This window comes from Physella acuta, unplaced genomic scaffold (genome assembly GCF_028476545.2).
Source record: "Physella acuta isolate Inbredline_101_S28 unplaced genomic scaffold, ASM2847654v3 ptg001654l, whole genome shotgun sequence".
Lineage (NCBI taxonomy): Eukaryota > Metazoa > Mollusca > Gastropoda > Physidae > Physella > Physella acuta.
This window is the reverse complement of record NW_026733168.1, coordinates 12,524-84,612: the sequence shown is the minus strand read 5'-3', so window position 1 is coordinate 84,612 and position 72,089 is coordinate 12,524. Positions and strand designations below refer to the sequence as shown.

Below are 72,089 nucleotides of genomic sequence, written 5' to 3'. Positions count from 1 at the left end.
AATGGGGAAACTTAAGTGAATAAAGTAGAATATGAGAAGAAAATTAAAAATGGTAAAAAATTTCACATAAATGTAAATTACTGTTTTAAAATAATACGTGTGGCTGCCTACATAATGCTCATCCACACCTGAGTGGATTAATTATGATGATAAGCCCGTGACATGCTCACCTAATTGGAACAATGCTTATGTCTTTAGCCTGCTGCAGGAGTTCCTGGTCAAACTCCTGATGGTCTAGCACCTCCACCGGCGTTCTGCCGCGGAAGTTGACCACCACCTTGTAGCAGTCCAGATGGGGATAATCAGGTCCAAGGCAAGACGTTTTCAGCTGTTTGATAACACAGTAATTAAACTATGATTATAGCATTATAATTAGTAAGACATGAGATTCAAATTAATAAAAAAATTTTATCGTACACTATAAAGTTTGTCAAATTTTACACTAGAGTGAAGCAACTGAGAATATGTGGATGGACCAGATCTTACATTTTTCTGTAGCCTCTTAAATAATTTTTGAAAAAAAAAAAATCGCTTTTTTAAAAATTAGCAAGGTAGCTATGACTGAATCAGTGGTTTAGTTTTATTATAGTTAGTGTTATTGAGAAGCAATTGACTGTTCAGTAGAAATGTTTCATCTGCTATATTTCTTTCGATTCAAATACACTGCAGGCTAAATGAGCGGACTTAGTTGGAAATTATCTATATCAGGTTATATTTTTAATGAATTTTCTTTTTGCCCTGTTGAATATTTTAAATTAATGAAATTATTTTATTAAGCTGTTATATATAATTTTTTATTTGTCATGGCAAGGTTTGAGTTTGGTCAAAATATTATTAAATACAGTAATTGTCGTTTTTCACACCTCATGTTCTGCTCGATATTCTCAGCTTTTAGGCCAAAGAAAATTTACAAAGGGCAAATTGACATCAAACACTAATTGTCCATTGTTAAAACTAGATCAGCCTCATTGATTAATATGCAAAAATAATGATGACAAGTATGTGGTTGAAATGATCATAAAACATTGTTAAAATATGATAACCGGTATCAATGCTTTTGGCAGCCATTATTACCATGATGACGGTAAAAAAAGTAGGTTTAGCAACAGCCTAAAGTCAGCCTAAGCTATGTTCCACTGAAAAAAAGTCAAGTTACAAACTGAGACCATTAGGCTAAATACTGCAGGCAGTTATATTACCATTATTTGCATCTCTTTAATAGGGGCAATTAATTTTATCTTCAATACGAATGGCATAAATAGTGATATTGGCAGAAAAAAAACATAATACAGTAATGTGATACTGTATTAGGCTATGCTACCAGCCTTTTAAATGAACCAAAACAAACTAACTTGAAATGCGTCCATTTGAGTGTAAACAATCATCTGTTTCTGACTACCATCAGGTAACATCACAGTGGTCTGGATGCCGGCAGACACCGCACCTTCTGAAAGAGGAATAAATTACATTTTTTTAATTGATAATTTAAATAATAACAAAAATGCAAAGTTTATTACTTTTTCTATAACAAACATATTAATCTTAGAAATGTCATCAAAATAATAGACCGGAGTTTAAGGTTATTTTTTAATTTATTAGCTGCGAGGCTGTAGTGATTAATTCATTTAACCAACCAATTAAAAAAATGAACATCATGAACTTGTTTTACCTGCATTCAATGTTGAACTATCCTTCGCTGGGTTGTTGCCCATTTCATAATCCTGATTGCAAACAATAAATTTAAAAATCTGAAAGTTTGTTGTCTTTTAGCAACTAAAACTATGAATTTACTTATGCAGTTTGTTAGAATTTTAAACATCTCAAAACATTCTGGCTCAAACATTGTTAGGCAAATTGTAAGAACTAGTACTTAGTACTACTTAGCATTAGTAGTACTAAGTACTAGTACTTAGGCCTCTAAATTAAACTGAAGCCATATTTAATTTTTTTAAATTCACAATAAAATAAGATGACACTGACACCTTAGGTTTAGCTGAAGTAAGAGGCATCTATAATAATGCAGTGGCACTTTTTTACAATGGTGTGAGGCACCACTGCTATAAGAATATGTAATCTGTAATCAGAAATCTGCAGTGTCAAATAGTTCAATCAACCACTAGCTCTACTGGTGGTGAGATGAACTTTGCAGACAGGTATCCTTTTATGTATAAACTGATTTAACATCAATGCATTTGATATGCCTAAATTAGCTAAGCCAATGCCAATAACGATGCCGAGAAAAATCGGACAAATCAGCTTTTCCCTACCCCTGCATTTTCAACACTATTTTTAGCATGCTTTTATTGTGTTTATTCCAACATGTTATACAATATACATCATTATGTTTGTAATTGAATAACCTTTTAAACTGTTTAAGTTAGGCTAAGTATTGGGGAATGATAAACTTAAAATAGATTTTTGATAAGTTAAAATAAATTTATATTAGGCCTACGGTAAGTAACAAAAAATTTCTAATTTACAATAGTTACCTACAATGTGTGATCACACAGTCTGCACTGGTTGTGGCCAAAAGTACACCATTACACATTACACGGATGTCTCTCACTGAAGTAAAGAAATTACAAAAGGTTTTCTGTGAATTAAGAAAAAATTACAATCATAAACATGTCTGCCATTAAAATCAAGAGTAAGTACATCACACACCTCATCGAAAAAAAAAGCCAGACACATTTCCCCCACCCCTAAAATGAAGTCATATTTTAGGCTACAACACTCTAAAAAATTGCAGTTTTTATTTTTTTTTTAAACATTGATTTCTTGAGTTTATTGATCAGTTTCTGTTTCAATCGTCTGCGGATATTAGTAGTTCACTACTAATAGTCTTCATTAGAAAGCTATTCATACTCTTACAAGGCATTTTTCTGTGATTCTTAAATAACCCTGAACCCTAAGGCTAATGCCTAAAATAGCGAACTATATAGATCTAGATCTATAGCCTTCTGAAAGCTGTTTGTACTTTGTAGTTAACTACAAATAGACGTTCTCTAAATATAATATTATAAATAATTAATAATAGGTCTACTATCATCTACTACTATGATTTTAGAACTGATGATGACTAATGAAAATAAATTGTATAGGCGGCCTATAATTATTTATTAGGCCTAATATAATGATATATTATAATTATCCAAGGCCTATTGCCTAGGCCATCTATTACTTGGTAAATTATATTAGGCCTAGTGTAATAATAGTAATATAGTAATATAATTGTATTTTAGAATTTTAGATCTATTTAGTAGCGTATAAGACGGTATAACTATAAATAATATATTAAATAGATCTAGAATTATAGATCTAAGTATAGTATAGTATAAACGGATAAAACTATTAACTAAATAAACTAGGCCTATTAATTTAATTAATTAGGCCTATAATTTATTTATTACAGTTGTTGCTACTAGCCACTAGCAGTGTAACACTAGCCAATTCATGTTTTTAAGACTGTAGACTAGACCAGTGGCGTAGCGAGGTCGGGTGTCACCCGGTGCGGCACTTAATGAGGCATAGAGACCCTTCCCAGGGACAAACTTTCAAGTTTTCGATTTGCAGTCCGCACCCCCCGCCCCCCCCCCCCCCCCTCGCTACGCCCCTGGACTAGACTACTGAGTGTAGACTGTACTGTTACTGTAGACCAGTCTCTGACTCTAGCTACTAACTAGATCTAGATCTAGATTCTAGAGTCTAGATCTAGAGTCTAGACTCTCCTCTAGAGTCTAGACCTAGAGTCTAGATCTAATCTAGATTTCTAGATCTAGACTCTCCTCTAGACCTAGAATCTAGATCTAATCTAGATTTCTAGATCTAGAGTCTAGATCTAGATTATTCTTCTAGAAATCTAGTCTTGATTAATTTTTATCGTCTTACAGTGACTTACAGTCTTACTTAACTTAACTTAGGACTTAGGCTAGGTCTCTTAGTCGTCTTAGTGAGTCTTAGTCTTAAACTAAATTAAATTTATATCTAGATCTAGATCTAGATCTAGAATCTAGATCTAGTTACTGGTTTCTAGATAGATCTAGATCAGAAATCAGAGGTTTAGGCCAGATCTAGAAACAGAAATCTAGAACTAGACTACTAGTAGATCTACTAACTTACTAGAAATCTACTAAGCAATAACAAAATATTTTCAAAATAAACAAACCGGGAGTGATCTCCCCTAAACTTTCTCGAGAATTCTTTTACTTTTAGAATTATAGGCCAAACACTACGGCGTCTATGGGGGGGGGGGGGGGGGGGAGAGGTTGGGGGTGGAAACGCGGGATATAGAGTCTAGATCTAGACATGATTTTTAATCAATTTTTAATTACTTAAACTTTTTAAAATAGAATATAATCTCTTAGAAAAAAAAGAATTGCGCACTAAGTGAGTGTTAAACAATCTGCGTATAAGAGTGCGGAATATTATTAGTACTTAATAAATTCATTTTCGTTTTTGGAGAAATGGGAAATAGTGTAAATTACTACTTCCATTCAACGGAAATCACTCAAAATTTGAACGAAGGCAGATAATTAGATCTTATACTTACATGTGAAATTTCGTTTATCTATCTGAAACAGTACTCAAGTTATATGCTTTTGAAAAACTAAATGTAAAATCAGAGTTTCTTCCAGGCATCCCCAGCCCCCCCCCCCCCCCCCGAACGAGATGGAATTTATATGGTAAGCATACACTTTTACTAGTGTCCGCCACCCCAAAAAATGTTGACCGACCCCCCCCCCCCCCCCGACAATATCAAGTACCCCCCCCCCCCCCCCTCACGGAGAATAAAGTCTGGAAGAAACACTGTGTAAAACAAGTCCCACTTCCGGTTATCGGAAATCGCTCAAAAGTTGAAACAACTACACATTTGAAGAGCATTGATTAAGGGTTCTACTGGCAAACATCATATTGAATGATGTGATTCCACGAAGAGACTTATTGTCTACAGGAACCTTATTAACAGGGACCGCTTTGTCATGAGTGGAATTGACTGGAGATAATTAGTAGGGAGCCAAAATGACGGGAGCCTATTTGTCGGGAGTCATAAAGGCAGAAGCCATTTTGAAGGGAGCCTAAATGTCGGGAATCAATATGACGGTGCTGGCCCTTTTGACTCGTTTATCAGGAGCATTTTGTCGGGGCCGTTTTTTCATGTGCAGTTTACACACCGCACGGGGAAAATGATGTTACCCGACTAAAAGCCTTTTGTTGATAAACATTATTAAAAATATTAACCAATCATCAAGATATTGTAATTCAAGCGGATAAAATTCTTGATGAATTAGCCAAGAGTCCTTAAAACTTGAGTTGCGTTTGTATTTAAGTGTTTTTAATCGTACTTGTATCCGTTTATTCCGACTGCTTCTGCTTCACCAAGAGCTGACCATTTCCATGTTTGTACCAGCCCACATATTTCCTTGGGGATTCCAGTCTAGTGCCTGTGTCTGGTGATGTTGCTGGTTGGTTTACGCAGGGTGTGTCTAATCCATCACATTTGCCATTTTTGTATTTCTTTGCCTATATAAGGTTCTGCCCAGTTTTTCTCTACATTTCGACATGAGTATTTTTTTTCAGGCCACCTGTTCAATATGCGGCAGTAAAGTAAAAGTCAAGTTCCCTTTTAAACCCGTCTATGGGGCAAGTGACGTAGAGTTCACCTGTTTCTGTGACCTCGGCATATGAAGGGAGAGTGTGGTCAGCACTATGCCTAGTCGTCTATACTTCCCCTAACGTGAGGATCTCGATACTTACGGGTTAGCAGTCCAGCTCTCTACCGCTAGGCCACTCCGCCCCATATATAGTTTGTGTTATTCTCGGCGTCACAGAACCATAGATGAGAATAGATTACACAATGCTGTTAAACATCGTATTTTGCAGTGTTTCTTCCCTTTTTGCAGTGTTTCTTCCATTTATATATAAAATATATACTTACAACAGTGTCCGCCCCCTCCCCAAACAAATTTCAAGTGCCCCCCGGAGAAAAAAAGTCTGGACGAAACATTGGTTTTTTGGAAAACGTAGACAGTACTCTCATTATACATAAGGAGAGTTCAATAGAACGAAGTTTTCATCGTGTTTTTTTTTTCAAATACATGTAGGCGACTAATTTTAAATTAGCGTGACACGAAAACACAACGTAGTTAATACTATATGATTTTTTTTATTCCCAACTCATCGCATCAATACAAGAAAAAAGTCAACATGGTAAAATGTCTGACGTTGACGCAATTATCAACAATACACTTATACAAAATGTGAACGGACAAGGCCAATCGAGGAAAGGCCTACGGAAAAAAAAATCTAAACACAAAAAAACAAGTTAATAAAAAGTCAAGTGACAATTTAAGCGCAATTTCCTTATGTTATCCATAACAATTATTATTTTTTTTGTGACCGAAAGAAAGGATATTTTTTTGCGCTAAAAAAAGACAACTATGTTAACCTATATCAACGGAAATAGTTTTATTTTAACGAGTAGGCCTACAAGATGCTCAGTTTAAAAAAGTAGTAAATATTTTTTGTGACCGGACGAAAGGATATTTTTGAAAACTTTCTTCGGCAATATTGTTCTAAATTATGGCAGAAATTGATTGGTAAATGTTTCAAGTCGCTAGGTGGTCTGGTTGCCGAGATATGGGCCAAAAACTGCATTTTTTTCCCGAGGTTTTTTTGCTTTTCCGTGAAATCCAGGAAAGAATTCCGGGAATTTTTTTGGCCCACAATCATCCTCGGAACTTGCTTAACATATTAGCTTTTGGAACTAGTCCTCGATATTGCTTCGTTGAGGAGGAGATACGACTTAAAGCTGCGGACACACATCCATTCATTCATTCATTCATCCATCCAGAAATGACGAGTTAATAATCGCAATTGTCCGTATGGAAATTGGGCTAAAAAAACCCAATGATGTGCACAAGTTTGTTTTATAATTTTTCTATCCGGTGTTCAAATACATATGTAACAAAAATCGAAACTGCTGTTCAAATTATCTTATATTATGTTTATACAAAATATTCAGACTTACTCTGTATTTGATGCCATTATCTTCATTTTTTTTTATTTCTCTTATAAGAGTATAGAAAAGGTTTTATGATCGTCATAAACTCATTTTTTCTCACACTGAGTATAAATACTTAGTTTTTCTATCATGCCCGTCTATCTGTCTGCCTGCGTGCCTTCTGTTTCTTTCAGGCATCTCTTCGGGGCAGTACCCCCCACCCCACAATCCGCCCAAAGCACGTCTACTTGCCCTCTGTCTGCCCCCCCCCCCCCCCACCCCTCGTCCACCCGCCGGTATGTCTGCCTTTCCATCCGTCTGTCCGTCTGTTTGTATGTAATAGATGAGACAAAATTATGTAAAACTGAACAGGACAAGAAATTTCTAACCATTAGCGAACTCATCGTATAAGAGTTCGCGATTAGTTGAGCAAATGTTTTTTTTTTGGGCAGTTTGAAAAGTAATAGTGTGTATAAACATCCCCAAACTTCGTATATTAGTCAACTTTGGTGGCCAATTTGTAACGTCCACCGCCCTGTGCTCCGCCCTCCCCCCCTCCCCATGCACCTCTCGCGGAAGCATCAACTGACCCGACCGTTAGACTGTCAGTTTTGGAGCTAGTGACCGATCCCTGGGTCTGTATACTGAATATTTTACAACAATCTATGTTTTTGTTTAAACTTGATAAAAGAAATACCCAAGCATAATTTCCTTTCAGTTACTATTATGTTTGCCAAATTACTTACTAATTTATGTCAATTTAGCAACGTTTTTTTTTAATAATTTAAAACAGAAGCATTTAATTAATTCAGTCCATTATTTTACAATTACCAAACCCGAGGTAACCCCAGGTATGATTCATTCCTATCCTATAAGAAGTGAGTCAAAGCCTGCTTACCGTTACCTTTGCTCACTCATTTCTTTGACCTGATTCTAGATACGTCGGGAAGCATGGTTAGGTTAAGTTGGTGAAAAGTAGGCCTTCTTTGTATTCTGTATGGAAAGTGTCAGTGTTTTATTTGAAATTATAATTACTGGTGTTTGTCTACAAAGCTATATTAGTTTTAATAAATTAAAGACCTATAATTAAACTCATACTGTGTTTATTTATAGTTATTGTCAACTATCGATTACTAGACTATTTTCAAACGTAACCAGTTTCGGATTTTAGATAGGAATAAAATTATAAATATATATGACAATATATTAGATATTTTATTTGTATTAATAATTCACTGTACGATTATATATTTAATATTGATAACTATTTTAAAAATGAATCAACACAGTGTTATTTAAAACAGTATGTGCGAATTTATCTTTGCCGCGGGCCTGTGAAAACCGTTGCTATGTAATCCGGTTGTACGCTGTTGTCAATGTACACCGTTTGCTCATCAAAACAATCGTACGCTGTTAATTAACTAATTGACTTTACACACATAAATAAAGATTCAGTTGAATTTTACAAGACATAGTTTATACAGTCATGGCCGTACCATTCTCAAATACAAAGCTTCGTGTCCCCAAAGGTTTTCAAAATGTTTTGGAAGCTTTTGCAAGAGAAGTGCTTCGATCTCAACCCGAAAATATTCTTGAATTCGCTGCAGCTTATTTTGAAAATATGTTAAAAGTCCGAGCCGGTAAGTTGTTTATTTTGCTTTTTGTTAACCCTGTTAGATCTAGTATGCTCTTATTAAAGGCAGATTCAGTTAGTTTTACTTTTATAAAACTTAGGCCTATAAATACTATAATACTAAAAGAGATAAAAAAAATTCACAAGTAGTCAACTAAGTCTAAGTCTAAAAATCTAGCAGCTAAAAAGTTGCCAATAACCAGTATTAGAATCGAGATCTACCTACACAATATTTACTAAATAATATTTGAACCAAAAAAATAACAATTAACTGATCTCTGTGAAACAATAGCTTACACTTCTTTTTTTAAAAAAAAAAAAAAGATCTAGACCTAGATCTAATTAAAAATCTTTTTAGCAGTCCCAGGCTTACTTTTTAAATTATTGAAATGGAAAGTAAGCTGTAAGGTATTCTAAATTCTAAAATAATTTCTTAACTTAAATAATAGATTGAATTATTATAAGAGCAAAAACTTTTGAATTACATTTTTTGCACCACAACATAATTGTTTTGACATAGCATGAATGGTGTTTCAAAATGTTCTAAAAAATGCATTTTGCAAATGGTTTTACAAAATAATTTCTATGAAATACAAAATCAATAAGATTCTATGCACAAATACTGAAAGAAGTAAACTCTCCAAAATTGGCCCTGCAATATCCTGACCTCGATTAAAAACTTACATTGTCATTGGGCGAGGCAATGGGGTGATCTCCCAGTGTAGTGGTGGTTATTATTCTGGAATGGAATATGAATAAAATAACAGTAAAAAACAGTAGAACAATTGAGTGGTCTGTCGCGCTGTTCCGAAATCCACCCCAAGTACTGTAAACCATAGATTTTTTGGCCATATTTTTTATTTAGGCCCTATAGAACGTTTAATTATTGCTAAATACCGTTTTACTTATCATTTTGCATTGCTAATTATTTTTAAGTGTTCTGGATAATTATTGCTGCTACCAAATATTGTTTTCGTCAATTTTATTATTTTCAGAATCATTTTTACTATATCTAGATCTAATTAATTATCGAAATTCTTTTGCAAGTTTTTGTTTCAGTGTTTCTAAAAACATTATACTAATTATTACACTTGACTTCATTATTTATATTTAGATCTACTAATTTAAATCTACTATTTATTTCTATTTCCTTCTGTCGATTAAACTGAAAATTAATTTAAAACATTAATTTAGTACAATCGACTATATTTATTTCAACAGTCAAATATACCACGGTTTACAGTAACTAATGTTTACAAAACTTAATAAACATTACCCGATGATTTTCGATGCTATACTGGGAGATTACAGGCAATAGTTAAAAAAGAAAACACTGTTAGACTTCACTATCTGATGGCAAGTTGTTGGACATATGCTAGGACCATCATTTAGGTCTAAAAGAGTTAAATGAATCCTACTTCTAACATAAGGGGTCATTCATTTATGACGTCCACACGCGGGGGGTCCGAAAAAAACTGACTTTTGTGGACGCATATGGACATTTATAAGGATTGGGGGGGGGGTCCAAAATCCTAAAAAAATTGCGGACGTCATATATGGATGACCCCTAATACCTAAATAGGACTTAGACTAATGTTATCCCAAACCTTCTTGCCTCTGATAGCCTTACCTTCAATAGATGTCTTACATAGTGGGAAAGAGCTGCTTGGGTTAAACCATTAGCTGATATTTTAAAGAGGGAATTCAACTTTATTATCTAAATAGATTTAAAATAAATGTTCAATTAGTGGTTGCACAAACATTTCAATATTTAAAATTATTAAAATCAAAGCTCTAATATTTATAGATTCTGTACTTCAAGTTAGCAAAATGCAATAGATGTCCTTATACTTATTTAAGTCATGATTCTACATTATAGGCCTACTAATATCAACTGTCAAAACTATTCCAACCCTTTCACCAAAAAAATGTTTTGTTATGTTCAAGCAAAAAAAAAAAGTTATAATTAGTATTGGATTCAAGTCTGGCATCAAGGTATTTTTCTCTAATATTATTGCTGTCTAGAATAGAGTGATGGCACCATCTTTAGGTGCAGGGTCAAGTCTAGTATAGAAGTAAGGTTAGGGTAAGGGGCTGTGTTAGGGCATCAATATTAATAAATGCTAGATGCTAGAATGTACAATTCAAAAAATTATATAGGCCTATTCATAATATTATAATAGATATCATTTAAACTCAATAAAAAAAAATTGTAGACTTTTGTGTCTGATATAGGGGCATAAACTAATGTTGGTATTAAATCCTGTGTTACAGACTTTTTGTAGTTATCTCCCTTATTCTATTATTTATATTTATTTTGGTAGTTGTACTTTTAACTGAAATAATAGTTTCCTAAAGAAGTTGAGTATTTAAAAACTATTGAGATTAGCATGTTCACTATTTTAATGAATTTACTGTAAGTGTATAGCCTACAAATTGTTTGCTATCAATTCTCGTACCATTTTGAAATAGGCTGATTCTAATTGTATTGAATACTTTATAAGGAGCTGCCTAAAATAAGAGAATACAGTAGGGTTTATGCTGTTGAGACTACATCACAACATAAAACAACATACAAATTAGACCATATATTTGAAATTTCTGTTGTCAGAATATTCAAATATAATATTAATGTTAAATACTTAATAGTCCATTGATTCTAATTTATTACTTTAGTTGTGTAAAAAAGAATAAATGTTTATTTTTCTTTGCTTATTTAAAATATATTAAGTAGCCTAATAATACAACACATAACCATTTTTTAAAACAAAATGAAGCAACATAAAGCTTGTTTTTCACAACACTTTAAATACCTGTTTTTCATGTCGTCTCAACAGCAGGCTATTATTTGTTGTTTTCTGTGATATCTTTGTAGTTTTTTTAAAAATATATTTTAACGTCATATTATCCTCTCCTTACAATAACATGCATTGGTCACCAGCAACATCTAATCTTCCCTGCTCCCTGACCTGTCACATTCCCCCCTCTAGTTTATGTCACATTCCCCTCCCCCCTCCTCCCTTTTTAAAACTGTTGTACTCTAAATACACTTTGACACCTCTGTTTTTTATCACACTTTTAAATATTTTTAAAATTTTTTTGGCAATTTTAAATCCAAATGAAAGATTGCAATCATATTTAAGTACACAAAATTCATTATTAAAAATACACAAATCAGTATATAATAATAGACAACACTTCCCCACCTATATTGTATGTCTACACTAGTAGTTCAATGAAAATTTACTTAATTCTCTACATACTTAGATTTGCAGAATATTACTTTTCTAAAAGATGCACCTTATGAAAATATATTTTGATGATTTCCATATATGGCACTGGATCTTTTAAAATACCTAGAACTTTTACACGCGACACACTTCAAATATTTTCCCACTTTCCTCATTTAGTACAATTTAATATTGCTAATGATGAAATACAATTAAAACTGTTTTGTATGACATGTATAGGTATCCAAAAAGCCTATAATAGTCAAACTATTATACATATCTTGGTGTTTGTCATAAAATGCTAAGATATGACATACAAGCTATATATTTAAAATATATTGTCTTCTGCAGCTAGTTGTAAACTATGATTTATATCATGGTGTGTGGTATGAATATGTAGGGCCTACCAGGTTCTAGAACATATAATATTTGTTACAGCATTTTAGGTTTAAATCAAAAGTATTGTTAAAATTCACACAAAAAGTTTCTTAAGCATGAACCATGCCTAGTTTCTACATGAAGAAGAAGAAAATTTGGTGGAGTATTTAACTTAAACACCAAGTAACCTACATGTAGGCTTATAATATGGCCCTCCAGAGCTGAAATAGTTTTCTATAAAACCGGACTAGAAATCTATAAATCAAATTATAATTTCAATAATTTTACGTCATGTATTTACCTGAAAAAGATGTAAACATAGGGCCTACCTATGATAATGTTTACAGAAGAGACTATTTAATTTAGATAGTAATCTGTCAAGCCTCTTTAATTAGGATGATTTTTTTGTGTAAATAAATCTCAAAGAAAACGCCAGTCAAGCAAGACAACAAGATCATGAATATTCATGAACTAATCAACAAGGCCATGAATTAACTAACTAATCAAACGTGGCAGGTGGCGGGTTCTAACCGTGTTGATTTATTCCTCGTTCTATCGCAGCTTCTCTTGTGGGCCTATGAATAGATGTTTATTTATAGTGCAAACATTTTACAGGGGGCACCACTCTCTTAGCTAACCCATTTTTTTTACACCCATCGTCTTCAGGGAAATCTGGCAAATATAGTCTACATCCGGGCGAGTACTGCGTGGCTTACGTTAAAAAGTTGTATCAGGAGATATAGTCTACATCCGGGCGAGTACTGCGTGGCTTACGTTAAAAAGTTGTATCAGGAAATATAGTCTACATCCGGGCGAGTACTGCGTGGCTTACGTTAAAAAGTTGTATCAGGAGATTCTCGTGAAATGTTGCTGGTGTATTGTGTAATCAATAGCCGCCAGATATTTCTTATGAAGCCTCTACTGTGAAGTGTATAAAACATGTTTTAAGATGTTTTAAGTTGCTCATACCCAAAACAACCCATCTACTTTACATAAGGTGACATTGTCATAGGCTAGAACTACGCTGTAAGACCCCCATAACCTTGACATTTTCAAATACTTATTATTTGTCGTACAGGACATGAAGTTTATCCATCAAGACCCACATAATCTCTTCGGGGGGGGGGGGGCATTGCGCCGCGCCCCCCCTTCCCCCCCCCCTCCGAAGAAAGTCTACCGTCCCACCGAACGAAACGGAATTTATATAAAAAATATATACTTCTGACAGTGTCCCCCCCCCCCCCCCCCACCCGAAAATTTCAAGTGCGCCTCCGGAGAAAAAAGTCTGGAAGAAACACTGATCCCAACATCCTCGTCCATCGTAAGGTACACAAGCCCTACAACGTATTTTAATTTCTTAACCGCTGGGTGTGCACAATTCAACTTAAAATTTTATAGAATTTTTTCCATCTAAACTTAACTTAAATGTATGTGGCCTTAATTAATGTATGACACAACTTACGTAACATGAATAATGAATATTTTAAATTACGGAAATGTGCACCCTAATTGGAGGGAATATGTTTTAATAATCCCAATATTCATTTTAACCTTAGTGGGAATACTTTTGATAATCCCCATTCACATAAACCGTAGCGAGAGTATTTTCGATAATCTCTACATTCACATAAACCGTAGCGAGAGTATTTTCGATAATCTCTACATTCACATAAACCGTAGCGAGAGTATTTTCGATAATCTCTACATTCACATAAACCGTAGCGAGAGTATTTTGGATAATCTCTACATTCACATAAACCGTAGCGAGAGTATTTTGGATAATCTCTACATTCACATAAACCGTAGCGAGAGTATTTTGGATAATCTCTACATTCACATAAACCTTAGAGTAAGAGAGAGTATTTTCGAAAATCCTAATATTCACATAAACCTTAGATGAAGTATTTTTGATAATCCCACACATTCACATACAACTTAGTGGGAGTATTTCCGATAATCTGTACATCCACATAAACCTTAATGGGAGTATTTTCGATAATCTCTACATTCACATAAACCAACCACCTCTATTCTGTCCCAGTACATTTACTCTCTCTCTCTCTCTCTTTCTATCTCTCGCTCTCTCTCTTTCTATCTCTCGCTCTCTCTCCCCCCCCCTCCCCCATCATGCCAGTATTTCCTTCCATAGATCAGTGATCGATCATTGAATGTTTTACCTATCGTTGTTTCTCTCCCTTCAAATATTCTCTCAATGGCTTACACATTGTATTGACAACGTCAATTTTGTCTTGTTAAGTTATACATATTGATTATGTTAACTTTTGTTTACGTCAAGCAAAGCTACTTGGTCAACGATTGTAGGGTTAGGCTAAGTGACTTAATAAACAATTAATATACATATTGACTGAGTCAAATATGCTTGATTACGTTTTGCATATTAACGTAATCAACAGGTAAAAATGATAAATCTTGACTGGTTCAAATGTGTCTTAATGCGTTATACATATTGCCCGGATCAAATGTGTCTTAATACGTTATACATATTGATTTAAATCTCCAAACTTGCGTCCACACATAAAACAAATAGCGCCCTAACCACCCTTTTCCCCACATACCCCCCCCCCCCCGTATACCACCCCACCCCCTCTTCCCTGTTCCCAGTTGTCCCATTTTTTTCTTCTTTTCCCTATTTTCAATTTCGGCGTGTTTTTCTTCAACCCCCCCCCCCCCCACCCCTTTCAGTTACTGGCACATCTTTTCTCACGACCCAATCAATAGAATTATCCATTGAGCACGCCGTCTGATTGGTCGATAGATCTAGCGATATTTGGTGCCAAAATTTCTCGACGTTCGCTGTACAAATTTAGCGAAAGCTGTCGTTTGGGCCCAACTAATTTGATTCTCTGGTAGACACTCGTTCAAATCACAGCACTGTTTTACAATCTCATCTGTATGTGTGAGGTTTTACATTGTTTATTTCTGAATGCAGTAAGTTTTACGCTGATTTTTCGTTGAAATCTTATGATTCACGTAATGAACTCGTTAAATTCTTTAAAAAAAAAAAAAACAACAAATATATTTTAAGCCGATGATGTATGTGATTCCGTTATTGACTATGTTATCGATCCTCTTCGCCCGCGGTAGTATCGTCACCAATACGATACCAAAGTTTACGATATTTTCCCTGACCTTGACACCTCGCGTATTTACATCCCAGAAGGTCCGATAACTCTGTGTCTAAGTCCGTGTGACGCGATGAGAACGGGACTGTTTTATAGACTTCCGGGTGGGTCTCTTGTGACCAGTGACTGTAGGCCGGAGTTACTGTTCTTTAAGGAAAGTGGGTTTTGTTTTGGTTGTGATAAATTGTTGAAAAAAAAACCGCAAATATAAAGGTAATAAAAATACTTCTCTTTAGTGTTTAAATTATAGGCCTACACATTAACACTGTAACGGATTTGAATTACATCGATATAGTTTTTTATTTGGATTTCTAAAAATCGGACTGTGTTATTCTTTTGGATATGATTTAATTTTCAAGTTGCCAGTGTTAAGTGAGTTTTGGTATCAGTCAAGTTTTTTTTTTATTATACGTCACTTGCTTGTATTACGCTTCTTACGACAAGTAAGGTCTTAATATAAGTTTCTTTCATTGAGTGATTTGTTGTTTAGATCAAGTTTCTTTCATTAAGTGATTTGTTGTTTTGATCAAGTTTCTTACATTAAGTGATTTGTTGTTTGATCAAGTTTCTTACATTAAGTGATTTGTTGTTTTGATCAAGTTTCTTACATTAAGTGATTTGTTGTTTGATCAAGTTTCTTACATTAAGTGATTTGTTGTTTTGGTAAAACTTCTAATTATAAGTGATTTGCTTAGATCAAATTTCTCCCGTTAAGTGTTTTGTTATTTAGATCAAGTTTCTTATGAAACTTTTCCTACGACAAGTGACTTCCTGTACCCTTTTTAAATGGGCAGAGAAAAATGTCTTCACACTCTTAGGTAGAAGGTGGGGGTGGGGAAGTTAATATCGTTTTTTTTTAAAAACGTGACGTGTCCAAATGTCAATAATTCTTGCCATGTTTAAAGCTATAGTTGGGATAATGACACGTGCACACAATAATTATAACGCGACTCAAAACAATTAAACATTTTCTGAACCTTTCTACATTTTCTCAGACTTAGACATTGCATGATGTTTACGGTGCTGTAGGCTATATCTTCCATGATATTCTCACCTTAATACTGCATGTTGTCTTTGACATGTCCGTAAGGAAACAATTCCATTTCTGTACCAGTAGACCACGCGTATGTTAAGAATAACAATCAAATGATTTATCATATGGTTTCACTTAACAAATAACAATATAATGTATGATAATCGTTTCTGTAATAATGACGTTGTGCCATTTTCATTGTGGCAAATTTCTGAAACATTAGATGATATTTTCATCTCTAACTGCAGTTTTGCATGTTGATAATGAGGAGCGTTTGTAGAAAGTAAATATCTCTCCTGCGTGTCCATTAGTGTGTCCGTGTGACGATGGTCGCATTAGTGTGTCCCTGTGACGATGGTAAACATCTCTCCTGCGTGTCCATTAGTGTGTCCCTGTGACGATGGTGCCGTGTCCATTAGTGTGTCCCTGTGACGATGGTGCCGTGTCCATTAGTGTGTCCCTGTGACGATGGTGCCGTGTCGCATTAGTGTGTCCCTGTGACGATGGTAAATATCTCTCCTGCGTGTCGCATTAGTGTGTCCCTGTGACGATGGTGCCGTGTCGCATTAGTGTGTCCCTGTGACGATGGTGCCGTGTCGCATTAGTGTGTCCCTGTGACGATGGTGCCGTGTCGCATTAGTGTGTCCCTGTGACGATGGTGCCGTGTCGCATTAGTGTGTCCCTGTGACAATGGTAAATATCTCTCCTGCATGCCGCACTAGTGTGTTCCTGTCTGTGCCGATGGTGCAGTAAAAAACAGGCTGGAAGTGGCGCAAGTCACCTCGCTGCTGGTCTGTTAATGAAGACAAATTTAATTGTCCTGTCTTGGGTTTTAATGGATTATTTGCTCCGTGCTGGGGTTTAATGGATTAGTTGTCCCGTGGTGGGGTTTAATGGATTAGTTGTTACCTGCTGGGGTTTAGTGGATTAGTTGTCCCGTGGTTTAATGGATTATTTGCTCCGTGCTGGAGTTTAGTGGAGTATTTATTCCGTGGTGGAGTTTAATGGATTAATTGTCCCGGGGTTTAATGGATTATTTGCTCCGTGCTGGGGTTTAGTGGATTATTTGTGTCCACTGCAGCCAAATTGGGATAGATGACACGTGATAGGGCCAATACAAGAGTGCTCTTGTGTAGTGTGTTGTATGTATAGCTCATGTGTAGAGTTAAAGCATATATATATATATATATATATATATATATATATATATATATATATATATATATATATATATATATAACACCATATCTGACATAAAACAAGAAATGTAACATAAAACACGAAATGTAACATAAAATACCATATGTAACATAAAACACCATATGTAACATAAACACCTGACAAAACCTTACAAACTTCTCCATACACAAAAATTGTTTGAACGTAAACACAAGCTGTTTACATAATGGCACAGCGCTGGTCACGCGAATGTCAAGCCCTCCTGACATTTAGAAATGTCATGTCCGGAAGACCGGCTCACACCCCCGTCTCAAGATACTCATCAATGGACTGGTGGGATCGATTGGGCGCAGATCGATACATGATTGATGGTGTCCCCTGCCGAACGTCATCATCATTGTGTCTTTCTCACAGGCTGGGTAGTCTATCACGTGATGGTGTCAGTTGTTAAATAGTCTATCACGTGATGGTGTCAGTTGTTAAATAGTCTATCAGGTGATGGTGTCACGTGTGGGGTAGTCTATCACGTGATGGTGTCACGTGTGGGGTAGTCTATCACGTGATGGTGTCACGTGTGGGGTAGTCTATCACGTGATGGTGTCACGTGTTGATGTCACGTGATGGTGTCACGTGTTGGGTAGTCTATCACGTGATGGTGTCACGTGTTGATGTCACGTGATGGTGTCACGTGTTGGGTAGTCTATCACGTGATGGTGTCACGTGATGGTGTCACGTGTTGGGTAGTCTATCACGTGATGGTGTCACGTGCTGAGTAGTCTATCACGTGATGGTGTCACGTGATGATGTCACGTGCTGAGTAGTCTATCACGTGATGGTGTCACGTGTTGGGTAGTCTATCACGTGATGGTGTCACGTGTTGGGTAGTCTATCACGTGATGGTGTCACGTGTGGGGTAGTCTATCACGTGATGGTGTCAAGTGTGGGGTAGTCTATCACGTGATGGTGTCACGTGTGGGGTCGTCTATCACGTGATGGTGTCACGTGTTAAGTAGTCTATCACGTGATGGTGTCACGTGCTGAGTAGTCTATCACGTGATGGTGTCACGTGATGATGTCACGTGTTGGGTAGTCTATCACGTGATGGTGTCACGTGTGGGGTAGTCTATCACGTGATGGTGTCACGTGTTGGATAGTCTATCACTTGATGGTGTCACGTGTTGATGTCACGTGATGGTGTCACGTGTTGGGTAGTCTATCACGTGATGGTGTCACGGTATTTATGTCACTTGTTGAATTGTCCAAGTTATTTTCAGTACACCTTAGAGAGCGCTTGATTTGACACACTCCCCCAATAATTTTAAACACAAATAAATATTTATATACTATAATTGCGACCTGTAAATAAAGACATTTATTTTGTTGCAATATTTAAGCATACCTAAATTGTCAAAACATTCTCTCTATTTAATAGCATATCATATACAGGGAGATAATCTTTAATTCTTGATTATCATTCCTTTATTTTTAGCTCCCCTGAAATGACAGACATTCCTGTATGATAATGCGACTAATTTGTCGCATGTAAATTAGGAATAGCATACGTTAAATCATTCCTGTCTTCTTTTTTTCTTGATAAAAAACAAAACAAATTCGGCGTCGTCATCAAATTAAGTAATTAATTATCGTGTGTAATCAATAATGTTATTGATCGAAGTTTGGACATCCTGTTGTAATGATTCAGTGTGTCGCATGAGTGTAGCATTATTTGGTGGGGGAAAGATCTCTGACATTGTAGTGTGTAGGATTACACCAGCATGTATGTAATGAGACAAGCTGTGTAAGTGTAAGAGAGACATGTAAGGATATGAGAAGTGTCTTGTAGTGGGTACGCTTACACTAACATGCTTGTAATGACACAAGCTTTGTAAGTGTAAGGCACAATGTAATGTGGTTTTGCTTACACCAACACCTACGTATTTATTCAATGTGAAAGTGTAAGTAAAGTTTATTGGCTACACCATCATGCAGGTAATGACACACTTTTTATTAGAGAATATTCTGTAGTGCTGATGAACATCAACATGCACAAGAAACACACAAGTAGTGTTTTGGCACTTATCGTAAAATTTTAGGAATTGATCGTAAAACTCCGGAACTTATCGTAAAACTTAAGCACTGAGCGTTACAAGTTATGTCATTTATGCCACCATTTGTACATATGTGAATGTCATAGATAATGATAGATGTCATCAATAAGACCCGTTGTTGATTCATACAATGACATGTTGATGTCGTTATAAGATGAAATCTACACTTTTCAAATTTATAATGACCGATTCATTTTAATAACTTATTTGTCGCAGCGATTGTTTTATCATTTAAAACACGTCCGATCTAATTAGTTCTCTTGATAATTATTACTAATTAGAAAATCGACCCTTAAAAAATCATTAAAAATTTAAAATTATGGGCGCTTTTTGGGTAATGAGACTAATTTTCCAGATGTATTATCGATCTTTTAAATTTACGAATATTTTGTCACATGAATCCGGCTCACATACTTAATAAGTTTATTAAATGTATCACATGTATGCAAGTGATTGAAGGGAAAAATTGGACTAGCTATTTTATATTTATTCTAGATGTCCTTTTTTGGGTGTCTGTCAATGGATTTGTTAGTCCTCTAGGTCGGTCTTGGGGCATAGTATCGACCACACTACTCCTTCATAGGTCACAGAAACAGGTGAACTCTGCTTCACTTGCCCCATGGACCATCAGGTTAGAAAAGGGAGTTTAACTTTTTTAGAGTCTGTCTTGAGAAGTAAATAAAAAATAGATCTTCATGTAAACAGTTAAAGAATATAAATGATGTATCGTTGTAGTTTGGTAGGTGCATTATTTTTTTTTAGCAGAAGGATTTTCTTTCAGACGTTTTTCTCGGGGGGGGGGGGGGGGAGGGGGGAAGGGGGGGATTGGGGCTCTTGAAACTCGGTAAAGCGGACTTAAAATTTCTGGGAGGGGTGTGGGGAGGCGACACTGGTGAAGTATATATTTTCGAAATCAATCAGGTGCTTTCTATTACGTCCGCCGGTAGATGAACTCATTCCTGGGGGGTGGGGGGGGGACTGCACCCCGGAGAGATGCATGAAAAAAGCTGAACCTGTGAGAAAAGTATTTGCTAAGGACCCCGAAGGAAAGGGGACATCTTCCCCAACCAATGTCTGAAAAATGTTGAAGTCTCGTACATGCTTCTTCCCCAACCAATGTCTGAAAAATGTTGAAGTCTCGTACATGTTTCTTCCCCAATCAATGTCAGAAAAATGTTGAAGTCTCGTACATGTTTCTTCCCCAATCAATGTCAGAAAAATGTTGAAGTCTCGTACATGTTTCATCCCCAATCGATGTCTGAAAAATGTTGAAGTCTCGTACATGTTTCTTCCCCAATCAATGTCAGAAAAATGTTGAAGTCTCGTACATGTTTCTTCCCCAACCAATGTCTGAAAAATGTCAAGATTTCGTACATGTTTCTTCCCCAATCAATGTCTGAAAAATGTTGAAGTCTCGTACATGTTTCCTACCCAATCAATGTCTGAAAAATGTTGAAGTCTCGTACATGTTTCTTCCCCAATCAATGTCAGAAAAATGTTGAAGTCTCGTACATGTTTCTTCCCCAATCAATGTCAGAAAAATGTTGAAGTCTCGTACATGTTTCATCCCCAATCGATGTCTGAAAAATGTTGAAGTCTCGTACATGTTTCTTCCCCAATCAATGTCAGAAAAATGTTGAAGTCTCGTACATGTTTCTTCCCCAACCAATGTCTGAAAAATGTCAAGATTTCGTACATGTTTCTTCCCCAATCAATGTCTGAAAAATGTTGAAGTCTCGTACATGTTTCCTACCCAATCAATGTCTGAAAAATGTTGAAGTCTCGTACATGTTTCCTACCCAATCAATGTCTGAAAAATGTTGAAGTCTCGTACATGTTTCTTCCCCAATCAATGTCTGAAAAATGTTGAAGTCTCGTACATGTTTCTTCCCCAATCGATGTCTGAAAAATGTTGAAGTCTCGTACATGTTTCTTCCCCAATCAATGTCTGAAAAATGTTGAAGTCTCGTACATGTTTCTTCCCTAATCAATGTCTGAAAAATGTTGAAGTCTCGTACATGTTTCTCCCCCAATCAATGTCAGAAAAATGTTGAAGTCTCGTACATGTTTCTTCCCCAATCGATGTCTGAAAAATGTTGAAGTCTCGTACATGTTTCTTCCACAATCGATGTCTGCACTTCGTGATGCGATAAACGCGTTTTACACAGAGAGAAAAAAAAAACTTCCCCGCAATTTGTGGGAAAATCGTTACGATTGAGAGTGAGTAATGATGATATTTTTAGAACTCAGCCCTGTAATAGGTAGTCTCAATTATTTATAGTTAGAATTTGCTTGTCATTGACTTGCATTTGGGACATGCGCATTGATTTTGTTGACACGAGAAACTGAAAGTTGTGCATACATCTCCAACTATTGCTTGTATTATGTTATGTATGAATGTAAGATCCTTCTTAGTTGCAAGCTTTGCTAACATTAGAAGCACTGTTCTATGATATAAAGTAGATTGTTTATGGCGCGATGTTGCTGTAGATTGTTACTGCAAAAGTAAATAAAGTAAAGTTCGAGCCTGTTGGCCCAATCTAACAGTCGAAGGCCACAATGTTCGACACTATGCCCAGTCTTCTACTTTCCTTAACTTGATTCAGGTACCTACCAGAGCTGAATAGACAAAGAGATTTCCTGTGTATTTGAGCCCGGGATTCGAACTGGAGACTTGTAGGTTACCAGTCGTACGTTCTGCCGTCCGACTATCTTCTTTAGTTAGTTGTTAATGTCATAATCACTTAATACAATTAATAATCAATAAAATTTGACGATTTGTACATCGAATAATGGAATGACTATTAGCGTGTTAGTCAGTGAAGACGATACATGTGTAGGAATATGAACTTCTTTAAACCTCAAGCACGATATCTACTTTCTGCCCTAACCGATCACCTAACCCTGACCCTAACCTGAAGCACGATATCTACTTTCTGCCCTAACCGATCACCTAACCCTGACCCTAACCTTACCCCCCATTCTGTTAGCCCCAAATCCGCGACGTTTAGAGTATTCCACCAATTCTCCGACACCAAAGACCAGTGACGTCTTCTGTATTCACTTTTATCCTCTATCTTTACACAAGGGTTGCGAAAACTGAGCTTCAAATAGTTTCAGTTCTAGACAATCACACCCCCCCCCCCCCTCTCCTCATCAGTTTCCTAGTGTGAATCACTCATCAACAAGAAGTGACGTATCAATATTTAATGTATATTTATCCCTCAGGGACTACACGGTTTTTGAAAATGGAACAACATTTGTTTTGTTCCTCCATCTAGGTATTAGTTGTTATTTTTATCATCTTTGTAATATGGTAGACCGAATCATGGGACGGCGTGGTCGTAGGGTAGAACCTTTGACTGCCAACTTGATAGTCCCGTGTTCGTATCCCGTCCCGAGTGTGTATAATCTCCCTTTGTCCATCTAACTCTCATAAGAACCCGAGTCTTATTAGGCAAACTAAGAAAACATAGTGCAAACCTCATTATACCCTTAATGCCGAGGTCATTCAAACTCTACTTCATCTGCACCTATCGGGAAACGATGACACCGAATCGCAATATCATTAACCGAAATCAAATATTCATCGACGCTTCATTGCCGTGTTCATATAATGTCGTGTCGGCTGTTATGGTATAGATGTTAGCGTGTGTCAGGTTTTGGCTGTTTCTTTCAATGGATTAGAGACTTGATATTAATAGAGGGGAGAACTGACCTCGATAGTAGTTTGTATCTCGAAAATGGAGAGTTTATATGAGGTTATTATGGATTCTACCCCGCTTCCTTATTAATGCACCGTGTCTTATATGTACATTAGCTCTACTTCCTCTGCTCTCAACGATTTCCCAACGTTTGCGTGTGGATTACCTTGCCTTAAATGTGTTCTACTCCGGTTGTTTGGTCTATTTTACCAGATAACCAAATTAGCGTGACTTAGTTAAACACTAATTAAACCCCAATTATCTACACCGTCACTGTTCCCGTAGCTGATGGAAGTTAATGAAAAAAAAGCAATTAAGCTAAATATACTTTAAAATGAGCTAACCTCTGAACTTTGACCCATTCGTTTAGATAACAAGGCCGTAAAGGTTGATTGGTTTTTGACGTGATTATGTTGAGTGCAGTTCTACTTTAGGCTCATTGGTTTTGGGAGGGTATCGATTTCTGCTCGCTGCTTACATTACATGTATGTTTGTGTCTCAGTGTTGTTTTAGTGTACGTGTGGTGACATAATATGTTAGTATCTGCGTGTTGGTTTGGTGTACGTGGTGTGTACATGGTGGTGACACAACATGTACGTGTTTATCCCAATGTTGATTGTAGTGTACATATATACATGCTGGTGACATTACCTGTGCGTTTGCATCTCAGTGTTGATTGTAGTTTTGTGATTGAGTGTTGGGTGTAGTTTTGTGATTGAGTGTTGATTGTAGTTTTGTGATTGAGTGTTGATTGTAGTTTTGTGATTGAGTGTTGAGTGTAGTTTTGTGATTGAGTGTTGAGTGTAGTTTTGTGATTGAGTGAGTGCGGACTGAATCCACCAGTCTGTATAGCTTTGCTTTAGTGAATACTTTTCTGGTAGGTAGTTTGTTTAGTCATGAACGTCTCTCTCTCTCTCTCTCTCTCTAATATATATATATATCATGTCCTGGTGTATGTATCCTGCTGGCCGTCAGACTAGAACCTTAAAGTCCTCTTCTATTGTCCAGACTGGCACTGATTACCTGAGATACGATTTTATTTATCCAATCAACACGGAGCATGATAACCGCTATAATCTATTGCAAAGATTGAGGACATGTTTTATAAATTTCCTTGTAGATTTGTCTAAGCATACAGCTTTCATCATCTGATACACAAGACTGAACTTTTTTAGTGGGGCTGTACCGTTTGATGGTGATTAGATGTCAAGATTATCACTAGGGTGACGAGATAAGCAAAATTATCCTCGAATAAACCTACCCTCGTTTTGATGTGTCACAACTCCGCATTAACCCCACTTTATTCTAAATCTGACCCCTAACTTACATTGACATCAATCATGATCTCAGATTACTTAGGTACAAACATGATATACAAGCTCGTTCGCAGAAAAATGCGCTCACAGATAACTGCGCAATGGAAAAAATGCCCAAACAGAAGAATGCGCAAATACAAACTAATTAAAGTAATTCAACATAATTTTGTCATATTTCGTTGAAAAAATGTTTTATCATGCTTCAATGTGCATGTGGTTATTCTTTATTAATATCTATAAATGCTTGATTAATGAAAACAAAAAATGCAGTTGCGTACTTTTATTGTGCGCAGTTTTCTGTTTCCCAGTTTTCACTGTATCAGCTACTAACGGCAAACCGTTTGTTAAGCTGCATCAATTAATGTTAAAGCTATTGCCATCCAGCGACTGATCTGTTCTTCCGTTCCTTTGTCTTACATGCTGACTTTGATTGTACTTTGTAATGTTTTTGTTGTAAATTTCGTTGTTTTTTTTTATATTTTAAAGATGAAATTATGAATTTGGTATCATCAGCATTCTCGTTCCATACAAAGCTGTAATACTTATATTATACAACACTAATTAAACCAGCAATTAGCGCTCATTACATTTCTTTTATCGTACATGCACTTATCTATTATTTTCCTCCTGGTAAAACAAAAAAATTCGGGTATTCGCAAGCCCGCGTCTAATACACGGATACAGTCATAACATTCGGGTATTCGCAAGACAGCGTCTAATGCACGGATACATTCATAACATTCGGGTATTTGCAAGACAGCGTCTAATTCACTGATACAGTCATAACATTCGGGTATTTGCAAGACAGCGTCTAATGCACGGATACATTCATAACATTCGGGTATTCGCAAGACAGCGTCTAATTCACTGATACAGTCATAACTAAACCCCATGCATTATTCTGCGGGTAATTAGTCACATTAGGAACATAAACGTGGTAACTCATTAATATCAGCTTTTGCTAATGAGCGAAGTCCGACCACAGGCGCATTTTTCACATTTCCATTTAATTTCCAGACATAATAGAACCTTTTATTGATAATTAACTGGAGGTGTTTAGCTTACTATTTATCCTTCTATTGTCCAAAAGCTAACTGTTGGTTGTATGATGTTGAGAGCACTTTATCGTGTTATTATGCATGTTAGAAGGGCTAAAAAAATATTGCCCTTTTACGGTGAGCTGTAGCTTGTTTGCGAGTTAACACATTTTTTGCTTACGAGGCGACATTATTTATTTGCAAGAGTAGAGAAGGGAAGGGGTGGGTGTGGGTAGTGGGGGTTTGGGGTAACTATTTCTGTGAAGATTAAGTCCAAAGTAAAAGGGGTATCCCTAATTTGGTAAACAGACCTACGTAAAAATAGAGAACATAAACTCTAGAACATAGAGTTTAAAGAAACAGAGCTAAGATTCCATGTCTTAACAAAGTTTAAAGAAACAGAGCTAAGATTCACCGTCTTTACAGAGTTGAAAGAAACAGAGCTAAGATTCCATGTCTTGACAGAGTTTAAAGAAACAGAGCTAAGATTCCCCGTCTTTACAGAGTTTAAAGAAACAGAGATACGATTACATTTCTTGACAGAGTTTAAAGAAACAGAGCTAAGATTACATTTCTTGATAAAGTTTAAAGAAACAGAGCTAAGATTCCATTTCTTGACAGAGTTTAAAGAAACAGAGCTAAGATTACATTTCTTAATAAAGTTTAAAAAAACAGAGCTAAGATTACATTTCTTGACAGAGTTTAAAGAAACAGAGCTAAGATTCCATTTCTTGACAGAGTTTAAAGAAACAGAGCTAAGATTCCATGTCTTGACATTAGAGTTAAAAGAAACAGAGCTAAGATTCCATGTCTTGACATCAGAGTTAAAAGAAACAGAGCTAAGATTCCATTTCTTGACAGAGTTTAAAGAAACAGAGCTAAGATTCCCCCGTCCCAGGAAGTTTAAAGGCTGTTCAATAAAATTTGTGTCAATCTATCTTGTCGTTTACATGAGAAAATCAATAATTTACAGCACAAGTTCCGTTCCTAGGCTTAGCTCTCATAATAACAGATCATCGTTCGCTGGTGATGTCAGTCTAACGGGCAGGGGCTTGATTTAGGGAGGGGGCTTGGTGAGGGGGTTGGTTGTATGGGCTTGGTGAGGGGGTTGGTTGTATGGGCTTGGTGAGGGGGTTGGTTGTATGGGCTTGGTGAGATTGTTGTTTATTGGGTTGGTTTAGTTAGAGTATTGGTTTTGTGGGTTTGGCTAGTCGGTTGGTTTAGGGGGTTTATTTAGAGGTTTGGTAAGTGGGTTGGTTTAGAGGGTTGGTCTACTGAGCTGGTTAGTGGGTTGGTTTAGTGGGTTGGTTAGTGGGTTGGTTTAGTGTGTTGGTTAGTAGTTTGGTTTAGAGGGTTGGTCTACATAGCTTGATTAGAGGGTTGGTTTAGTGGGTTGGTTAGTGTTGGTTAGTAGGTTGGTTTAGAGGGTTGGTCTACAGAGCTTGATTAGAGGGTTGGTTTAGACTTAGAGGGTTGGTTAGTGGGTTGGTTTAGACTTAGAAGGTTGGTTAGTTGGTTAGTGGGTTTGTTTAGAGGGTTGATTACTTAGTTGGTTTAGTTATAGGGTTAGTGTAATGGATTTGATTAGAGGGTTGGTTTATTGGGTTTGGTAAGTGGGTTGGGTTAGAGTTTAGAGGATTGATCTATTGAGCTTGGTTAGAGGGTTGATTAGTGGGTTGGTTTAGAGGGTTGGTCTACTGAGTTTCGTTAGAGGGTTGGTTTAGAGTGTTTGATGTATAGAGATTGTTTACCTGTCTGTAAGCTCAAATTGAGTTAAACGACTGAGTTTAGATTCCCTAAACAAACCTTTTGTCTGCTGGAGCTAAGAATGACTAACATCTACAGCTTTTGTCGTGTTCAACCTATACCGTGGAACCCTTAATCCGACATTTACCGGGCCGATTGATTAAGTATGCGGATTATCTTGCAGTATTTACATTAACACTTAAAGGACTATCTATTGTGGCGTATTTTCGTATCTTATATCTTAGGAATGAGTGTATTGATTGTACGATTGTATACGAAATGGGATATCCTAAATACATATACTTCAGTGCTATATACTTAATACATACCCTTCCATTGTGATTTGCATAGTATTATACACCTTTAGTGTTATATGCCTTGATCATATACACCTCGAGTGCTATATCCCTAATACATATACACCTCCAGTGCTATAACCCTAATACATATACACCTCCAGTGCTATATCCCTAATACATATAGGCCTACACCTCCAGTGCTATATCCCTAATACATATACACCTCCAGTGCTATATCCCTAATACATATACACCTCCAGTGCTATTTCCCTAGTACATATACACCTCCAGTGCTATATCCCTAATACATATACACCTCCAGTGCTATTTCCCTAGTACATATACACATCGAGTGCCATATGCCTAGTACAATTACACCTCCAGAATGACATATCCCAATACATGCAAATCTCTCTGCTTCCTATGATCGATGCCATTATATTTCTCTGTATCCTCCATCAATAATTTTAATTCCACATTTTGTGGTCTGTCTTAATTTGTCTTCTATCTCCGTGGCAACGCTTCCTGGCACCCACGAGCAGTGTAAAAATAATGGCATATAATGAGTTAATTGTCTTGGTTTTGTTCGGACCGCTAGCGTTGCATTCTGTCTAGAACAACAGTTTCTTCTATTGGTTTTCTTGCTTGATTTGTCAAGACGAAGTTATTGGGGGTGGGGGATGGGCTGGGGGTGGATACATTAGAAAGGTGAAGGACTGATGGTGGGCCAATGGATGGTGGGCCAATGGATGGTGGGCCAATGGTTGATTGACCAATATATTGTGGGCCAATGGATGTTGGACCGATCGATGGGCCAAGACAAAGGTGGGGGCAGGAGATGGTAGGTCAATGATTATGGGCTAACGGATGGTAGGTCAATGATGGCGGGCCAAGATGTGGTGGACCAATGGTGGGCCAACGGATGGTGGGCCAATGGATGGTGGGCCAACGGATGGTGGGCCAACGGATGGTGGACCAACGGATGGTGGGCCAACGGATGGTGGACCAACGGATGGTGGGCCAATGGATGGTGGACCAACGGATGGTGGGCCAAAACAATGGAGGGTCGAGATGTGGTGTGGAGCATAGAGATGGTTGGTCACGAGATGATAAGGCAATGGATGGTGGGCCTTTGGATGGTGGGCCTTGGATGGTGGGCCTTTGGATGGTGGGCCTTTGGATGGTGGGCCTTGGATGGTGGGCCTTTGGATGGTGGACCTTTGGATGGTGGGCCTTGGATGGTGGGCCTTTGGATGGTGGACCTTTGGATGGTGGACCTTTGGATGGTGGGCCTTTGGATGGTGGGCTTTTGGATGGTGGGCCTTTGGATGGTGGACCTTTGGATGGTGGACCTTTGGGGTGGTAGACCTTTGGATGGTGGGCCTTTGAATGGTGGACCTTTGGGGTGGTAGACCTTTGAATGGTGGGCCTTTGGATGGTGGACCTTTAGATGGTGGAACTTTGGATGGTGGACCTTTGGATGGTGGACCTTTGGATGGTGGACCTTTGGGGTGGTGGGCCCAGGGATGATAAGACAAGAGATGGTGGACAAATTGTGGCCAGTCAATTATTTTTGTGCCAATCGATTTGGGACCAATCAATTGTAAGCCAATAGACCGTGGACCAAAACGGTGTGGCTCAAATTATGGTTCATCAAAACCTAGTGGATCTAAAAACCTATGCAATCGTTGTGACACGTTTGTGGGGTAACCAGTGGTTGATTGACTAATGAGTATTGATTAATTAGCTGGTGAATAGGGAACTATTGGTCAGGGTCGAGTGTATGTAACAGGTTGAACTTGTATAAGGAACATTTGTTCTAGTTCTATGGGAACTTGTATAAGGAACATTTGTTCTAGTTCTATGGCAACTGTGTACAGATTTCTCTGCAGGCTAGGAAAAGCACATAGGTGATTGTTACACTGTTTTACATCTGAATTCTCTCCTGCACACAACAGAGACGTTCTTTGATTTCTCTAACTCTAGTAGTTGCAGTCTACTTGTATCCATTGAAGAAAGACGAAAATTGAAGGATAGTGTTTCATGCATAGGAAACTCTGCCGAGACTGAATTTAGGAGATAAATAAGGGATGGTAGATGGGGGTGGGGATGGATATAAAAGAGGTAAAAATAAAAGGTTTCAAAATGTGTTTGAACTTCAGTGTATGCACTCTCGGTACGTACATTTGAAGGATGTTTTAAAAGTTGAAATGGGAGATAATTCATACAATTTCCTGTTGAAACATAGTGTACTCACACTTTTTAGCACAAATATTTTAAGCACATTGAACAAGGTACGTCATTTTCATGCAATAATCAATACAAGGTTTTGTAAGCTGCCATATATGTTATCTGGTTACCATGGTGATATAGTTTAATGTGGCATTAAGGTTACGGCCACCTTGAGTTTGATATTTTAATTGCACGTGAGTTCCTATGTAACAGGCCATGAATATGCCAGGCGAGGCTAACGGTCCTCTGATTGCTAATGAGATGAAGGTTTATTTCATATAGCGTTAGGTTAAACCACGCGCAGAGATTTGTGGCTAAAGAACATTGGCTAAGAGAATCTAGTGTAAACATCTTGGATAGATTTTAGATTTTGGATCCGGCTTAGAGGAATCAATTATTTATAAGGGATTTCTTGCTCGATTTTCGGGGTTGTTTATGTGTATCAATTTTGCAGGTGTATGTGTGTGTGTGTGTATGTGAGTGTGTTCGTTTATGGTTGTGTGTTTATATTTTCTTGTGTGAGTTTATGTGATTGGGGTAGTTTGTATGTGCTTTTGTGAGGTTGTATGTGCTTTTGTGTGATTGCATGTGCTTTTTTGAGTTTATGTGCTTTTATGTGATTGTATGGTGTGTGTGAATTATACATGTACCTGTGACTGTGTGTGTGTCCTGCTATAAACTTGTGAGTACGTGTGCGTTTTATTTGCGATTGTGTGTGTGTGTGTTTGAGAGAGAGAGAGAGAGAGAGAAAGAAAGACCGCGGGAGAAGAACATGTGTGTAAAATGGAGAAGAGAGAAATGTAAGTGTGTGTGTGTAGATGTGTGTGTGCGTGTGAGAGAGAGAGAGAGGGTGGGGGAAGAAGAAAATGTGTGTAAAATGGAGAAGAGAGAAATGTAAGTGTGAGTGGATAACCCAATTTCCTGACTTCATTTTCGGTTCTATTAACTGTGTGGGTAAGTGTGTGTGGGTGTGGGGTGAGTGTGTGGGGGGTGAGGGAGAAGATTTCCTTGTAATCAGATTTACTCTTTTCTCCAGGCTAGTGCTTTTACTGGGTGGATGTTGGTAAAAGGCTGCTCGCTCTGGACACTGGCTGGGTGGAGGGCGGGGGGTGGGGTGGGGTCGGTGGGACATATAAGATAGAGGGGGGGGGTTGAAATGGGAGATATAAAATGGGAGGGGGGTGAAATGGGGAATATAAGATGGGGGTAAGTAGATGGGAAATTTAAGATGGGGTGGCGGTGAAGTTTGATATTTTAGATGGGAAGGTGAGATGGGAAATATAAGGGTTATACAAGATAAACGATGGGAGAGGGTGGAGAGGAAAGGGGAGAGAGCCATTGAGGTAACAGAGGGAAAATGACATGAGAGGTAGAGGGAAAATGACAGGAGAGGTAGAGGGAAAATGACAGGAGAGGCAGAAGGACTCTGGATATGAGTAGGCCTATAGGTCTGATCGATGAACTCAGTTTTTAAAATCACATTGGTGACAGTCAAACGAAGTTTCACGGAGAATGAAATGAGACCCAGCTAGTGGCTGTAATAGGAGTCAGCATATTTTGTGTTGTGTGGGTGGGGGGGGGGGACTTTGGGGAGAGGGGTTAGTTGGTCAAAATCATTGATGTCGTGTGTATGGGGGGAGGGGGTTAGTTGGTCAGTCAGTGATTGGGAGGGGGGGATTAGCGGTTAAATGAAAAACGTTAATGATTAATGGATGAGAAAAAATAGTTAATTTTGTTTCGTTAAAGTAAATAGAACTATGCCATTGAGTAACATGAATATGTCGTTATTTATAAAACTTAAGTTCGTAATTACGCCAATGCTAGTTGCCTTATCATAACTAACATATGCTGACCTATACTACAGTTCTCACGTAAGTCAACCTTACTACACGACATAGACAATCACCGCTTAGGTCCACAAACAACACAGCACCTATATACTCCACTGTGTATAGAACTCGTCTACACAAGCTTTATAGTCTACACACAGTCTAAATAGACCTACACACAGTCTACATAGACCTACACACAGTCTACATAGACCTACACACAGTCTACATAGACCTACACACAGTCTAAATAGACCTAGCCTACATAGACCTACACAGTCTACATAGACCTAGTCTACATAGACCTACACAGTCTACATAGACCTAGTCTACATAGAACTACACAGTCTACATAGACCTAGTCTACATAGACCTACACAGTCTACATAGACCTAGTCTACATAGACCTACACAGTCTACATAGACCTAGTCTACATAGACCTACACAGTCTACATAGACCTAGTCTACATAGACCTACACAGTCTACATAGACCTAGTCTACATAGACCTACACAGTCTACATAGACCTAGTCTACATAGACCTACACAGTCTACATAGACCTAGTCAACATAGACCTACACAGTCTACATAGACCTAGTCTACATAGACCTACACAGTCTACATAGACCTAGTCTACATAGACCTAGTCTACATAGACCTACACAGTCTACATAAACCTAGTCTACATAGACCTACACAGTCTACATAGACCTAGTCTACATAGACCTAGTCTACATAGACCTACGCAGTCTACATAGACCTAGTCTACATAGACCTACACACAGTCCACATAGACCTACACAAAGACACTAACTACATAGAAATACACATACAACCTCACCACTTCGACCAGCAAACAAAATAAACCTACTCTCCATAAACCTACTCTCCATAAACCTACTCTCCATAAACCTACATAACCAAACTACGAGTGCACCCCACACATACCCCACTACCAACCTGCCCCACATACTCTTCCAACTACCAACCCACACTAAGACACCCACTACCAACCCACATAAACACCCACTACCATCCCACACATAGACACCCACTACCAACCCACACATAGACACCCACTACCAACACACACATAGACACCCACTACCATTCCACACATAGACACCCACTACCAACCCTAACATAAACACCCACTACCATCCCACACATACCCCACTACCAACCCACACATAGACACCCACTACCAACCTACACATAAACACCCTCTACCAACCCTAACATAGACACCCACTACCAACCCTAACATAGACACCCACTACCAACACACACATAGACACCCACTACCAACCCTAACATAGACACCCACTACCAACCCACACATAGACACCCACTACCAACCCACACATAGACACCCACTACCAGCCTAGACATAGACACCCACTACCAACCTACACATACCCCACTACCAACCTACACATACCCCACTACCGACCCACACATAGACACCCACTACCAACACACACATAGACACCCACTACCAACCCACACATAGACACCCACTACCAACCCTAACATAGACACCCACTACCAACCCTAACATAGACACCCACTACCAACCCTAACATAGACACCCACTACCAACCTACATAGACACCCACTACCAACCCACACATAGACACCCACTACCAACCCTAACATAGACACCCACTACCAACCCTAACATAGACACCCACTACCAACCCTAACATAGACACCCACTACCAACCTACATAGACACCCACTACCAACCCACACATAGACACCCACTACCAACTCACACATAGACACCCACTACCAACCCTAACATAGACACCCACTACCAACCCTAACATAGACACCCACTACCAACCCTAACATAGACACCCACTACCAACACACACATAGACACCCACTACCAACACACACATAGACACCCACTACCAAACCACACATAGACACCCACTACCAACACACACATAGACACCCACTACCAACCCACACATAGACACCCACTACCAACACACACATAGACACCCACTACCATTCCACACATAGACACCCACTACCAACCCACACATAGACACCCACTACCAACCTACACACATACCCCACTACCAACCCACACATAGACACCCACTACCAACCCATACATAGACACCCACTACCAACCCACACATAGACACCCACTACCAACACACACATAGACACCCACTACCAAGACACACATAGACACCCACTACCAACACACACATAGACACCCACTACCAAACCACACATAGACACCCACTACCAACACACACATAGACACCCACTACCAACCCACACATAGACACCCACTACCAACACACACATAGACACCCACTACCATTCCACACATAGACACCCACTACCAACCCACACATAGACACCCACTACCAACCTACACATAAACACCCACTACCAACCCTAACATAGACACCCACTACCAACCCTAACATAGACACCCACTACCAACCCTAACATAGACACCCACTACCAACCCTAACATAGACACCCACTACCAACCCACACATAGACACCCACTACCAACCCACACATAGACACCCACTACCATTCCACACATAGACACCCACTACCAACCCACACATAGACACCCACTACCAACCTACACATAAACACCCACTACCAACCCTAACATAGACACCCACTACCAACCCTAACATAGACACCCACTACCAACCCTAACATAGACACCCACTACCAACCCTAACATAGACACCCACTACCAACCCTAACATAGACACCCACTACCAACCTACACATAAACACCCACTACCAACCCTAACATAGACACCCACTACCAACCCTAACATAGACACCCACTACCAACCCTAACATAGACACCCACTACCAACCCTAACATAGACACCCACTACCAACCCTAACATAGACACCCACTACCAACCCTAACATAGACACCCACTACCAACCCACACATAGACACCCACTACCAACACACACATAGACACCCACTACCAACCTACACATAAACACCCACTACCAACCCTAACATAGACACCCACTACCAACCCTAACATAGACACCCACTACCAACCCTAACATAGACACCCACTACCAACCCTAACATAGACACCCACTACCAACTCACACATAGACACCCACTACCAACCCTAACATAGACACCCACTACCAACCTACATAGACACCCACTACCAACCCACACATAGACACCCACTACCAACTCACACATAGACAACCACTACCAACCTACACATAAACACCCACTACCAACCCACACATAGACACCCACTACCAACCCTAACATAGACACCCACTACCAACACACACATAGACACCCTCTACCAACACACACATAGACACCCACTACCAAACCACACATAGACACCCACTACCAAACCACACATAGACACCCACTACCAACCCACACATAGACACCAACTACCAACCCACACATAGACACCAACTACCAACCCACACATAGACACCAACTACCAACCCACACATAGACACCAACTACCAACCCACACATAGACACCCACTACCAACCTACACACAGACACCCACTACCAACACACACATAGACACCAACTACCAACCCACACATAGACACCAACTACCAACCCACACATAGACACCCACTACCAACCTACACACAGACACCCACTACCAACACACACATAGACACCCACTACCAACCCTAACATAGACACCCACTACCAACCCACACATAGACACCCTCTACCAACACACACATAGACACCCACTACCAACCCACACATAGACACCCACTACCAACCCTAACATAGACACCCACTACCAACCCTAACATAGACACCCACTACCAACCCTAACATAGACACCCACTACCAACCTACATAGACACCCACTACCAACCCACACATAGACACCCACTACCAACTCACACATAGACACCCACTACCAACCCTAACATAGACACCCACTACCAACCTACATAGACACCCACTACCAACCCACACATAGACACCCACTACCAACTCACACATAGACACCCACTACCAACCTACACATAAACACCCACTACCAACCCACACATAGACACCCACTACCAACCCTAACATAGACACCCACTACCAACACACACATAGACACCCACTACCAACACACACATAGACACCCACTACCAAACCACACATAGACACCCACTACCAACACACACATAGACACCCACTACCAACCCACACATAGACACCCACTACCAACACACACATAGACACCCACTACCATTCCACACATAGACACCCACTACCAACCCACACATAGACACCCACTACCAACCTACACACATACCCCACTACCAACCCACACATAGACACCCACTACCAACCCATACATAGACACCCACTACCAACCCACACATAGACACCCACTACCAACCTACACATAAACACCCACTACCAACCCTAACATAGACACCCACTACCAACCCTAACATAGACACCCACTACCAACCCTAACATAGACACCCACTACCAACCCTAACATAGACACCCACTACCAACTCACACATAGACACCCACTACCAACCCACACATAGACACCCACTACCAACCTACATAGACACCCACTACCAACCCACACATAGACACCCACTACCAACTCACACATAGACAACCACTACCAACCTACACATAAACACCCACTACCAACCCACACATAGACACCCACTACCAACCCTAACATAGACACCCACTACCAACACACACATAGACACCCTCTACCAACACACACATAGACACCCACTACCAAACCACACATAGACACCCACTACCAAACCACACATAGACACCCACTACCAACCCTAACATAGACACCCACTACCAACACACACATAGACACCCACTACCAACCCTAACATAGACACCAACTACCAACCCACACATAGACACCAACTACCAACCCACACATAGACACCAACTACCAACCCACACATAGACACCAACTACCAACCCACACATAGACACCCACTACCAACCTACACACAGACACCCACTACCAACACACACATAGACACCCACTACCAACCCACACATAGACACCCACTACCAACACACACACAGACACCCACTACCATCACACACATAGACACCCACTACCATCCCACACATAGACACCCACTACAACCCCACACATAGACACCGACTACCGACACACACATAGACACCCACTACCAACCCACACATAGACACCCACTACAACCCCACACATAGACACCGACTACCAACACACACACAGACACCCACTACCATCACACACATAGACACCCACTACCATCCCACACATAGACACCCACTACAACCCCACACATAGACACCGACTACCGACACACACATAGACACCCACTACCATCCCACACATAGACACCCACTACAACCCCACACATAGACACCGACTACCGACACACACATAGACACCCACTACCAAACCACACATAGACACCCACTACCATCCCACACATAGACACCCACTACCAACCTACACATAGACACCCACTACCGACCCTCACATAGACACCCACTACCAACCTACACATAGACACCCACTACCAACCCACACATAGACACCCACTACCAACCTACACATAGACACCCACTACCAACCTACATAGACACCCACTACCAACCTACACATAGACACCCACTACCAACCCACACATAGACACCCACTACCAACCCTAACATAGACACCCACTACCAACCCTAACATAGACACCCACTACCAACCTACATAGACACCCACTACCAACCCTAACATAGACACCCACTACCAACCCACACATAGACACCCACTACCAACCCTAACATAGACACCCACTACCAACCCACACATAGACACCCACTACCAACACACACATAGACACCCACTACCAACCCTAACATAGACACCCACTACCAACCTTAACATAGACACCCACTACCAACCTACATAGACACCCACTACCAACCCACACATAGACACCCACTACCAACTCACACATAGACACCCACTACCAACCCTAACATAGACACCCACTACCAACCTACATAGACACCCACTACCAACCCACACATAGACACCCACTACCAACTCACACATAGACACCCACTACCAACCTACACATAAACACCCACTACCAACCCACACATAGACACCCACTACCAACCCTAACATAGACACCCACTACCAACACACACATAGACACCCACTACCAACACACACATAGACACCCACTACCAAACCACACATAGACACCCACTACAAACACACACATAGACACCCACTACCAACCCACACATAGACACCCACTACCAACACACACATAGACACCCACTACCATTCCACACATAGACACCCACTACCAACCCTAACATAAACACCCACTACCATCCCACACATACCCCACTACCAACCCACACATAGACACCCACTACCAACCCATACATAGACACCCACTACCAAACCACACATAGACACCCACTACCAACCCTAACATAGACACCCACTACCAACCCTAACATAGACACCCACTACCAACCTACATAGACACCCACTACCAAACCACACATAGACACCCACTACCAACCCACACATAGACACCCACTACCAACTCACACATAGACACCCACTACCAACCCTAACGTAGACACCCACTACCAACCTACATAGACACCCACTACCAAACCACACATAGACACCCACTACCAACTCACACATAGACACCCACTACCAACCTACACATAAACACGCACTACCAACCCACACATAGACACCCACTACCAACCCTAACATAGACACCCACTACCAACACACACATAGACACCCTCTACCAACACACACATAGACACCCACTACCAAACCACACATAGACACCCACTACCAAACCACACATAGACACCCACTACCAACCCACACATAGACACCAACTACCAACCCACACATAGACACCAACTACCAACCCACACATAGACACCCACTACCAACCTACACACAGACACCCACTACCATCACACACATAGACACCCACTACCATCCCACACATAGACACCCACTACAACCCCACACATAGACACCGACTACCGACACACACATAGACACCCACTACCAACCCACACATAGACACCCACTACAACCCCACACATAGACACCGACTACCAACACACACACAGACACCCACTACCATCACACACATAGACACCCACTACCATCCCACACATAGACACCCACTACAACCCCACACATAGACACCGACTACCGACACACACATAGACACCCACTACCATCCCACACATAGACACCCACTACAACCCCACACATAGACACCGACTACCGACACACACATAGACACCCACTACCAAACCACACATAGACACCCACTACCATCCCACACATAGACACCCACTACCAACCTACACATAGACACCCACTACCGACCCTCACATAGACACCCACTACCAACCTACACATAGACACCCACTACCAACCCACACATAGACACCCACTACCAACCTACACATAGACACCCACTACCAAACCACACATAGACACCCACTACCAACACACACATAGACACCCACTACCAACCCTAACATAGACACCCACTACCAACCCACACCTAGACACCCACTACCAACCTACACATAGACACCCACTACCAACACACACATAGACACCCACTACCAACCCTCACATAGACACACTACCAACACACACATAGACACCCACTACCAACACACACATAGACACACTACCAACACACACATAAACACCCACTACCAACCCTCACATAGACACCCACTACCAACACACACATAGACACCCACTACCAACCCTAACATAGACACCCACTACCAACACACACATAGACACCCACTACCAACACACACATAGACACCCACTACCAACACACACATAAACACCCACTACCATCCCACACATAGACACCCACTACCAACACACACATAGACACCCACTACCAACACACACATAGACACCCACTACCAAACCACACATAGACACCCACTACAAACACACACATAGACACCCACTACCAACCCACACATAGACACCCACTACCAACACACACATAGACACCCACTACCATTCCACACATAGACACCCACTACCAACCCTAACATAAACACCCACTACCATCCCACACATACCCCACTACCAACCCACACATAGACACCCACTACCAACCCATACATAGACACCCACTACCAAACCACACATAGACACCCACTACCAACCCTAACATAGACACCCACTACCAACCCTAACATAGACACCCACTACCAACCTACATAGACACCCACTACCAAACCACACATAGACACCCACTACCAACCCACACATAGACACCCACTACCAACTCACACATAGACACCCACTACCAACCCTAACGTAGACACCCACTACCAACCTACATAGACACCCACTACCAAACCACACATAGACACCCACTACCAACTCACACATAGACACCCACTACCAACCTACACATAAACACCCACTACCAACCCACACATAGACACCCACTACCAACCCTAACATAGACACCCACTACCAACACACACATAGACACCCTCTACCAACACACACATAGACACCCACTACCAAACCACACATAGACACCCACTACCAAACCACACATAGACACCCACTACCAACCCACACATAGACACCAACTACCAACACACACATAGACACCCACTACCAACCCACACATAGACACCCACTACCAACCCACACATAGACACCAACTACCAACCCACACACAGACACCCACTACCAACCCACACATAGACACCAACTACCAACCCACACATAGACACCCACTACCAACCTACACACAGACACCCACTACCATCACACACATAGACACCCACTACCATCCCACACATAGACACCCACTACAACCCCACACATAGACACCGACTACCGACACACACATAGACACCCACTACCAACCCACACATAGACACCCACTACAACCCCACACATAGACACCGACTACCAACACACACACAGACACCCACTACCATCACACACATAGACACCCACTACCATCCCACACATAGACACCCACTACAACCCCACACATAGACACCGACTACCGACACACACATAGACACCCACTACCATCCCACACATAGACACCCACTACAACCCCACACATAGACACCGACTACCGACACACACATAGACACCCACTACCAAACCACACATAGACACCCACTACCATCCCACACATAGACACCCACTACCAACCTACACATAGACACCCACTACCGACCCTCACATAGACACCCACTACCAACCTACACATAGACACCCACTACCAACCCACACATAGACACCCACTACCAACCTACACATAGACACCCACTACCAAACCACACATAGACACCCACTACCAACACACACATAGACACCCACTACCAACCCTAACATAGACACCCACTACCAACCCACACCTAGACACCCACTACCAACCTACACATAGACACCCACTACCAACACACACATAGACACCCACTACCAACCCTCACATAGACACACTACCAACACACACATAGACACCCACTACCAACACACACATAGACACACTACCAACACACACATAAACACCCACTACCAACCCTCACATAGACACCCACTACCAACACACACATAGACACCCACTACCAACCCTAACATAGACACCCACTACCAACACACACATAGACACCCACTACCAACCCACACATAGACACCCACTACCAACACACACATAGACACCCACTACCATTCCACACATAGACACCCACTACCAACCCTAACATAAACACCCACTACCATCCCACACATACCCCACTACCAACCCACACATAGACACCCACTACCAACCCATACATAGACACCCACTACCAAACCACACATAGACACCCACTACCAACCCTAACATAGACACCCACTACCAACCCTAACATAGACACCCACTACCAACCTACATAGACACCCACTACCAAACCACACATAGACACCCACTACCAAACCACACATAGACACCCACTACCAACTCACACATAGACACCCACTACCAACCTACACATAAACACCCACTACCAACCCACACATAGACACCCACTACCAACCCTAACGTAGACACCCACTACCAACCTACATAGACACCCACTACCAAACCACACATAGACACCCACTACCAACTCACACATAGACACCCACTACCAACCTACACATAAACACCCACTACCAACCCACACATAGACACCCACTACCAACACACACATAAACACCCACTACCAACACACACATAGACACCCTCTACCAACACACACATAGACACCCACTACCAAACCACACATAGACACCCACTACCAAACCACACATAGACACCCACTACCAACCCACACATAGACACCAACTACCAACCCACACATAGACACCCACTACCAACCTACACACAGACACCCACTACCATCACACACATAGACACCCACTACCATCCCACACATAGACACCCACTACAACCCCACACATAGACACCGACTACCGACACACACATAGACACCCACTACCAACCCACACATAGACACCCACTACAACCCCACACATAGACACCGACTACCAACACACACACAGACACCCACTACCATCACACACATAGACACCCACTACAACCCCACACATAGACACCGACTACCGACACACACATAGACACCCACTACCATCCCACACATAGACACCCACTACAACCCCACACATAGACACCGACTACCGACACACACATAGACACCCACTACCAAACCACACATAGACACCCACTACCATCCCACACATAGACACCCACTACCAACCTACACATAGACACCCACTACCGACCCTCACATAGACACCCACTACCAACCTACACATAGACACCCACTACCAACCCACACATAGACACCCACTACCAACCTACACATAGACACCCACTACCAAACCACACATAGACACCCACTACCAACACACACATAGACACCCACTACCAACCCTAACATAGACACCCACTACCAACCCACACCTAGACACCCACTACCAACCTACACATAGACACCCACTACCAACACACACATAGACACCCACTACCAACCCTCACATAGACACACTACCAACACACACATAGACACCCACTACCAACACACACATAGACACACTACCAACACACACATAAACACCCACTACCAACCCTCACATAGACACCCACTACCAACACACACATAGACACCCACTACCAACCCTAACATAGACACCCACTACCAACACACACATAGACACCCACTACCAACACACACATAGACACCCACTACCAACACACACATAAACACCCACTACCATCCCACACATAGACACCCACTACCAACACACACATAAACACCCACTACCATCCCACACATAGACACCCACTACCAACACACACATAGATACCCCACAACCCCGCCTCACCGCCCCTGTGTTCTGCCCGTGTTTTGAAATTGATCCTCCGACGTGGTCTTTTTGTCACTGTCACTCTGTCGCCTCCTTCGTCCCCCTCTCCATCAATCTTGCTGTCCTCCCCCCGTACCTCCCCCACCCCGTATCTGGAACCCAATCCGCCCTGTCCCCCGGCAGTATGAAGTCTGGCACCAACTTACCTCCACTTGGGTATCACTGTATGCAAATGTAGTCACGTGATAGGGGTGTTTACGTTAGAACGTTTACTGCCCGCTCGTCGCGTTAGATCGATGTTTAAACACGCGAAACTTTCGGCTGAATTGGATGTTTATTTTATTGTGGTGCGGTAAACGATTTGTTTTACTCAGTTCATTATCGACATTTTAACATAATACCATCATATATATATATATATATATATATATATATATATATATATATATATATATATATATATATATATATATATATATATATACATATATACTTATATATACATATATATATATATATATATATATATATATATATATATATATATATATATATATATATATATATACATATATATATATACATATATATATATACATATATATATATATATATATATATATATATATATATATATATATATATATATATATGTATATACAAGGTGAGACTGTCATGTGGCATATGAATCTACCGACACCAAACATACATATGGTGTTAAGGCTACATGTGTTTCGTGAACTAATCACCGCCGCCTGACTATTGAATGGTCTACAGTGTTAATCCTAGATTAATTAACGAGTGAAACTATCGCTAATCAGAGATTAATTAACGCGTGGAACTATCACGAATGACCGGGTCCCTGGTCGCCGTGTTGGTCTAGAACATTTCCCCCCTCCCCCCACCGGCTGTCCAGTCTCTATTGGAGCAGAGATCGAGGGAGAACAGGGCTGTTGAGGATGGGGGCGGCTGTTCTGTGTCAGAAGGCGAACAGCGTGCAGGTGGAGCCGTGTACTCAACTTAACGGCAGCACGCGATCTGGACGTGATGACGTCAAACGTGAGTTACATACAACACATCTTGTAACTGCATGCTGTCTTTTATACATTTTTTACTTTGTTTTTTTTTTACAAAAAATATTTAAATTTAATTATATATTAATTGTGCTTGCCTTTCGTCTTTATGTAATTAAAATAAGCGTTATTGATGATTGAAAATGTTTATTTTATCGCCAGCTGATTTAACTATGTTATTTGTATTTGATAGAAGAACCCATTTAATTAAAGGGAAACAATCAAAGAGTAGTTGTCTGGTGTTATATATTTCTGGTTGTTTCCCTTGAATTGTTTTTCTTACTAATTTTCTAAAATTCTGCTTATCTTTGAAGCTTTTCTAAATCTTGCACACAAAAAATGCTTTTTAATTCCATGGTATCGAGTTATGATTATATTATTTTAGCGCTGTATTTACTAAAATTGTAATCATTGCACGAAAACTAATTATTCATTTATAAATCACATTTCATTTAAAATAAACAACAAGAGATGAGTATTGACAACATCATTTTATGTATAGGACGCATCGCACCGCAATCGTAATAAAGTTGAAATTATTTTTAAATCATATACAATTCAACCTTTTATATGTTTTTGTCGACTAAAAAAAATTGCGTCAGCCGGGAATCGAACCCGGATCGACTGCTTGGAAGGCAACCATGCTAACCTTTACACCACCGACGCTACGCAGGTTTAGACATTATTTTTTTTTTAATTTCGTGGTATAGAATTTATTTGTGTGTTTTAATTAGATACCCCTGATTAGTCTACGGTGGTTAAATCAGGTTAAACCCACGTTAATCTACGGATTAACCTAATTACTCGGACATAGATAGTTAAACATGATTGGCATGTGAAAGTATTTTGTATGTAGATTGTAAAAAACAGGTCAGAGCTTGCGTGATGTGCCGTATTAATAGGCTAGTTGCATGAACTTAGTTACGGCCATTAGGCCCTGCCCTATGATAGTTCAGTTGTTCATGTGGAACAAACAATAACTGAATTACTTACTTATGGTCGTAACAAAATGTGTAGTTATAACAATCAGTTGTGTTGTTTACTTATTAAACTCAAAGTTAATTTTTTTTTTTCAAAATGATGTCTAAAAAAATCTGCGTCAGCCGGGAATCGAACCCGGATCGACTGCTTGGAAGGCAACCATGCTAACCTTTACACCACCGACGCTATATAAGGAGGAGTTTATCTATGAACTTTATTTACATTTTCTACTATAGAATATTTTGTTAGATTTTAAATAAAAAGATTTACTTTGTTCACTCCAAGTTACGGATTAACCTAATTACTCAGCTAATAATAGTATAGCCTACCTGTCTTGCTAGTGTAAAGTGAAGAAAAAGGCATTGCTAACGAGATTTGCCCTAGTAAAGGACGCGTTGCATGGACTTGCGGCCATTACTTGATCATAGTTCCCTTGTTTAGGTGAAAATAACGTCCTACCAACAAATAACAGCATGTCTTATATATGAAACTATTGATATGTGTAGTTTGTTAAAGTAATTTCGAAAAAAAAACAAAATTATTCTTTAATTACTAAGCACAAAATTAAAAAAAACTTTTTTTTAATGCTATCTGAAAAAAATATATGTATCAGCCGGGAATCGAACCCGGATCGACTGCTTGGAAGGCAACCATGCTAACCTTTACACCACCGACGCTTCTGTGTTTAGAAGAACGATTGGAGATTCAGATTATTTTAATTGGAAGATTAATTATGTCCCTCCGGGCTATCCTCGCGTGTGTAATCGTGTAAACCGTTCCTAAGTGAATAATCGTTGAGTGTTTCTCTAGTACCGTTAGTACATGATTCATTGTGTCAGCGATTCTTATAGTATTGCATGTGTAATCGTGTCAGCGATTCCTATAGTATTGCATGTGTAATCGTGTACACGGTTCTGTGGTATCACTTTCAACTAAAAATTGACCTGAAAATGCAGATTCACAAAATAACCACACCCCCTCCTCATTGTATCTGAAAAAAAAAAACGACAAAATAAATATATACTTTTATACAAACAATATTTTATTAACTAAATTGAGTAAGTTGGTTACGTGTAATGGCCTACACCTGGGGTCGGCAACCTTTTGAGGCGGAAGAGCCAAAAGTTACAATTTTCAAAATTTCCCTGGTTTTAAAGAGCCACTAACATTTTTTTAAATTTCAAGTATTTTATTTTTTGATTAAGATTATTAGTATTTGTGCAAGGAGCGGGAGAGTATCATCTTGACATCAAAGGAGCCGCATGCGGCTCGCGAGCCGCAGGTTGCCTACACACTAGTTTTTTTAAAGACTGTAAAGTTGATGTAAACAGAATTTTTAATCATATTTAAGGTGTTCCTTCTAATGTTTAGCTTAGAGTTACTTGTTTTGATTTGGTGGTTAATAACCACTAGCTATATATTTAGCCAAGTGGTTACCTATTTAACCTCGTGGTTATATATTTAGCCTTGCAGTTTTTATTTACTGTGTTTATTACCTCGTCGATTCTAAATGGTATTTACTTCAAAACTGATAGTTTTTGTTCCAAACATTTTGTTGACCGTAGACTTGTACTCTCTACACCAGCGAGCTAGTATCGCCATTCATTAACCATTCATTAACCATTCATTAACCATTCACCCGTAAGACATTGATTAGCCCAGTGTGGCCCTTGTGGCCCAGGCCATTCGATTGGCCACCTAGCGGGCCGCATCGCCCCACCAAACGATGACAATGGCGGCTGATCCCTGGGATTACGGCCCCTTTCAAGGGGTCGGTGGACTGCCCTCCCCACCCCGCGTGAGCTTCTCTTTAATCAGCACCAGACTTTGCATCGTAGTTCTGGCTTCCACAGCATCAGTCGCTGGTAGATACAACAACAGCATCAGTCGCTGGTAGATACAACAGCATCAGTCGCTGGTAGATACAACAACAGCATCAGTCGCTGGTAGATACAACAACAGCATCAGTCGCTGGTAGATACAACAACAGCATCAGTCGCTGGTAGATACAACAGCAGCATCAGTCGCTGGTAGATACAACAGCATCAGTCGCTGGTAGATACAACAACAGCCGGGTGTTTGAGTGTTACGTGGTGGGGGTTGGGGGGTGGGGGTGGGGGTGTGGTTAAGTGGTTCGGGGCTAAAAGTTCCATCGTTAAGTTCCGGTAAGATATCAGTAGAGTGCCGGTAGTAAAAGTCCGTTTTTTTTTAAATCATGCAGAAGTCCTGTATTAAAGGATCCGGTGTTTGGGACCTGGCTAGTTCAATCTGTTAGATATCCGGTAGTACAGTCCGGTCTTTGGACCTGGCTAGTTCAATATTTTAGATATCCGGTAGTAGAGTCCGGTCTTAAAGGTCCGGTAAAAGTCTGATTATGATATTTACGATCTATGCACTATAGTACATCTTGTTCAGATTTTCATGTGGTTATACCAAAGACAATTTGATTGGCTGTACTGTTTGACCTTTGACCCTGATTGAAGTCTATGCACTATATGACCTTAGATATTCTACAAGGACTATAAACTCTGTAGCCTATAACCTTCGACCTATTTTTTTTTTTCGTGGGTACAAAATGCGTGTCTATGGTCACGGTGTGAACTTATCTGCGCTCTAAGCATACACTTTGTATCTATGGACACGGTGTTAAGTCTGATCACGTGAAGTCACGTTGCCTGTGTCACGTTGCCTGTGTCACGATTTCTCAGTCACGCGACAAGCACATATCCCCAGTCATTAGCCACCACTAATTAATCAACCAGTGTCATTAGTCACAGAAACCCTAAACACGGCTAAGTATGTGTTCGACCTGCCTTACCTGTACACTTGGTTGATCCTCTGAACCCCCCCCCCCCCTTTGCTACGCTACTGATTGATCCTCTGAACCCCCTCCCCCCCCTCCCCTCAATCACGTCCTATCAACGTACATCTGTACCGAGTCGACCTCGTGTTCTTCACAAACCAGCTTATCTATGAGCTATGACCATAGTTTACATTATGTCAGTGTAATCAAATGTACTTTTTATCTTTGCTAAGTTCGCAGCGTCGGTGGTGTAAAGGTTAGCATGGTTGCCTTCCAAGCAGTCGATCCGGGTTCGATTCCCGGCTGACGCACTTTTTTTTGTTTTATTTTAAATACATTTTTTTTCTAATGGCATATGTCTTTAATAGATAACACATTTATTAATTAACACGTTTGATATGTTAATTAATATATCTCTCTCCCCGCATAGTCAAATGTATCACACTTTATTATATTGTTAAAATGTTGTAAATATATTGATACACATAAGGTAACATACATTAGATCTAGTTGAAAATACACCATATGTAATAACTGTATCAGTAGTGTACATTTGTAGTAAGGAAAACAAACCTGAAACAAAAACAAGCCCTAAATAAACAACGCCGACTAAACACGAACGTTCGCTAACAAAGATCGTCCTCGCCCCCCCCCCCCCCCCCGTACACTTGCTGGAGTATCCACTGGCTAAAGCTACCTGTACGGCAATATTTGAAAGCTAAAGTTACAAATTAATGTTTACATTGTTGACACGGTATACGGGTATCATGTGACAGCTGGAGGCCAACTGACGTCACTGTCGTGACATCCGGGCATTACGCCGTAGCGGAGCTAAATTTAGACCAGGCCGGTGAGAGGGGAGAGGCTTCATAATGGAGCACGCTATTGTCTGAATGTTTTATCAAACATTGTCTTTAATTAATTTTTTTAAATTGCTTTACGAAAATATGATTACAGCGGTTTTAGATAGATAGAAGGTGCGCAATAACGCAATGAATAAAACAAGATACATATCGTTTATAATATTCGTCTACAAAACGTATTCATTTTTCGTGCACATGTACTGCCATTCTCCCCCCCCCCTTTTCACCCCATCCTAGTGTTGGATTCAAATAGAAAATAAGGGCTAACAGGCTATTTCCACAGAATAATATTATGTAGACGAGTAGCTTCAAGTCCGTGCATGTAACCAAGGGTAAATATATCCCCCAACGTAAAATCTCGTTTCTCCATCATCTAAAGATAAACCGATGACGTCGGCATGTTAAAATTAGGAACAAAATGAATGGAAATTCCAACCTTGTTCGAAATGAATCTCTAATCGCACTTCCTTCCTGTGCCCCTCGGCGCGTCCTGCTCACCCCCCTCCCATATCCCCCCCCCCCTCCCCATCGTTCTGCTAACTCCCATCCCACAAAGTTCATCCCCAACGACCCTCCCCGGGCTATTAACACCGTCTCCCCTGTCCATTTCGCGTCCTAACCCAGCCAGCGTTATAGCCAGAGTTATCGGTCCTTGGACACGATTGCGGCCCTTGTTTGTTATTACCCCTGTTGTTGTCCCCCTGTATGTGTGCAGGCGCCGTTCTCACTCGCACATCTCTAATGATATACGGGACATCAGGGGCGGTAACCGGAGAAATTAGCTGTTACTTAATTCCATTAACATCGTCGTATGTTAGCAATGTTTTTCTTTTTACAATGCTCAACATAATGGGACTGTTTTTATCTAATTGTACTTTATTCAAAAGAACAACACGCGAAACAACTTACGTAAAGCTGTTATGTAAAGCTGAGCCAATTATATCGAGTTTTGTGAACTTGGTCTACACAAATGTAAAGCTAACACACCTATATATATATATATATATATATATATATATATATATATATATATATATATATATATATATATATATATATATATATGTGTGTGTGTGCGTGTGTGCGTGTGTGTGCTTGAACTAGCCTACAGATAAATCTAAAGCTGACAATGTCGACACACAAATGTTTGCCCCATGGTATCACGCAGAGTGTTAAGCATGCTGTTATCTGTTCACACTGTTTTGAGTACTCATGGGAAAGTTGAACTCACATGGGAAAGTTGAACTCACATGGAAAAGTTGAACTCACATGGGAAAGTTGAACACATGGGAAAGTTGAACTCCCATGGGAAAGTTGAACTCCCATGGGAAAGTTGAACTCACATGGGAAAGTTGAACTCACATGTGAAAGTTGAACTCCCATGGGAAAGTTGAATTCACATGTATGCCTCTTGTTACTGGCTGAGTTAAAAAAAATGTAAACATCTTGCAAACATGTGGAACTCTCATATTTTAATCAGATTTATCACCCGTTATATCTGGAGTTGGAAGGGGAAAACGTTTCTCAATGTGCTTACTGTAATGCCAGTCAACATAAACACTTGATGGCTTGACCTAGGAAGGCCCTGTGTGGCTGTATGCTGCAGCTACACATCTATAGCTTCTGCCCTGTAAATTATGCACCAGACTACATTTCTATGTCAATAATAGTGCCTGTGGTGAAATGCCCTTGTTGATTTTTTTCCATATATAATACACGGTGTCCTATATAAACCACGCTCCCCATATACAACAAGTACCACATTGAAAAAAGTCCCCTCATCAAACAAGTGCCCCTCATCAAACAAGTGCCCCACATACAAAAGAAGTGCCCCACATACAAAACAAGTGCTCCACAGACAAGAAGTAACCCACATCAAACAAGTGCCCCACATCAAACCAGTGCCCCACATCAAACAAGTGCCCCACAAACAAAACAAGTGCTCCACATACAAAAGAAGTGTCCCACATACAAAACAAGTGCCCCACATACAAGTGCCCCACATACAACAAGTGCCCCACATACACCAAGTGCCCCACATCAAACAAGTGCCCCACATACAAAACAAGTGCCCCACGTACAACAAGTGCCCCACATACAACAAGTGCCCCACATACAACAAGTGCCCCACATACAACAAGTGCCCCACATCCCACACGACCCCCCCCCCCGCCCCCCCCCCGCCCCCCCCCCCCCCCTGATGTCCTTGTCTATCGTTGTTTACATCCGATCCAATTCATTGACTGACATTTTCTGGCCCCAGCGGTCAGATAATTCCATCCCACATGTGACGTCAGAACCAATAACCTAGGGGAGGGTTTTATCAAGTTGGAGTGGCTGGGCAGTCGGGGGGGTGGGTTAAAGTTAGGGGGGATCTGTCCACTACAACACCTAGGCAGACTGGACCATTGTGTCAGCCCAGGCTATGTCGACAAACTAGCGAGTTGGACATTCTAGGCTAATTCCACAGTTTGATATCTAGGTAAATTTAACAGACTAGCCATTTGACATTCCAGGCAACTTTACGTTGAGGCGAATTGGGCTAACAGTCAGTTTGAAAGAATTGATCTTATGGCAGTATAGGTAGTGTTACATTCTAGTTGGACTGATTTGACAATTTTAGGTTCTAAGAAGTTCGAGGGTCGGCATTTTAGTCTAATGGTAGGCAATGTAGTCTAATGGTAGGCAATGTAGTCTAATGGTAGGCAATGTAGTCTAATGGTAGGAAATATAGTCTAATGGTAGGCAATGTAGACCTATGTAAGTAACAGTCGAGATAAGAGTAGCAGGCAATAATTATTTACATGGTAGTAAATATATAAGTTGTAGAGAATAGGTGTAAGTAAAACAGAGATAGACCTATTGTGCGATTAACCATAACTCAAGACGGTATGTATAGAAAGGTAGTTAGATAGGACTTTACCACTAAACATACGATATATTCCAAATATCTAATATTGTATGACTCATACGAAACATCTTTCTTTTACCTGTCTAAAAAAGCCAAGTAAAATCATGAGTTATATCCCTTTATTTACGTAGGTTACAAATAGGCCCTACAGGTGAACTCTTGTTCACTTGCTTCATCGACCGTCAGTCAGGTTTGAAAAGGGAACTTTACTTACTTTTTAAAATGAAGAGTAAACTGATGCCTTGGCATGTGAGTTAAAGATTGCGCTAAGCATGAGTTAAGTTGAACATTCACCAGCTAATCTTGGATTTTATTTAACCATGAGTAAAAATATGAGTTTAATCAAGAGCTAAAGAGCTAACACAGTCAATTCAGTCATGTCGTTTTACTTCACAAAATCCCATACACAAATCTGACCATTTTGCCAGCCGTTGCTATTTTCACACTGATTGCTGCCCTATTAAAGTGTTACACTGATTGTTTCCCTTTGATAATCACACATCCCATTCAGTTTTATGTTATCATTCATCAATTTAAATACATCTTTGACAACAATTATTGTATTCTTTATTCCAATCAACTTGCATCATTCCTTTGTATATTTATACCAGACTTATCTTTCGGTAATTGGAAAAGAAAAACGAAATTCAAACATCTAAAGTAACGAAGTTTAAAGATTTTTTCTTGCATCTCCCAATGGCGAACTCCAGTCAATATCAAAGGCTTAATGCTTCTATTTTCGTCTTATCGAATTCCTGCCCTTGATGTGTTTTTGTAATGTACGTTCAAGTTGTGCTGTTATTAATTTAGCCTTGATAAGGTATAGAGCTTCGAGAGGTCATTCTGTAAAGATAATTTTCAAACTTCCACTGTGAGTGTTCTATTTTTAGACCAGGTTAAATACACACGTGTAACGTGAGTTTGTTGAACACAGGTCAGATATTGTTTAATCACTGGCTTTGTGTGTATGTGGGTAGTCTGCGTGTGTCCGGTGTTGTGAGTATGTGTGTGTGTATGTGGGTAGTCTGCGTGTGTTCGGTGTTGTGATTTGAGTGTGTGTGTGTGTTACAATAAGCGTGCATGTATGTGTTTGCAAGCACGTTGTTTTGTGCTGGTGTGTATGTGTGTGTGTGCAGTCTACGTGTGTTTAGCATAGTGAGTTTGTGTGTGTTACAATAAGCGTGCATGTACGTGTTTGCAAGCAAGTTGTTTTGTGCTGGTGTGTATGTGTGTGTGTATGTACTACAATGAGTGTACATGTGTTGGTGTGTTTGAGAAAGATAAAGAACACATATCTATGGATGCATGTTTGCATATTTTAATGCATTAGTGCAGTAGGACTTTAGTTTAAACCGATATTTGATGTTTTCATTTGAAGAGAACGCGTCATACGCTGTATGCAAATACTGCTCTTCTTTGTATTTAAATGGCTATAAACCACACTGTCTGTTAAAATCCATCTCTACCAGCCTCCCCCCCCCCAACCGCACAAACTCCAACCCCTTCCCCACCACACACCCACCACACCCATCACACACACCACACACACCACACACACCACACACCCACGCATACCGAGTCCATCAGGGTCTGGACATCATGTCATTTGTTGAAATTTGGCTGATGCGTGGGACGATGGGAAGTGTAGACCAGTGGGTGGGGGGGGGGGGGTCACAAAGCTCTCGTTAAAAAATGCATCAATATAACTGTCAGCAGTTATGAGGTATCACAACACAGGCTTTTATCCGCATAGTCACGTGGTATAAGTCAAGTCACTATTTGACCTATGAAATCGTTATCTCACGTCTATAAGTTGTAACATTAGAGAAAAAGTCTCGAAAAAAAACCCAACAAAGAATTCTTACATTAAGAAACATTTTTTAAATTAAAAAATAATAGGTGCGTCAGCCGGGAATCGAACCCGGATCGACTGCTTGGAAGGCAACCATGCTGACCTTTACACCACCGACGCTATACATGTTAAGGACATATTTTGTTGAAAATTGAAACTCATCTGACATGTGTATATAGATATTTGACGTTGATTGATTAGCTGGATTTGTTCTTGTATTTCAACCTTGAGTTTCGTTGTATTTTCGTTGCGCTCAATTTACAATTATTTATAAATTTACAATAATGTATAAAATAAATTTTTCTACAGATATTATTTTCCTCATAGCACATTTATTTTTGTTTTTTTTTATCTTAAAATAAATTGGAATGCAAATACTGCTCTTCTTTTTATTTAAATGGCTATAAACCGCGTTGTACGTTAAAATCTATATCTACCAGCCCCCCCCCCCCTTCAACCGCACAAATCACACACACCACACACCCGCGCAAGTCGAGTCCACCATTGTCTGGTTATCTATGTCATTTGTTGACATTTGGCTGATGTCATGTATGGGACGATTATGATGTTAAGAGGTATCACAACACAGCTATTTATCCACAATTTTCAGTTTAAAGTTTATCTCATGTATATCGGTTGTAAATTTAAGACGAAAATGTATAGAAAAAAAGTCCAATGAAGAATGCTTACATTAAGGATACATTCTTTTAAATTTAAAAAAAAAAAGGTGCGTCAGCCGGGAATCGAACCCGGATCGACTGCTTGGAAGGCAACCATGCTAACCTTTACACCACCGACGCCGTTGAGGAGAGAGCGGGATGCAAAAATTAGATTCCACTCTAGAAGGGAGCCAAACTTTAAAAGAAAACTAGCCTGAGTGTCTGGCATTCCATGGCTTGGTGTAGAACAGTCTGGAGTCTACAGCTCCCTGTTGTAAGGCGATGTCGCTGGGGTCATGTTTTTTTTTTACTCACCGTCTGAAGCTGAGGTCTTTACTTTAGCTACACGGACTTTGTACGGATTGCTAGTTGTACTTCGGGGGGTGGAGGGGGGGGGTGGGTTGTGGTGGGGGGATGCTTTATTTACAAAAGCTATGTCGCAAACCAAGTTATACTACTCTCAACGAAGTAGGCCTAATATGTAGGAGAAATATTTTTAAAGCAGAAGAAATACAAATGTCTAGACCTATACTTTGACCTCTAAACAATTTCAATGGTTATTCTTAGATAATTGATTATAATCTACCAGATCTGTAAATAAATGAATGGTGACAGCTGATTATCTTTTCCACATTCTTAAGTTAGTGGGGTATGAACTAGAGAAGTGGGGAAGAGGGAGAGACTGAACTTTGATGTGAGAGGCTAATTAGGGAAGTAGGTCAAGAACACACATCAATCAACCCATTACCCGCCCCCTCCCACACCGTGTGATTTGTCCAGTATCTAGTCGCTGATGTCGGAGATGGCGAAAATCTGGCCACTATCCTGGTGAAAATCTGGCCATTATCCTGGCAACTGCTAGTCAGATGTTGTTGCCTGAATATATCGAGGGTAGAGAGCACACATGCAGTATGTACAAATAAACATCTCGTGAAAAATGGGTTTATAAATCTCATTCCAATATTAAAATAGTGCAAAATATTATGTTTAAAACATTCATAAAATGTTTGCGTTCTACTTTTACGACAATCTACATGAGTGTTCTTGCAGCTTGTATTATTGACAGTTTAAGTAGAAATATACATCGATTTAACAAAAAAAATGTACATACATTTGTCCTCTCTACACGCGATATATATGATCAGCTAACTAGACACCAAAAAGCAAGCCTGACTCCTAAGTTATTGCCAAATATTTAAAATTAATGCCGTAAATTAAAAAAAAAAAATATCCTTTTAAAAATTAATGCGTCAGCCGGGAATCGAACCCGGATCGACTGCTTGGAAGGCAACCATGCTAACCTTTACACCACCGACGCTACACACGTTTGTCAGATATTTTGTTGAAAATTCAAACTCATTTGACATGTGTATATAGACGTTTGACGTTGATGGATTAGCTGGGTCTGTTCTTGTATTTCAACCTCGCGTTTCGTTTTATTTTTGTTCCGCTCAATTTAAAATAATTTTATAGAACTTTTTTTGTTCAGATATTTTTCCTTATAGCACACTTTGTGTTTTTAGCTTAAAATAATATGGAATAAAAAAAACGAAAACGTTGCATCAAACAATCAACATATGAAGGGGCTGTGTGTTGGAAGGAGTGGGGGGGGGGGGTAATTGAAGAGGCTAGGGATTGGTAAAGTGGCGATCCAACTATATGTGGATTTCCATAGCAAGGGAACTTATGTATACACACCTCTTAGGTCATTTTATCATGGACTTTTGATATAGGCCCATATAGGTTTCCATCATTATTCATCATCATTTTTAGAACTTTGAAAGTCATACCAATCTGTGAATAATTTTTTCACATAATCGATTGAATCACATTACTATTTCGAGTGTGAAATAATTCTATGTGAATTGAACATTTTTATTTTTACCGCGTTGGGCGGAATATATTATTATACAACCCCATCTGTTCAAACAACCCTATGTATTCTATTTGACGCCTGTACATTATTATACAACCCCTCCGTTAAAACAACCATTATTATACAACCCCTCTGTTTAAAACAACCATTATTATACAACCCCTCTGTTTAAAACAACCATTATTATACAACCCCTCTGTTTAAAACAACCATTATTATACAACCCCTCTGTTTAAAACAACCATTATTATACAACCCCTCTTTTTAAAACAACCATTATTATACAACCCCTCTGTTTAAAACAACCATTATTATACAACCCCTCTTCTCACAGAGGTTGAGAATTCAGCCCTCACCCATAATGCCTTCTGTTTTCTCGTTCAGCGGTGATTTCCCCTTTCCTATCCTCCCCCCCCCCCCCCTCCCGTTTGCCTTACGTTAATGCATCGTTTCCTTTAAGCCTTACCCAATTTCCTCCCTTCCTTCTCCCCCCCTCCCTCCCCCTCCCCCTCCCCCCATCCACATACCTGCCTCAAATCTTGGGGTGTCTAGAATTTTTTCCCTTGAAGAATGTCTGCACGCGACATGCACGCACCTAAAGCGTGACTCACCCTAGCTCACCCCCAGTCAAGGTTTTTGTGCGCAGGTTTTAGAATAGTCCAATCCATGTTTTCTGTAACCTGTGTTTTAAAACTTTATGTTCGTATTTTCTTTAGACCGTGCTTCAATATAGTCCAGTCCATGTTTTCTTTAACCTGTGTTTTAAACTTTATGTTCGTATTTTCTTTAGACCATGCTTTAAAATAGTCCAATCCATGTTTGTTTTCTTTAACCTGTGTTTAAAGCTTTATGTTCGTATTTTCTTTAGACCATGTTTCAATATAGTCTAGTCCAGTCAATGTTTTCTATTCCCAGGTTTCAAAACATTCAGTCTATGTAATCATGTAATCACCACCATGTAATATCATGAATTGTAATCAACATCAATGTTTCGCTACTCTATAATCGCCAGCCATGTTCTAATTACAATCTGATGATCCCCAATCACGTGACTAATTAAGCCCACAATTCGCTAATTAAGCCGACATCTTTGCGGATAGTAGATCGGAGTCAAAAATAGGAGCTAAATCCTAGCTCATTCTTTATAAGTGAGCTCAATCCTGGCCAAAATTGAGCTCAGTAGTGGCCAAATAAGTGAGCTAAAGCATGGCCAAAATTAAGCATATAAATGGCCAAATAAGTGAGCTAAAGCATGGCCGAAATTGAGCCCATTAATGGCCAAAAATTGAGCTGAATAATGGCCGCAGCTTGAGCTAAATCCCAGACAAAACGTGAGCTAAATAACTGTGAATTATACCTATATTGATTTCATCCCATGATGATTTGTGGGGTTCTAATGTTCCGATAAATCTCATGAAAATCCGTAATGAAAAAATAAATCGATCATTTATTAAGAAACGGGTTACGCTCATCGAGTCAACTATCAACCGACATTGACCACTTATGTCATATAGCTGTGTGTTTGGTGGTTAGTACCTTTGTTACATTGGTTTTGTTTCGGTTTGTTTCGTGCCGTTGTCTTACACAGTTTGGACTGTTCGTTAAGGTGGATGTGGTAGTACTAGGGTCACCGGTTTTAAACTGTCAGATTTTTGTTTTTGTCAACGTTAACCCCGCCCCTAACCTAAGTTTTGATATAACCATAAAAACTGATAAAACTGTTACAAGACTACTAACAAGCTAATAAACCAGCTTATCGATTAGTGCGTACTGTACTGACACTGGTAAATATACAATGTTTTTTTAGATGTGTCCAAATTAGTGGAACTTTTATACATTCGTATAATGAATAACAGGTTGTACATTATACTTTATGTTTGTGTTTTTCTCCGTGTGTGTGTGTGTTAGTTTGGACGTGTGTTGTGTGTTAGTTTGGACGTGTGTTGTGTGTGTTAGTTTGGACGTGTGTTGTGTGTGTTAGTTTGGACGTGTGTGTGTGTTACTTTGCTCGTGTGTTGTGTTGTGTTGTTCAATCAGCAGCAACTCGCCCCTGACACAAAGATAACACTCGCCTTAACATTTCCGCACCCTTCCCCCCCCCCCATCAAACCCCCTCCCCCAGTTGTAACCCATCTCATCTTAAAATAGCAACACCTCTCTCTCCCCACCCCTCCCCTCAAACAACGTTCATCATGTCCAGTCTCGCCCCCCCCCCCCTTGTTTTTCCTCACCCCCCCCCCCTGGGCCACACCACACGCTATACAAACGAACCCCTGACGCGGTACAATAGCTTTTTGACACCACGCACAGTATCCGCCAGCCTCCACCCCCTCCCCCCCTTCTCCTCCCACCACAGCTATCTAGCCTTGAAAAGAATTGCAGATTTGCAGCGTACGTTTAGTTTAAAGAATTCCCTACTTTACCAGGGCCATTGATTACCACTCTAACCTTGTTTTAATCTCATTTACGTGTTTCATTGATTGGTAGCCCTACCACAACTCGACACGTTTCGAACAATTCGCAGACGCCAATTTCAACCTTTGCCCTTGACCTTGTACTCCTGTTGCCTCGTATTTCACGGTTTGGTGTCGTAAATAAACTCAGCGTCCAAAGGGCCTCAACTCTATTTTAACATGTTCAATGCATGTCGCGAATTAAGGGACTTAAAAAAAAAATGAGAGTTATCTACACTTGGCATAGTCCATCCTCACCCCGAGTATCTCCCCCTGTCTACTAGACTGAGGTTGGCGGGTAGCGCCGCCGCGGGGCTGTGGCTATTTTTAGCATCGCTGGTCTGTGTTGTTGCGAGGCTGAGCAGCGCACAGCAGTGTTGCTGTGGTTTTATAGGCGCCAACTAGCAGGCGATCTAGCCTGCGCAGATATTTTAGTTTACTTTCCGTTAAAAAAGTTTAGTTTTTTTTGGTTGTTAAATAAAACCCCATCTTTCTTTGTGAGAGGATTGTTCAAGTGTAGTAAAAAGTAGTTGATTCTGTGTGATTTGTGTTTTTATCTGGATCAGTTTGGTTCAAGGTGAGTAGAAGACAGTGATCTAAGTTTTACGTTAATTAAATGTTTGTTAGTTCAGTTACATTTAATCGATTAAGTGATAAGTGATGTTTTTAGATGTACTTGCGTGTATTGAGTGATGTTATGTACGGTGTGTGATGTGTTGAATGATGTGTAGCGTCAAGCAATGCACGGGTGCACCATGTATGTATGGGTGATGTAATAGAACGCATACGAGCGTGACATATATATGTTAGTGCGTGTGTGTGTGTGTTTAATAAGGCGAGAACCGTCTAGAATGACAGTATGAAACTGCACCAAGCTTAGCACCAAGACTAATGTTTAGACCACTGTCGCTGGTAAAAAAGGATGGGTAGGTGCAGTAGAGCTCACTGAGAGCGGCTATCATATCTAATTTTATTGTGTTCTGGAATTCATTGAACGTGATGAATAGGTACCTGAGGTTGTTTATTTTTTTTAGTACTTCTGTCTTGACTCTGACCCTAATCTTGATACAATAACGTCCCCAAGTCCTGATTCTAATCCTAACAATGACCGACGATATCGATACCGCAATATATCGATACTGCTATGTAATATTCTAGCCATGTTTGCTAAGGTTCCCGTCATGTACCGTGGGTCTGGCCCTGGATTGTGTTGACTGATGGGGTATCATGTTAGCAATCATTCCACATCGTTTACATTACTACATCCACGCCATCACCACATGCACAATATCATCACATCCACACCATCACCACATCCACACCATCACCACATCCACACCATCACCACATCCACACTAACCACATCCTCACCATCACCACATCCACGCCATCACCACATCCACAATATCACTACACCCACGCCCTTCAACATCAACACCATCCCCTCATACATTTCATCTTTCATCACCACATCCATACCATCACCACATTCACTCCATCATTACATCCATACCATCACCACATCCACACCATCATCACATCCATAACATCACCACATCCACACCATCCCCACATCCACGCCATCACCACAACACCCCATCACTCCATCACTCTATCTACAACATCACCACATTCACACTACACCTACAGTACCATACCTCACCCTGTTATCTGTCAGCACCTCTGGTATACACAGTTAAACACTACAGACCCAGACATCAGTTGTAAGACTGTCTTTGTCTTAAGTCTGTCAATATCTAGCACATTTGTCAAGTCTGTCAATATCTGGCACATGTATGTGTCTAAGTCTGTCAATATCTGGCACAAGTATGTGTCTAAGTCTGTCAATATCTGGCACATGTATGTGTCTAAGTCTGTCAATATCTGGCACATGTATGTGTCTAAGTCTGTCAATATCTGGCACAAGTATGTGTCTAAGTCTGTCAATATCTGGCACAAGTATGTGTCTAAGTCTGTCAATATCTGGCACATGTATGTGTCTAAGTCTGTCAATATCTGGCACATGTATGTGTCTAAGTCTGTCAATATCTGGCACATGTATGTGTCTAAGTCTGTCAATATCTGGCACATATATGTGTCTAAGTCTTGAGGCAATCGAACGTCGCCTAACCAGGTACAGTTAGCACTCGCTGCTGACATTTAAAAAATCAATGCTAATATCAGGTATCCTGTTCTGGCATCAATCCCAGACTTATCTCTTGTGTCAGATACTTTATATATGTCTGTTGTATCAGATACATTACAGATATCTCTTGTATCAAATACTTTATAGATGTCTCTTGTATCAGATGTATCATATATGTCTCTTGTATCAGATATATCATATATATGTCTTGTATCAGATGTAGCATCTATATATATAAAGCAAAGTGGTCAAGTGCCCGATAGGGCACTTCCCGGCGCCGCAGGCGCGTCAAATTTGGCACGATGGTGCCTTGGGGCGATAGAACACGAGGGCCGGTGACGGTTGGCCGAAAAGTCGACTGACCGGCGCCTTATATGGGCTATATTACGAAAAAAAATTTCCTCCGACGACCCCCCTTAAAATTTTGTGAGGTGGTAGGAGAACGCCTTGGGGTGTCACAAAAAACTCGGCATATCTGGGAAAACTTCGTAAAGGGGTCAAAACTGACCAGTTGTATTTCCCTATATAATCTTTGTATTTTATGGGAAAAACAGAGGGTCATTTCAACGCAGACTTTAGGGTACTTAAACTCAGTATATCTGGCTAATTTTTTGCATACTCTTAGGAAAATGGCTTGACCTTTATGGGGACCTGTCGGTTTCAATCAAAGCCCTCCACGAGGGCTAAAAAGTGACCGCGAGTGAAATTCTCTTTATATGAGCTCTATTACGAAAACAATTTTCCTCCGACGACCCCCCCTTGATATTTTGTGAGGTGGTAGGAGAACGCCTTGGGGTGTCACAAAAAACTCGCCATGTCCGGGAAAAATCGGGAAATGGGTCAAAACTGACCAGTCGTATTTCCCTATATAATCTTTGTATTTTATGGGGAAAACAGAGGGTCATTTCAAAACGGATTTTAGGGCACTTACCCTATTTACATCTGGCTAAGTTTTGGCATGCTTATAGGTAAATGGCTTGGCCGTAGGGCGGACCTGTCAGTTTGACTCAAAGCACTCGACGAGGGCTAAAAAGTGACCGCGAGTGAAATTCTCTTTATATGAGCTCTATTACGAAAAAAAATTTCCTCCGACGACCCCCCTTGAAATTTTGTGAGGTGGTAGGAGAACGCCTTGGGGTGTCACAAAAAACTCGGCATATCTGGGAAAACTTCGTAAAGGGGTCAAAACTGACCAGTTGTATTTCCCTATATAATCTTTGTATTTTATGGGGAAAACAGAGGGTCATTTCAAAACGGATTTTAGGGCACTTACCCTATTTACATCTGGCTAAGTTTTTGTATACACCTCTATAAATGACTACGCCGTATGGAAAAACTGTTGGTCAGACATAAAGCCCTCTAAGAGGGCTAAAAATGACCGCGAATGAAATTCTCATTATACGAGATTTGGTCATTTGGTCTATGAACAGGGGAGGTAACTTTTTAATGTAATAATTTTTAAATATTTTGTATATTTTTTCAAGAAAAAAAACAAAAATCATTAAGTATAGCATTGTTTTAAATAAATATTTTGTTATAAATTAAGTTTTGCATTGTACTGAAACTGTAAAAATTAATTGCGAAAGTAATTTATTATAATATTTGATTGATACTATTCAGAAACCCCTTGCAGTTCTAATTACCGTGCGAGTAATAAGTTTGCGAGAATTATTCCATCAATATGCGTGTTACATGTAATTACTCCACTGTATAAATTTAGGCCCTAAGGATCTAACATAGCAGCCAATCACCTATTAATTAATCATTCAATTCCTCAATTTTTTTGAAAACCTAAGCGAAGCTAGGCAGTATGCCTAGTATATATATATATATATATATATATATATATATATATATATATATATATATATATATATATATATATATATATATATATATATATATATATATATATATATATATATATATATATATATATATATATAAATATATATATATATATGTATATATATGTATATAAGATATATCTCTTCAGATAAACATACACCCAATCAACACATTATTATTAGTTTCATCAGACTCGTATCCATCAAACTTCTGTAATTTCAGACTTTTGCCTCTAGCAGACTTCTATCTATTAATATCAGACTTGTATCTGATTATCATACTATCAGAATTCGTGTATGAAATCCGACCATACGACGTTTTCTCTTATGAGGCAAGACCTCTAACATTGAATAAACAGAAAACATGTAGACACAGCAACAGTAGGGTCAGACATGTGACATATGGAGCTAGACCTACTTCTATATTCATTACAATATCATCAGGACGGTCGATGGGTGCCTGGCATAGGTAGGCACTACCATAATGGTGGTGTCACTCGTCTATATGGTGTGTGATGTCACCACCCAGCTTATAAATGACATAGGTCACCATATGACATTTATAGACCAAAACACACGTCAGCTAATAACATGTTGATGACAACATTCCGATGACGTCACTCACAGGAATCTTTAACCTGTCTACTAGTGGAATATTAACCACTTTTTAATTTACCACAATTTTCGTACATTACTTCTACTTTTTGGCACACAGCTAATATAATTAAACATCTTGCTTAAAGTTCACAAAACATTTTGTTAAAGCCACAAGCTCCGGCTGACGTATGATTCAAATCGCCTAAAATTCTTTGAATTTCATGGGGAGGGGGAAGAGAGAGAGTGGATTTAATTTGAACCTTTCCATTTGAAATACGATTGAATAAAACAAAGCTAAAAGATGGCGCGCGGAGGAATATTGCAAGTTGAATTATTGAGAGTTATCTGCCGCTGTGAAGGCAGTATTGACCTCCCCGGGGAGATTTAATTGTCAGCCATGATGTCGGAGGGAATGGGTTCTCCGCGCAGATATTGAGTTCCTCCTTCTGTTTTCTCGGGACGATAAAAGATGAGATTTATATTTTAAGGATGACATTTTTCCAATCATGACGTGGTTTTCAAACGTTAATTAAATTTTTGTTTTCATGACCGCTAGCCCGACAACAACGATGTGATTAAATTGCTACAGCATGCGTTAGCATGTTGATGCGTTGGTTGTTGCTGTTGTGTATTGCAAAAGAACACGAAATGGAGATATTTTATCTCTGGATTTAGCTGATCCACATATTTAGCCGACCCACATATTTAAATGACCTACGTATTTAACTGACCCAGATATTTAACTGACCCACATTTAACTGACCCACATATTTAACTGACCCACGTATTTTGCTGACCCACACATTTAACTGACCCACATATTTCGCGATGGCTTTGCACACAGAGCCAGACACTTCCATTTAGTGACGTCACAGCGGAGCCCTACTCACCACTCTAGAATAACGGCGTTTTCCCTGGCCAGTCGGTAATCATTCCAGTAATTGTCTGTCTGGCGTCGGTGGTTTAGGTACTCACACGAGTCAACATCCTGGCTCCGTATGGGCGTGTGTGCTGTAGGTACTCACACGAGTCAACATCCTGGCTCCGTATGGGCACGTGTGGTCTATGTACTCACACGAGTCAACATCCTGGCTCCGAATGGGCACGTGTGCTCTAGGTACTCACACAAGTCAACCCTCTGTTCCCGTGCTTGACCGTGTACTCACTCCCCGCATAACGTGCCACTATATTGACCTTTGAACCAACCTGACATAAGCATACATATGTGTTGCATTGCATCTCATTCTAACATACAAACAAAACACACGATTACTTAAATAATATTTAATTTACACAGAACAAGTAACGCCCGTATTTGGCTCTATACCCCCCGCCCCCCCTGCACTCCCATCGCCCATGTATCAACAAGACCCCACCATCACCCCACTTCATACTCTAACTTAACATATTTTTAGCATTAATTTTTCTATTTAATATACACAATGTACTCCCCCCCCCCCCCAAAAAAAACAAAACAAAACAACAACAGCGCATTACACTTTACACATTTATATCTCTAATACAAAATTAGGTTTTTATAATTTCATAAAATATCATTTGGAATTTCCCCAACTTCGTCACATTTAATTATGATCGCATAATGTAAGAAAATCGCTCACCTAGATGCTAGCTAATTAATGAGATGGATGTGTTATCGCCGGCTCCCCCTCCCCCTCTTGTTACCCCCCCCCCCTTCCCCCCTGGTTATCCCCCGTCATGTTTTCTCTTGTTGCCCTATCGCTTGACAAGTGGGGAGATAATTCACAATTACTTGCTCATTAGCGTTATGTCCCCTGGAAATTCATTCACTGCATTGTCCACCTTGAGGCTACGGAATGGCGGGCTGATCAAATTACACGCCCCTAGTTCGTTGGACCCCGCCAGAATGCTTACAAAGGGGTTAGTGTAAGCGGGTAGATTACATAGGGGTTAGTGTAAGAGTGTCGCTTACATAGAGTTTAGTGTAAGAGTGTCGCTTACACATGGTTTAGTATTACTTAAACTATAAGACCATTGCTAACAAATGGTTTAATATTAGATTATTTTTTACACATAGTTTAGTAGTAGAGTTTTGTTTACATTGGGTTTGGCATTAGATTACTGATTACATAATTTAAAATGTTATTGTATTGATTACATGGGATAATAAACCGGGAGTGATCTCCCCTAAACTTTCTCGAATATTCTTATATAAAATAACAGGGGATGGGAACTCGGGCTATAGACATGATTTTTAATCCATTTTAAATACTTAAAGTTTTAAAAATAGAATAAAATCTCGTAGACAAATTAATTGCACACCAAGTGAACGCGAAATAAAAAAGCGCATAATAGTGCGCAATATTATTAGTACTTTTAAAATTTACATTAGTTTTTTGAGAAATCGGAAGTAGCGTAAATTACTACTTCCGGTCAACGGAAATTACTCAAAATTTAACAGAAGGTAGAGAATTAGATCTTTTACTTACATGTGAAATTTCATTTATCTATCTGAAATAGTACTCAAGTTATAGGCTTTTGAAAAATTCAAAGTAGAAAAAGTACCACTTCCGGTTATCGGAAATCGCTCAAAAGTTGATACGGATCTACGATTTTGATAAAATACTTATATATGAAATTTCATCAACCTAGCAGTAACGGTACTCAAGTTATCGTGTTTACACACGGACAGACAGACACACAGACACACACACACACAGACATACGGACAAGATTGCAAAATTATGTTTTTCCGTATCAGTGAGGTGTAAAACGTCGAGATTTGTAAAAATCTCGATTTTTTTTTTGCACGATTACAATACTTTCTCTATACTTCGTATATACGAGAAAGTAAAAATGCGTACCGTTAAAACACATTGCAAATATGTAAACAAGCTTTTAAAATAAATTATTTTGTTAATTAAGTTAGTTAAGGTGAAGAGTGAATATTTAATATTCGGGTGAAATTTTTGACCAACCTAAAAATGGAATTGTTGAATCCATTAGCAGCGACATAACATAGCGTCTCGCGTCGTTAAGTGAAGCGCTGGCTTTTAACGATGTCTTCGATGGTCTTCTTCGTTCAGCGTGTGGACTCGTCTAGAATGGGCGGGGTGGGCTTTTAGTTTTATCGTCAGCAATCGCTCACGTCATTGTCACGTCCGTCCATTAGTCAGTGTTGTTGTCACGTCAGTCAGTGTTTTGTGTTACGTCAGTTAGTCACTGTTTTTGTCACGTCAGTTAGTCAGTGTTTGTATCATGTCAGTTGGTCAGTGTTGGTGTCACGTCATTTAATGTTTGTGTCACGTCAGTTAGTGTTGATGTCCCGTCAATTAGTATTTGTGTCACGTTAAGTAGTTTTCTCTAAACCCAAGTACCATGTAGCGTGAAGTTCACTGGACCCACACAGCAACCCACACAAAACCCACACATCATCCTACTGTGAGGGGTGCCAAATGTCGCCACCGTCACACGCCATCAACGGCCATTTTGTTGTCTCCACGGCCGTTCTGTGGGAACACCCATCTCCCACCCCTGGCTATATCGTGTTTCATTCCCTCCCCCCCCCCCCCCCCCCCAACGCTCAGACCACTGACAATTTCTAATTTAAATCCAAGTTTGGCTGAGTGAGAAACTCGTTTGTCTAGCTAAATCTGACTTCAAAATTTCTCTTTATATTCAGTAAAGAAAATATGTTATTACTACCCCCCCCCCCCCCCCGCGCGTATGACTAGTTAAATTTAGATTTAAACCTGAACAAATGAAATACTTTTTTTTTTAATCCACTGAAATTTTTTCCTAATTATATTTTCTGAGATTGATTGATACAATGCTTTAAGCAATGATCACAGGAATCTAAAAGCGCAGAACTTGGGCTATTTTTATTGATTAAGCAATCAAATTCTAAAATCTAATTAGCGTACATGGATTGGGAGGTAACGTTCCTGCCCCCCCCCCCCTCCTCCCCCTCATTGGGGTTGATTTGAAACCTGAGTAAAATTAGGGTGGCATGACCGCTGTTGAAGAATTAGTGCTGAGTTGGTGGATGGGAACTAGTGGATGGTGGGGAACTAGTGGATGGTGTGGAACTAGTGGATGGGGGGAACTAGTGGATGGGGGGGACTAGTGGATGGTGGGGAACTAGTGGATGGTGTGGAACTAGTGGATGGTGGGGAACTCGCGGATGGTGGGAACTAGTGGATAGTGGGGAACTCGTGGATGGTGTCTGCCATTGGCACTCTGCACTCGCATCTGTCAGTGTGCACCCACAACTGATCCAACACACAGCCCAACAACACGGTACTCACAACTGATCCAACACACAGCCCAACAACACAGTACTCACAACCAAGTTACCCCTAAACACTGAACCTTGGTCTCTACTGACCCAACCTTTTTGTCTAACGAGTTTCAATCTTGAGAATCTACCCGACCAAGGCCGGTCGTTCATGGGGGTAGGCCTGTAGAACTAATTAGGTTGGGGTACCGACATTCCTTCTGTTCCCTACAATCAATGTTATCAGAAATCTCCAGCCCTCTCCCTTACGCTGGTTGGAGATCTATTAGCTGTGCACCGATTGTTTTTCTTTTAAATCTTTCTCTTTGTGCGTGCATTATGTGTGCGTGCGTTATTTGTGCGTGCGTTATTTGTGCGTGCGTTATGTGTGCGTGTGTTGTGGTCTTCGAAGGGGGGGGGGTAAATGTTATGATATTATAGTGCCGTATGTCTACATGAATTCGTGCTTGCTTTAATAATGTTTTCGTGGCCCCCAGCCGTGTTTTGGTAGAACAAAGACGCCATTGAACCTGACGAATATCACACGGGCGCTGGGAAGGTATGCCGTGGCTATCTCTACCCGCTATTTCCGGCACACAGGAACTTTTTGATTGGCTAATGGTAATAAAAGAAAGCTTTCTACCAGCCAATCAAAGTTGGGTTTTGTGTGAACGGGTGTATCTATACATCTCTAATCTCTTTGAGCCTGGGACTACAGTGTCTGGCACTGTGCCAGAACAGCGGCCATTCTTAAATCGTTGAGATGGGGGGGGGGGAGTCGTGTGGAAGGTGAGTTATTTCAACTCATTTCTCATGTCGCGATGCTTACGATACACGTGCGTAGTCAGCTCACCGAGATTCGATGTTGGTTGCCCTTGTTGCTGGGGGGAGGGGGGGGGGGGGGTTGGTCTTGTGACGTAATGGCTGAGCTTCCGGTCTGGTTTTGTTATGGGGCATTTCATGGAGAGACGTGACGTGGTCAGTGTAAAGCGAGCTAGCGGGATACACTGACTCAAGATGGATACAAGGGATGTGATACACTGACTCAAGACGGATACAAGGGATGTGATACACTGACTCAAGACTGATACAAGGGATGTGATACACTGACTCAAGACTGATACAAGGGATGTGATACACTGACTCAAGACTGATACAAGGGATGTGATACACTGACTCAATACTGATACAAGGGATGTGATACACTGACAGTCATACAGTGCACTACACAAAACACACCCTGACTAGAACAATTTCTGACTAGACATGGGACTTTAATTCTCCTAGACTCACACTGACCCGAGACTACAATTCTCCTAGGCCCACCCTGACCCCCAGACGTCAATTCTCCTAGACCCACCCTGACCCCGAGACTTCAATTCTCCTAGACCCCCCCCCCTGGCTTGTATACGTGATTGTGTAAATGGGAGTAAACTTTACAGTGAGTGCTATGCATTATCTGCCCTTGGTTAACCAACTCTCTCGAGGATTACCTCCCATCAGACATTAGTTAAACACGAAACTAACTAGCAGTCGATTAGAGGGGGGGGGGGGGGGGGGGAAGGCAAGCCGACACACGATACCCTGGGGCAAAGGAAAAAACGTTTTTCCTTTTTCTTGAAGTTGTCTCCCTTTATTAGTGACCTTGCTGTACCTGAGCCTCCATGCTACACCTTGCTGTACCTGAGCCTCCATGCTACACCATGCATGTTTTTTTTCTTCTCTTCTCCTCCCGTTCCTGGCCGTCTGAGATCTTCTGGCACTGTATCGCTCGCTCTACACACCTCAGATACGGTCAGGTGAACAGGATTCAGGGGCGTCGATGTGTATGAGCGGGGTGGGGGGGGGGGGTGTGTAGGAGTGTGTGGAAATGTCGAATGCAAAATTTTGTCTTTTATCGTAAAACATCTTTACCAACCACTCCAATTTACTCAGGCTGTTTGTACTTCGATAAGAAAAGTCTGTATTATGTATAGAAACGTTTGTGACCGTAGTGATGGGGTTTCATAGGAGAAAGTTCCAGACCTGATCTGGTATGTTCCAGGCTCCGCCCCGCCCCCCCCCCCCCTATAATGACCACATACTATAACACATGATGTGCGTAACATTGAACACGTGATTTACTAAACATAAAAAGAGCAAATTATTTTACAATGTTTCTGTATAGATCTTAATGCGTTATTATTTTTTTTTCTTGCAGACGACGTATGTACTATTAGAATGTGAACTAACCAAAAAAGGTAGATAGGTACTATTACAATGCATCGTCCGATAGCCGTTGTTTTTGCAAGACCATTAATTCTAAAACATCTATTGTTAGCTGAGTGCGTAGCGAGACTATGATAGAAATATATCCAGCTTGCATTCAGTGTTGTAGAGATTAATGTTCATTATGTACAGTAATTAACACAGTAATTAACCCGCTATTAAAGAAAAATATGAGTATTGATCAGGCACGGCTGTCGGTCACAAAAATATCTTCGCTTATCGATCCACAGGTTGTGAAATTTAACCCCCCCCCCCCTCTGTCCCCCACCCCACCGTCCTCCATCGCTCATACCCCATCCTCTCCGTGTGTGTGTGTGTGTCTGATTTATGGGAGTATCACGTCCCTGAGGTCGCTCGTATTAGGATATTAAATTGTACTCGCTTTCAACATTAGAACATGGTTTAGGCATCTATTTAGCTTATCCACGATATCCATTAAATTTTCATCAAGATTATCCGTATGTGTTTGTTATTACCTAACCGCACTCATAGTATATGTTAGATTCTAAATATGTATTTCTCTAAAATAAATCTATATGTTCTTTATTAACCATTTTAGATTCGTTCAGTTTTCCACCGTACCCAGCAATAATGTGATGTTGGTATTAACATCGTGTTTGTTGATTTTTTTCACCAACTAAAGCATTTTTTGCATCGTTTTATAAAGATACTTTATCACTTGCAGTATTATATTTCATCATTCGTTTTCTTTCAAATATTCTAACCCCACGATTGTGTTCTGAAACTTCTAGAAAACGTGTCCATGTATATTTTACCCACCTCTTTCAATACATTACGTGGCTATGTGATTTACACGGGATTTATCCGACACAATCCCACCTCGCTATCCCCACTTAATCTATCCATTGCTTCTTCATCTTTATGGATGTCATCCGTACGATCCACATAATCCAGCATGCTGTTTACGACCCCAACCCTTACGGCCTAACACCCCCCTTCCCTCCCCCTCCTTTCTCCAAGAGTTCCATCCACCGTTATGTTGAGGTGAAATTTTGTTCCAGCTGTCTAGAATTTCAATCACTTCCATTAAAATCTTTCGCATCCTCCCTTGATCATCGACGTCCCCACCCTCATCTCCCCCCCCCCCCCCCCCTCTCCACCCTCTCACCCATTATCTCGCAGACGATGCCAGCCCTAATCCGTCTTTAAAGCAGCGCTCCCAGTCAGGCTAGATATGTTGACAGGCCTACTTGGCAGTTTTGTTTTAACCAAGTTTTGCTCGAAATCTGGCCATTGAACACCGCCACCCGCTACTTACACTTACATAGAGGCCTGGGTTAGCTCTTATGGCAACACGTTTTGTCATTTACTACTATCTTTTTAATTCATGGCTCAGTTAAGCTACTCTTATGGCAACACATATTGTCACGTACTATATTTTATTACATCCCTCAGTTAATAGGGCAGTCTTTATATGGAAACACGTTTTGTCACTTACCGATTTTTTAATACATGGCTTCGTTAGCTGGGTATTTAATGAGCTATTCGACAGACTTCTCAGTTATCTTAATATTAGTATGGCAACACATTCAATCATATCCATTTATGGCCATATTAGAAACTCCACAGCAATATGTAGCCCAGCTATAAACATAACCAAGGGTGGCCCAGCTATAAACACTGCCATGGGTGGCCCAGCTATAAACACTGCCATGGGTGGCCCAGCTATAAACACAGCCATGGGTGGCCCAGCTATAAACAGCCATGGGTGGCCCAGCTATAAACAGCCATGGGTGGCCCAGCTATAAACACAGCCATGGTTAACCAAATTAACCAGTAACCAAACCTTAAATTAACGCTGGTATTATACATGTAAGGCTCCCTTAACCCGACTTATTTAAGATAATAAACAGTGCCCACCCCCCCCCCTCTAATAATTCTATTTATTGATTTCGTAAAGTAATAGGGCCTACGTTCTGCAATTGAAAACTTCGATTTTAGCTCGGGATTGGGGGGGGGGGGCGTCTGGCCTAGTTGCTGCTCATTGGTGCAGTCTAAGGATGGAAAGGTCATGATCGTTCATGGTTATAGTGTCCATCCTAACATACTCTGCCATGACATCATTTTATATGGTTCTTCCAGATTCGTTTTGTGTGAATGTGGAAGGGGGGGGGGGTCCCCATTTGGT

At 40.2% G+C, this 72,089-nt stretch overlaps 1 protein-coding gene and 6 non-coding genes across 8 annotated transcripts in view; 1 reads left to right on the top strand and 6 right to left on the bottom strand.

Annotated features, from left to right (window-relative positions):
• LOC131929598 (uncharacterized) overlaps positions 1-4,155 on the bottom strand; it is a 6,856-nt gene extending 2,701 nt beyond the window's left edge. Inside the window, exons 1-5 of one of the 2 annotated variants that reach the window (XM_059285889.1) lie at positions 4,120-4,155; positions 2,494-2,593; positions 1,670-1,721; positions 1,353-1,447; positions 171-328 (exon numbers count right to left, since the gene is read on the bottom strand). In XM_059285889.1, coding sequence (XP_059141872.1) covers positions 171-328; positions 1,353-1,447; positions 1,670-1,712 — 296 coding nt within the window. In that variant the 5' untranslated portion in view covers positions 1,713-1,721; positions 2,494-2,593; positions 4,120-4,155. Of the gene's footprint in view, positions 1-170; positions 329-1,352; positions 1,448-1,669; positions 1,722-2,489; positions 2,649-4,119 lie in introns of those variants that run through there. The other variant, XM_059285888.1, reaches the window with a different exon arrangement.
• Positions 4,156-45,023: 40,868 nt separating this feature from the next.
• Positions 45,024-45,095, bottom strand: Trnag-ucc (transfer RNA glycine (anticodon UCC)). The gene has a single exon. It is a non-coding gene; the product is annotated as a tRNA-Gly (tRNA).
• A 429-nt stretch (positions 45,096-45,524) lies between these two features.
• Positions 45,525-45,596, bottom strand: Trnag-ucc (transfer RNA glycine (anticodon UCC)). Its single transcript has one exon. It is a non-coding gene; the product is annotated as a tRNA-Gly (tRNA).
• A 2,856-nt stretch (positions 45,597-48,452) lies between these two features.
• On the top strand, positions 48,453-48,524 carry Trnag-ucc (transfer RNA glycine (anticodon UCC)). The gene has a single exon. It is a non-coding gene; the product is annotated as a tRNA-Gly (tRNA).
• A 5,363-nt stretch (positions 48,525-53,887) lies between these two features.
• Positions 53,888-53,959, bottom strand: Trnag-ucc (transfer RNA glycine (anticodon UCC)). The gene has a single exon. It is a non-coding gene; the product is annotated as a tRNA-Gly (tRNA).
• Positions 53,960-54,567: 608 nt separating this feature from the next.
• Positions 54,568-54,639, bottom strand: Trnag-ucc (transfer RNA glycine (anticodon UCC)). The gene has a single exon. It is a non-coding gene; the product is annotated as a tRNA-Gly (tRNA).
• A 1,105-nt stretch (positions 54,640-55,744) lies between these two features.
• Positions 55,745-55,816, bottom strand: Trnag-ucc (transfer RNA glycine (anticodon UCC)). The gene has a single exon. It is a non-coding gene; the product is annotated as a tRNA-Gly (tRNA).
• Positions 55,817-72,089: the final 16,273 nt, after the last annotated feature.